The 56,044-nt window shown below is 53.3% G+C and overlaps 2 protein-coding genes across 2 annotated transcripts in view; both read left to right on the top strand.

The window, feature by feature from the left end:
- The first annotated feature begins 6,794 nt into the window (after positions 1-6,794).
- TRPV1 (transient receptor potential cation channel subfamily V member 1) lies at positions 6,795-38,077 on the top strand. Its single transcript, XM_023184724.1, has 16 exons — positions 6,795-6,860; positions 11,838-12,154; positions 12,868-13,034; positions 13,105-13,257; positions 13,970-14,110; positions 14,256-14,554; positions 15,942-16,121; positions 18,725-18,883; positions 21,086-21,178; positions 23,722-23,792; positions 26,425-26,590; positions 26,998-27,064; positions 31,477-31,799; positions 33,170-33,297; positions 33,776-33,891; positions 37,596-38,077. The coding sequence occupies exons 2-16, from the start codon at positions 11,871-11,873 to the stop codon at positions 37,766-37,768; spliced, it is 2,520 nt and encodes an 839-aa protein (XP_023040492.1). The 5' UTR covers positions 6,795-6,860; positions 11,838-11,870; the 3' UTR covers positions 37,769-38,077.
- Positions 38,078-50,575: 12,498 nt separating this feature from the next.
- The window catches only part of TRPV3 (transient receptor potential cation channel subfamily V member 3), a 35,892-nt gene continuing 30,423 nt past the window's right edge, over positions 50,576-56,044 (top strand). Inside the window, exon 1 of the mRNA XM_031934285.1 lies at positions 50,576-50,694. Within this exon, the coding sequence (XP_031790145.1) occupies positions 50,576-50,694 (119 nt within the window). The remainder of the gene's footprint in view (positions 50,695-56,044) is intronic.

Genomic DNA, 56,044 nt, shown 5'->3' with positions numbered 1-56,044 from the left:
GCCTCTAGCACACGCGGGTCCATACAGCCGGCCTCTAGCACATGCAGGCATCTTCCGTCCCAGGTCCAGGTTCTGCCCACCTGCTGACCCTCCATTGGCCCTCATCCCTCTTGTTCCCAGTCCCTGCCCTGGGACACAGCCCTGCGGCTCCAGCATTCTGTGCTGACTGGGTGTCTGACCCCTTCCCGGCTCAGACTTCAAGCTCCAGCCATTTCTGGAGGGTGCTGACCCTCTCACAGACCCCCGCCCTCCACAGGAGCTGGTCTTTTAGACTCATGTGGGCGCCCGGTGACACGAACACAGAGACCAAATGCAGAACGAAGGATATTTTTTTTTGTGTTTAAATTTAAATTTTTATTTTTTGAGATGGAGTTTTGCTCTTGTTGCCCAGGCTGAAGTGCAATGGCATGATCTTGGCTCACCGCAACCTCTGTCTGGCGGGTTCCAGCGATTCTCCTGCCTCAGTCTCCCGAGTAGCTAGGATTACAGGCATGTGCCACCACGCCCGGCTAATTTTTCTATTTTTAGTAGAGACGGGGTTTCACCATATTGGCCAGGCTGGTCTGCAACTCCTGACGTCAAGTGATCTGCCCGCCTCGGCCTCCCAAAGTGTTGGGGTTATAGGCATGAGCCACCATGCCCGGCTAATTTTGTATTTTTAGTACAGACGGGGTTTCTCCTTGTTGGCCAGGCTGGTCTCGAACTCTCGACCTCAAGTGATCCACCTGCCTCGGCCTCCCAAAGTGCTGGGATTACAGGTGTGAGCCACCGAGCCCGGCGGGGGCTCACATCTTGAGAGGAACCCAGGTGGGTGAAGAAAAGAAATGCGTTTCTGATGTGGCCAGTGTCAAGAGCTCAGCTTAAGTCAATGTACCCCCTGATGGTAACACTAAGAAAACTGCTGCCATTAGCGAGGTTGGCGGTGTTTAGCATCTGTCATTCCAGACTCGGCCCAGCACCTGCGGGCGCGTCCGCAGAAGCTTTCCTGAGCTGCCTCTCGCTCCCATCAAACCTGAACTTAGAAAAACACCCGCCCTCCCAGAAGTCATTAAAACTTCTCTACTCACAAGGAGTTTTAATGAGTATATCATTACATAAATGCAAGAACATCCTGTTTCAAATGATGACCCAGAAAACCACACTGATGGCAGTGATGGCCAGCCCTGAGGTCTTGTCCCCGCCACTGTGTCGAGAGTTTTAGTAGAACCACTCAGTGAATGTGCTGTTCAGATAAAGCCAAAAGCCACGCCAACAAACGTTTCCTGAGTGCTGCTTTGAGCAAGGCGCAGGCTAGGTTCAGAGAAGGGAGCGCAGGCACGAGAGCTTTATTTATCTCACCCTGGAACCGCTGAAATCTGCAAAGCAAGACACAAGAACATCATGACGTTCAATGTCAATACAAGATTTAGAAAGCTCCAGATGAGACGAGTAGAGCTGTCAGTGTCCTTCAGCAAGTTTGTAGCCTGTCTGTGCTTCTTTCCATATCAGTAAAACGGGGACAAAATTGTACTCAGCTCATGAACTCTTAGTGAGGGCTGATGAGAGAGTGCAGATCAAGTGCTCATGCCAACACCCAGGATGTGATACGCACTCAGCACATATTCACAGCCATCACCGTTGTCGTCAGTGTGGTCACAGGTACGTACTGTGCCCATTGCCACAGGAAACGGATTGGTTGAAGTTTCTTTTTTTTTTTTTTTTTTTTTTGAGACGGAGTCTCGCTCTGTCACCCAGGCTGGAGTGCAGTGGCCGGATCTCAGCTCACTGCAAGCTCCGTCTCCCGGGTTCACGCCATTCTCCTGCCTCAGCCTCCGGAGTAGCTGGGACTACAGGCGCCCGCCATCTCACCCGGCTAGTTTTTTTTTTTGTATTTTAGTAGAGACGGGGTTTCACCGTGTTAGCCAGGATGGTCTCGATCTCCTAACCTTGTGATCCGCCCATCTCGGCCTCCCAAAGTGCTGGGATTACAGGCTTGAGCCACCGCGCCCGGCCGGTTGAAGTTTCTGTAGGCATTTAGAAGTGAGCACTTCTGGAGACGGGTGCAGTAGCTCACGTCTATAATCCCAGCGTGTTGGGAGACTGAGGTGGGGGAATCACGTGAACTCAGGAGTCTGAGACCAGCCTGGACAAGATGCTACAAAAAAAAAAAAAAAAAGAAAAAAGAAAAAAAATTAGCCAGGTGCGGTGGTGCACACCTGTAGTCCCAGCTACTTGGGAGGCTGAGGCAGGAGGATCCTTTGAGTCCAGGAGGTTGAGGCTGCAGTGAGCTATGATTGTGCATCCCTGCACTCCAGCCTGGGTGACAATGCAAGATCCCACCTCTTTAAAAAATTTTTTAAAAGTGAGAAATGAGCTGTTTATGCTGGGGCCCATGAGGAGGGAGGACTTTGGGAGGAGGTGGGATTTGAGCATCCCTAGGGCTCACTGTGTACCTGAAGACGGGTTAAATGGGGTACTGGGATGGAGGAGGGTGGGGGAAAGGGTGGAGTCAGCACATTTAGTGTGGCTGGGAAGAGGTGTGCCCAGGTGATAGAAGGTGGGTCACGGTGGCAGTGGAGACTGGGTCTGCGGGCTCAGGGTGCAGGGGTGGGGCTTTGCTCTGCAGCAGGGACGTCTCAGAGGCCAGGGGGCCTGATCCGGATGAGCTTCCAGGACTGTTGATCTGGAGGTGAGGGGTTGTGGGAGGTTGGACCAGGAAAGGAGGCACTTCTGGCCGTTCAGGTGAGAAGGGGTTTCTAGGTAGAGGAGGGATGGACGGAAGCCACAGAAACAGCCCAGAGAGGGCCCAGAAGGGGAGGTTGGAGGTCACAAAGGGCACCGGGTTTGGTGGCCAGAAGGAAGTTGGTGGCTTTCCCGGCAGGGACTGCTGCGGGGGGTGGGGAGTGGATGTGGAAGGAAGAGGAGCCCATCGTGGGATATGCCAGGGGGAGAGGCTCGTGGGCTTCACCTGCAGACACAGAGGCAGGGATGGAGCTCAGGGGAGAGGGCTGGGTGGACTCTGGATGAAGCAGTCGTTGACTTGGACATATGAGACAGGTTATTGGAAGGGGTCGGGCGAAGGTCTCCAAGGACAGTGATAGAGCGGGAGAAGATAAGGCTGCGGACAGGGTCCTGGGACCCCCGTGTGTGGGGAATGGCAAGAGGAGGAGAGCAGCCAAGGAGTCCCGGCAGGAGCAGCCAGGGCAGGAGGCGGGCTGGGACTTCCCCTGCAGGCCTCTGAGCAGGCATGGTGCCCTGTAGACTCCGGTGACACTGTTAGCACCAAGGGCTCTGTTAACAAGGGACACATTTAGTGACATGTGCTGTATTCACTGGAGATGGTGCTTTTTTTTTTTTTTTTTTTTTTTTTTGAGATGGAGTCTTACTCTGTATCCTAGGCTGGAGTGCAATGGTGTGATCTCAGCTCACTGCAACGTCTGCCGCTCCGGTTCAAGTGATTCTTGTGCCTCAGTCTCCTAAGTAGCTGGGACTACAGGCACCCACCACCACACCCAGCTATTTCTTTTTGCATTTTTAGTAGAGACAGGGTTCCACTATGTTGGCCAGGCTGGTCTCGAACTCCTGAGCTCAGGCAATCTGCCCACATCTGCCTCCCAAAGTGCTAGGATTACAGGCTTGAGCCACCGCGCCCGGCTCTGTGCTGTCTTTATTGGAGGCAGAAATCACTTCAGAGGCTAAGGCAATGGTTCTGGAGAAGTGTAACCCTCCCCTTTCCCGGCCATTGCTCTGTCCCACATTGTTAGAAGGAAATGATCCCAGAGGACTAGAGAGTTGAGAGGTCACCACTACTGAGTCTTTGATGCATGACAGATGCCACTTCTGGGTCTATATGTGCCCAAAAGAATGGAAAGCAGGGACAGGACCAGATATTTGCATGCCCATGTTTATAGCAGCACTAGTCACTATGGCCAAAGGTGGAAGCAAGCCAAGCATTCACCAGCTGGTGAATGGCTGAGCAGAATGTGGTGCATCCGCCCCACACCCCAGTGGAATATTATTCAGCCTTAAAAGGGAAGGAAGGCGAGGCGGGGTGGCTCATGCCTGTAATCCCAGGACTTTAGGAGGCCTAGGCGGGTGGATCACGAGGTTAGGAGTTCAAGACCAGCCTGGCCAAGATGGTGAAACCCCACCTCTACTAAAAATACAAAAAATTAGCCAGAATGGGTGGTGGGCACCTGTAGTCCCAGCTACTCGGGAGGCTGAGGCAGAGAATTGCTTGAACCCGGGAGGCAGAGGCTGCAGTGAGCTGAGATCATGCCACTGCACTCCAGCCTGGGCAACAGAGCGAGCCTCCCTCTCCAAAAAAAAAAAAAAAAGGTTAATATGAGGTGGGGCGCGGTGGCTCACGCTTGTAATCCCACAGTTTGGGAAGTCAAGGCTGGCAGATCACCTGAGGTCAGGAGTTCGAGACCAGCCTGACCAACATGGCGAAACCCCTTCTCTACTAAAAATCCAAAAATTAGCCGGGCCTGGTGGCGTGCACCTGTAATCCCAGCTACTCAGGAGGCTGAGGCAGGAGGATCACTTGAACCCAGAGGCAGAGGCTGCTATGAGTCGAGATTGTACCACTGCACTCCAGCTTGGGCGACAGAGCAAGACTCTGTCTAAAAAAATAAAATAAAATAAAATAATAAAGACAGGAAGTTGAATGGCGGTCGTTAGGGGGTTGGGGTCAGGCAGAGGAGTTAGTGTTTAATGAGTGCAGGGTTTCAGTTTGGGATGATGAAAAAGTTCTGTGCATGGATGATGCTGATGGTTGTACAACAATGTGAATGCACTCAATGGCACTGAACTGTACCATTAAAAATGGTTAATGTGGTAAATCTTGTTATATATAGATTTTGCTACAGTTTATTATATATATATATTTGAGACAGAGTTTCGCTCTTGTTGCCCAGGCTGGAGTGCAATGGTGCAATCTCGGCTCATTGCAGCTTCTGCCTCCCGGGTTCAAGTGATTCTCCTGCCTCAGCCTCCCAAGTAGTTGGGATTACAGGCATGCGCCACCATGCCTGGCTAATTTTGTAGTTTTAGTAGCGACGGGGTTTCTCCATGATGGTCAGGCTGGTCTGGAACTCCCGACCTCAGGTGATCCGCCCGCCTGGGCCTCCCAAAGTCCTGGAATTACAGGCATGAGCCACCGCGCCTGGCCTTTTGCCACAATTTATAAACAAGAATGAATTCTAAGGTTCATATTAATTGAAGCTAACATGACACACATAGCATAAACAGGTGTCTAAGTGGCCAGGCATGGTGGCTCACGCCTATAATCCCAGCACTTTGGGAGGCCGAGGCAGGTGGATCACTTGAGGTCAGGAGTTTGAGACCAGCCTGACCATCATGGAGAAACCCTGTCGCTACTAAAACTACAAAATTAGCCAGGTGTGGTGGCTTATGCTTGTAATCCCAGCTACTTGGGAGGCTGAGGCAGGAGAGTCACTTGAACCCGGGAGGCGGAGGTTGCAGTGATCTGAGATCGCGCCACTGCACTCCAGCCTGGGAGACAGAGTGAGACTCTGTCTCAAAAAAATAAAAAAAGGTGACTAAGCAAGGGGTATGGTGGAGTGTGGCACGTTGGGACGGGCCTGGCTTTTAGGCCTCGACCAACAGTGCGGCCTGGACGATTATCTAATTATCAGTTGTCTGATTGTCCAGCATCACACATTTCTCACCTGTAAAGTGGGTATGACGGTCTCTGCCCTCCCACTGCCCAGGCTTGCTGGGCGGCCTGCGAGAGCGGGTTTGGGAAAAGCTCTTTTTCATCCGTTGTGCAGAATTGATGGGGTGGCCATACTTCAGTGCCTTGACTCAGGGGTCAGAACTTTCAAGTGACCCCAGGCAGGGCTGCAAGGGCGTCTCTGGCAGTGGCTGCTCATTCCAGGCTGGGCCTGCCCCATGGCTTGTTGGTGTCCCATGGGAAGCTGCTGTGACAGTTTTTGCAGGGCATTTGGGCCGCAGCCTGGATGCATACCTAGACCTCGCTGCTTTTCTTAGCCAGGGTCTGGGAGAGAATGAAACCTGTTGTTCTAGTTATCTGCTGTATGTGAGTATCTCCTGTGCGTTTCTCTCGTGTGCGTCTTCTTTCCTGTGCATTTAGGGTGGTACGAAGTGAAGTGAGAAAATAGACACTCGTGGCCAGGTGTGGTGGCTCACGCCTGGAATCCCAGCACTTTGGGAGGCCAAGGCAGGTGGATGAGGTCAGGAGTTTAAGACCAGCCTGGCCAACATGGCGAAACCCCGTCTCTACTAAAAATACAATTAGTTGGGCGCAATGGCAGGTGCCTGTAATCCCAGCTATTTGGGAGGCTGAGGCAGGAGAATTGCTTGAACCTGGGAGGCGGAGGTTGCAGTGAGCTGAGATCCGGCCACTGCACTCCAGCCTGGGTAACAGAGCGAGACTCTGTCTCAAAAAAAAAAAAAAAAAAGGGAACTAGACACTCATAGTTATTTGTGTTTTTGTGCTTTGTGGTTCCCTGAGGAACCCCCGTTGAGAAGAATGGGTGAGACCTGGCTCTGGCTGACCCAGAAGCCCCCCTCGACCCCAACCCCTACTCCAGGCTTGGGGATCCAGGAATGAGAGTCCTAAGGGAGTCGGGGACTGGTTCAAGGTTGCTTGGACTCTCAAACAAGTCCCTAATGCCAGGCCAGGACTGTGTGGTGGGCGGCATGACCATCCACTCCTTCTTTATTTTGAAAGCAGAACAGTTGCAGGACGCTGGTTTTGACGTCGCTGGCTGTGAATGTGCATTTGTGGAGCCGTGTCCCAGACCTCTGGGCGCAGGAGCCACGGGTTTGGGAGGCCGAGCAGCGCCCTCCTTCTCCTTCCCTGAGAGCTGAGGCTGTAGCTCTGGCTGGCTCTGGTAAGTGCTCTGCAGCCCTGGCATGGCTGGAGGAGGGGCAGCGGCTAAGTGGTTTCTGAAAAAGGGCAAAAATGATGGGAAAAGCTTTGGGATCCTCTGGGAATCAGAGCCGCAGCAAAGGCAGCTGCTTGCATCGCTGGAAGCGTTTTTTCCTTGAGTGCTGAAGGGTGCCCACAGCCCACTCCTGCCAGTGCAGGGCAGCTGCTGCCAGGGCCGGGCCCGGGACCCCCCGGAGGCAGGGAGGCCACTCTTCTCCCACACCAGCCCAGCTCTCCCTTCGAGTAGCAACTGCCTTCGAGCTCGTGAGCACCCATGGGCCTGGGGTGTGCCTGCGTCTAGCTGGTGAGTCCCTTTCTTTGTCTGATGGCCAACGCAGACGTTAGCTTTCAGGATGGCATAGTAAGTGGCCAGAAGCTGGGCCCTGCCACTTTCCAGCTGTGCCACTGTGGGCAGTTCCCCTCGCCTCTCTGTGCCCCAGTTACCTCGTCTGAAAACGGGGGGTAGTAACAGTGGCTGCCTCAGAGGTGGTCGCGAGGCTGAAGTGAACGTGTGGTGCCCTCAGCCTGGCTCCTCGGAAGCACCTGGGAGGTGAGAGTGGAGGTTGTTGTTACCGGGGTTTGTTCTTTTTGCTCCTGCACCAGCCGTCCTCGGGGGAGGAGGCTGCAGCTGCTGCTGAGGTTGCTGGTGTGTGGCTGGAGGTTTTCGGCACGTCGCCCTCTCTGTGGAGTTGGACGAGCGCAGGGCTGGGAAGCAGGCGCACTGGGTGCTTGTGTTGCTGTCCTATCTCTTTGTAAGCCTGCAGCCTATTGCCTCTCTTTGAGAGAAGGGACTATTGAGAATTATCCGGCTGGGTCCTGGGCCAGCGTTCTCCCAGCTTCCAGAAAGTCCCCAGTGGCGAGCAGAGGTGCTCCCAAGAACTTGGATGGATGGATGGATGGATGGATGCTTTGGGCAGAGAGGGGAGCAGGGAAGCCACACCCCAGGTTGTGTCACCTGCACCGGGGAGAGAAGGGATCCTCCCTCCAGATGGTGGGCAGTGTCCTTTCTGGCTTTGGAGTTGAGAAAGACTCAGAGATCCAACCAGGTCTCTGTGGGCAGAATCGATTGTTTTAGGATTGTCCTTTAGTCCAGAGGGATGAGTTTGTGAATCTTGTGTAAACCAGAATCACCATCTCCATCACACAGTCAACACTCGTTGGCCTAAATCACGGTAGAAGTTCCGCCGATCACTGTAGAATGTTTTGTGGTGACAGGTGCATCACCACAGGCTCAGGTGCAGAGTAGTAACACTCTAGGCCTGGCCGTGGAGGACTGTCCTGACCCTATTCCCCGGCCCAGCCCAGGGCACATGGCCCCTCAGTTCCTGTCCCACCCCGTTCCCTGGAAGAAGCTTGGTTTCAGTAGGGAATCAGGTGCAAAGTGTGCAGTGTAGACTCAGCGTTCGTCGACTGACTGAATGATAGCACAATCCAGGCTGCTTCCTGTTGGCTGGGTTTGACTGGACTGGGACTGGTCAGAGGAAGAGGCAACGCCGCTAACAAAGAACGTTGCTGAAAGGTTCACGGGAGGCTCCGGCTAACAGGTGCTCTCTTACGAGGCTGCCTAACAAGCAGCCCCCATTCTTTTTTTTTTATTATACTTTTAAGTTCTAGGGTACATGTGCACGACGTACAGGCCTGTTACATATGTACACATGTGCCACGTTGGTGTGCTGCACCCGTTAACTCGTCATTTACATTAGGTGTATCTCCTAAAGGCAGCCTCTGTTCTTATTCTTAGCTTATTCTTGGAGACCACAGACATCCCTGGGACAGCCAGGCGTGGGTATGGCTTCGGTCTTATTCACACTGCATTTTGGGGTTCCTGAGCTGTCTGACTGGGAGGGTGCTTCGGGTTCAGGTCTAGCCCCTGCATTTTCTTATGCCTCGCCCCGAGGGTGAGAGGTCCCATTCTGATTGGCCCCCAGGCCCTGCGGTGGAGTCTGGGTCTGAGCTGAACAGCTGAGAAACAGCCCCAGACCTCCAGCGTGGTGGTGGAGTACGGGAGATGCTCCAGAGCCAGCCTGCCTGGGGTCAAGCCCGGGTTCTGCCTCTGACTGGGTGACTTCGGGGACGTGCCGAAACTGCTCTATGCCTCAGTCTCCTCATCGGTGAACTATCTCCCTCTTAGGGATGTTGTGGGAATTAAGTGGGTGAAGAAAGGCGAGTCCTGAGAACCGTGTTTGCTCTGTGCACATGCTTAGACGCGTCAATGATTCTGATTCTCATTCGCTTCTGGTGCCTTTTAAGTGCTGCCAGGCTCCCTGTACTGTGAACCGTCCTTGACGGGGTGTTATCTTCAGAAAGCACAGACTAGCACCTGGCCCCCAGGCTTCCAAAGGTATGCGTGGCTTCCCACCGTCCATGCAACCATGTCGGCTTTCAGTGCCTTGGAGTTAAGGCTGACGGCCATCTGGTTCTGACCCGGCCGCCTGTCTTCCCGTCCCGCTGACTTCTTCTTCTTCAGTGGCTCTAGGCTTCCCTGTCTGTCTCCCAGCCCCAGCCCACCTCTGTTCCCTTTCCAGGCTCAGCTCATCCATCACCAACTCCATGGAGCCCTCTTCAGTACCCTGCCCCCTCCTGCAGTCCCTCAGCCCAGCCAGTACCTGGTTTCCGTGTCAGCGGGGGGCTGACTCCTCTCTGCGCCCCCAGCACAGCGCTGGAGTCTGAGGAGGAGGACTCAGTAGATGGGTATTGAGTGATCAGATGAGGGAATCAGCTTTCTGTGGCTGGGAACACTCCTGCTGCAGGGCATCTGTCTGATGGGTGAGTCAGAGATGGGCTCAGGTCTGTTGAAAGTGGATCAACAGGCAGGCAGGGAGATGGCCAGCAGCCGGCCGTCTGTCCTGTTCACAGCCTCGCGGGTGGTGAGGCTTCCTCCACGTTTTCACGGATCTGGGCTTCAGAACATAGTTGGTTTACGGCCACAGCCCAGCCGTGTGCTCTGGAGTTTCACTGCCTGAACTTTCACTTGAGGGACTTGGGAGTCTCCCTGAGCTATTCTGGCTTGGGAGATTGCCTGATTCTATATTTTAGAAAAAGAAAATGCAGGACTTGAGAAGCCTCCCATTCCTTCTGTGGCTGTTTTCCAGAATGTAGCCACTGCTGGGACAGTCATCTCCCTAACTTCCTGTGGAAATGGGAATTAGAAGGGTCTGATTGCTCTTACTTTCCCACTCCTGACCAGGTGACCAGTGCAGCTGCTGCTGCTTCTTTTTTTTTTTTTTTTTTTGAGACAGTTTCACTCTGTTGCCCAGGCTGAAGTGGAGTGGCACGGTCTCGGCTCGCTGCAACCTCCACCTCCCGGGTTCAAGCGATTCTCATGCCTCAGCCTGCTGAGTAGCTGGGATTATAGGTGTGCACCACCACGCCTGGCTAATTTTTGTATTTTTTTAGTAGACACGGGATTTCACCATGTTGGCCAGGCTGGTCTCGAACTCCTGACCTCAGGTGATCCACCGGCCTCGGCCTCCCAAAGTGCTGGGATGACAGACGTGAGCCACCGCGCCCGGCCCAGTACAGCTTCTTCATAAGGAGATGGGTCAGGCAAGTTCCCTGCACAGGAGGAGGTCATAGGGCGCGGAAGACAGAAATCAGTGGCAGATCGCAATTGCTAGACCACCTGGTGGGCTGCGTGGGATGGATAGTCAATGGGCTGGGCCACTGTGCGGAGGATGGCGGGGAGCATGACCAGGGCAGGGATCTGGGGGCTTCATGGAGGAGGCGGCATCAGTGCTGGGTCCTGAGGGGAAGTAGCATCTGAGAGGTGGTAGGATTTGTGCAAGGGTAGAAGGAGGAAAAAGCCCTTAGGTGGAGACCCGATGGGAGTAGAGGCTATGGGAGGGATGTCTGGGCCAGCCCTGGGTGCCAGGGAGTGGGGATGCCCAGCCAGAGGGAGGGGAAGCCTGGGGATGGGGCAGGATGGGGGTGGAAAATAGCATCAGCTCACGTGTCCAACTACACGTGCTGCTGCCAGTGGTCAGCGGATCTCTAGGTGTTTAGGCCTAGAAGGCCCACCAGCTCCAAATCACTTACTGCCTAAACATTCCCCGTCTCTACTAAAAATACAAACATTAGCCAGGCGTGGTGGCGGACACCTGTAATCCCAGCTACTCGGGCGGCTGAGGCAGGAGAATCGCTTGAACCCAGGAGGTGGAGGTTGCGGTAAGCTGAGATTGTCCCACCGCACTCCAGCCGGGGTGAAAGGGTGAAAAACTTAAAAAAAAAAAAAAAAAAAAAAAAAAAAAAAAACCAAAATGTTCAAGGCCAGGATGCTTGACAGATACTGCTTCATAAAAATGACGAAAAGCACAAAATCCCAAATCTCGTATAAGCTCAGTGGCTGTGGCAGCAAAATTGAAGAGCAAAGGCAGGCTGGGCACCTGGCTGATGGCGTGTGGACCCGTGGCACAGCAGGGCCCTGCAGTGCAGTGTGGGTGTGCCAGTCTCTGCCGCTCACCCTATTCCAGGGACAGGCTGGTTGGCTCTTCTGGGCTGAGCCATCCTCACCACAGATCCTCCCTGAATTTAGCCCATGACAGCCACCCTGGCCGTTTCCCTTATTCTATGTGGGGAGGGAGGCAGCATGGTGGTTATTCAACCTCACTCTGCAGAGGAGGCACCTGAGGCCCAGAGAGGAGGAGGGATGGGTCTAACCCAGAACCACAGGTGGCTCTGAGCCGGGGGCCTGTCCACCCTCCCAGGCCGATGTCAGTGGCAGCAGGATGGCCCAGGCGCCGCTAGGCCTGCTTACCTCTGGGGCTTCTGGGGTGAGAGGTTCAGTCCTGGAAACACTCCAGTTCTAGGGGGCTGGGGGCAGCAGCCAGTTGGGGTTTTGGGGTACCCTGCTTCACAGGGCCCTCGGCGAGGAGGGCAGGTGGAGTCTAAGGACAAGCAGTCCTTACGTTGGGAGTCAACCTCGGTGTGGTGGCTGCTGCAGGCTGCACACTGGGCCGCAGAGGATCCCACAAGGATGAAGAAATGGAGCAGCACAGACTCGGGGGCGGCTGCGGACCCACTCCAACAGGACACCTGCCCAGACCCCCTGGATGGAGACCCTAACTCCAGGCCACCTCCAGCCAAGCCCCAGCTCTCCACGGCCAAGAGCCGCACCCGGCTGTTTGGGAAGGGTGACTCGGAGGAGGCTTTCCTGGTAGATTGTCCTCACGAGGAAGGTGAGCTGGCCTCCTGCCCGACCATCACAGTCAGCCCTGTTATCACCATCCAGAGGCCAGGAGACGGCCCCACTGGTGCCAGGTAAGTCCGCATCTGGAAGCCGCCTCCCTGCTAGGAGCCCAGCTGGCTGTGGAGATGCCACAGGATGGTCTGGCTTCTGGGCTAAATGTCACAAAGCCAGGAGGCTGGAGAGCCTTAGGGGTGGTCTGGTCCAGCGTCCTTCCTCATGTGACCTCATGGGATGTGCAGTCAAGGGGGCTGGTGTCTGTGCTGGGTCTGGGTGTCCACGCCTGCAGTGCCGACCAGCCACACACATGTGGACTTGAAGCCTAAAAGCTCAAGGGCAGGAGGCTTTCAGAGAGCACAGCACGGCTCCAGTGAGCTGCAAGGCAGGGCAGGGAGGGCCACAGGCTGGCTGACTTCTGGGGAGTATGAAGCTACCTTTTCCCTTAGAGGGGCCGTCTACACCCCTGCCTCCAGCTTCCTCTGTCCCCACCAGCCTCCTGCCTCCCGAGCTCCCGAGCAGGGAGAGAAGCCAGTGGTCTGGGAGTAGGAGGGTGACTTTCTAGATGGTGTCTATAGACCGGGTGGGGACAGAATGGGGACACAGGCTCCCCACTGTCCCTGTTATATTGGTTTTCTGGACAGTCACCTAGACCGAGGGGCAGCTTTTACATCATTTTTCCCCCTTTTGGTTTGCCTTGGAGTTTAGTCGTGTCCCCTTGACAAGCTCCCAAGGCCTCAGGGCCGAGGGGAGGCCAGGGTGTGACACGAGGGTGTTTTCTGGCCTGCAGGCTGCTGTCCCAGGACTCTGTTGCCGCCAGCACCGAGAAGACCCTCAGGCTTTATGATCGCAGGAGTATCTTTGAAGCTGTTGCTCAGAATAACTGCCAGGATCTGGAGAGCCTGCTGCTGTTCCTGCAGAAGAGCAAGAAGCACCTCACGGACAACGAGTTCAAAGGTGGCCCCAGCGCTGGGCTCCGGGGAGGGCCCCAGCCCTGGCCTGCCCTGACCCTCCCTTTGTCTTGCAGACCCTGAGACAGGGAAAACCTGTCTGCTGAAAGCCATGCTCAACCTGCATGACGGGCAGAACGACACCATCCCCCTGCTCCTGGAGATTGCGCGGCAGACGGGCAGCCTAAAGGAGTTTGTCAACGCCAGCTACACGGACAGCTACTACAAGGGTGAGGAGGGCGGCGGGACCGGGCATGGCTCAGCCCGCAGCTCTGGGAACCAGAAGGGCATGGTTGTCCCTGGGCCTCCTTGCTCCTCTGGGATCCTTACTCCCTGTCCCAGCCACTGCTTTGGTGGCTCCTAATCCTAGGGAGTCCCTGCCTCTCCCATCTGCTGGCTTGATTTCTCCTGGTCCTGGAGGTCCCTGCCTCTCCCATCTGCTGGCCTGATTTCTCCTGGTCCTGGAGGTCCCTGCCTCTCCCATCTGCTGGCCTGATTTCTCCTGGTCCTGGGGGTCTCTGCCTCCCCCATCTGCTGGCTTAATTTCTCCTGGTCCTGGGGGTCTCTGCCTCCCCCATCTGATGTCTCCTCTCTTGACCCTGGGATGTCCCTGCCTCCCGCGGCTGACTGGATGGTCCCTGTCCCTGGAAGTCACAGCCTCCGGCCTTTCTCTCTGCTACTGTTCCTTGCCCCTGGGGCAATTTCGACTCCTCTGGCTTCCAACCTGTTATTTCCTGTTCCCAAGGGTCTCCTGTCTCAGGACCTTGCTGGGACCCCTTGGGGGACCCTGGCCTGGCCTCCTGCAGTTGGGGGGTCCTCCAGGCACTTTCTGCCCAGTTCCTCCTGCAACAGCTGCTGCCTGCCCAGAGCCCTTCCCCAGCGCCTGTCTCGGCAGCCCCACAGGACTGTGGTCACGAAGCCAACAGTGCACGTCCTCTGTAGGCCAGACAGCGCTGCACATCGCCATTGAGAGGCGCAACATGGCCCTGGTAACCCTCCTGGTGGAGAATGGAGCAGACGTCCAGGCTGCGGCCAATGGGGACTTCTTTAAGAAAACCAAAGGGCGGCCTGGATTCTACTTCGGTAGGAAGACGATGTGGCTGACCCCGATCTTTTCGGCTTTGGCTAAGGGGAGGTTTGGGCAGAGACAGAGGGAGTTGGAGGCTGGTGGTTCAGGGACCAGCTGGATCTCACTCCTGAGTCCCACCTGGGACCCGTGTTCGTGCAGGTGAACTGCCCCTGTCCCTGGCTGCGTGCACCAACCAGCTGGGCATCGTGAAGTTCCTGCTGCAGAACTCCTGGCAGCCGGCCGACATCAGCGCCAGGGACTCGGTGGGCAACACGGTGCTGCACGCCCTGGTGGAGGTGGCCGACAACACGGCCGACAACACCAAGTTTGTCACGAGCATGTACAATGAGATTCTGATCCTGGGGGCCAAACTGCACCCCACGCTGAAGCTGGAGGAGCTCACCAACAAGAAGGGAATGACGCCACTGGCTCTGGCTGCTGGGACCGGGAAGATCGGGGTAGGAGGGGGCTTCGGCTCAAGCTGGTGCCGTGCGGGGTCAGGGGCGTCGGGGAAGACTGCCTGACTCACTGCGGGAGCCTGGCGTCACTGTCTGTGTGTGCGGGACTCTGATTCTGTCACACCAGCTTGCAGGGCTGTTAGAATAAGTCTGAGAAATTGGGAGCCGCAGGGCAGAATACTGCATGGCCAGTGTGGCCGTTTTGGATTTCTAGCTCTGAGTATCATCAGGACACGGGGTGGGGTGCTGGGCCATGAGGTGGGACCGCCTAGGGTGCAACAGAAGAAAAGCTGTTGGGCCGGGCACAGTGACTCATGCTTGTAATTCCAGCACTTTGGAAGGCCAACGTGGGTGGATCACCTGAGGTTAGGAGTTCGAGACCAGCCTGACCAACCTGGTGAAACCTCATCTCTACTAAATACACAAAAATTAGCCAGGCATGGTGGCAGGTGGCTATAATCCCAGCTACTCAGGAGGCTGAGGCACGAGAATTGCTTGAACCTGGGAGGCGGAGGCTGCTGTGAACCGAGATTTCGCCACTGCACTCTAGCCTGTGTGACAGAGCAAGACTCTGTCACAAAAAAAAAAGACAAAGAAGAAAACAGCTGTTGGTGTTTTTCCACGGCAGGCAGGAGCTTTAGGTGACAAGGCTGGTGGCTCCTGGTGACAGGCCTCCAGCTCCTGGCCTCAAATGATCCTCCCACCTCAGTCTCCCAAGTAGCTGGGATTACAGGCATGAGTCACCCCATCTGGCTCTCATTTCTTACATTCTCTTTATTTCTTTCTGGCTTGAAGTTATCGAGAATGAACCACCATTGTCTTTCATGGTGAGATGGTAGAGTTGGGGCCTCGCTGTGAGGTGATGGTGGACCTGATATGGTACAGGTAGTATCTGAGGCAGCTGGCTGGTTGACCTTTTTTTTTGTTTGTTTGTTTCTGAGATGGGGTTTCGCTCTTGTTGCCCAGGATGGAGTGCAGTGGCACAATCTTGGCTCACTGCAACCTCTGCCTCCCAGGTTCAAGTGATTCTCCTGCTTCAGCCTCCCAAGTAGCTGGAATTACAGGCACACGCCACCACACCTGGCTAATTTTTTTTTGTATTTTCAGTAGAAACAGGATTTTGCCACGTTGGCCAGGCTGGTCTCGAACTCCTGACCTCAGGGGATCCACCTGCCTCAGCCTCCCAAAGTGCTGCGATTACAGGTGGCGTGAGCCACCTGCGCCTGGCCGACTGGTTAATCTTGATGGTGGTCAGGAGTGGGTGGGGACCCGCCTGGGGCTTGGGTGAGGCCACTAGCTGGACTGGGAAGCAGAGCTGGTTGTTGGGGTGCTGTCTGAGGTTGAGCCTGGGGCTGGCCTCTGATGGGCTCTTGATCCCTGGTGGCAGGTCTTGGCCTATATTCTCCAGAGGGAGATCCAGGAGCCCGAGTGCAGGCACCTGTCCAGGAAGTTCACCGAGTGGGCCTACGGGCCCGTGCACTCCTCGCTGTACGACCTGTCCTGCATCGACACCTGCGAGAAGAACTCGGTGCTGGAGGTGATCGCCTATAGCAGCAGCGAGACCCCTGTGAGTGGCTGGGGCACAGCCAGGGAGGGCCTCAGGGCCTCTGTACCCCAGCCCCAATCCCAGCCCCTGGTCTAGCTCCAGCTGGCTTCTCATGAGGGAATGCCTGCTGCCCGGGGCCCAGGCCCTGCAGCCTCATGTCCCCATTCATGCCCACTGAATTTCCCTAAGCATAGCAACCATACACGATTATCATCCTGTAAAAACAGAAACATTTCAGAGGTACATAGACAAAAGTCCCTCCTTTTATACTGTGTAAAAATGTACAGTTTCTTTTTCTTTTTCTTTTTTTTTTTGAGACAGAGTTTCGCTCTTGTTGCCCAGGCTGGAGTGCAATGGCGCGATCTCAGTTTACCGCAACCTCCGCCTCCTGGGTTTTCAAGCGATTCTCCTGCCTCAGCCTCCCGAGTAGCCAGGACTATAGGCATGCGCCACCACACCTGGCTAATTTTGTATTTTTAGCAGAGACAGGGTTTCTCCATGTTGGTCAAGCTGGTCTCGAACTCCCGACCTCTGGTGATCCGCCCGCCTCGGCCTCCCAAAGTTCTGGGATTACAGGCATGAGCCACTGCGCCCAGCCTAAAATGTTCAGTTTCATTTTGTTTACATAAACGGGATCAAAGTATATGCAATGTACAACAACCGTTTTTTTTTTTCTCACTTGATGGCAGGGCTTGTAGATCTTTCTTTTTCTTTCTTTTTTTTTTTTTTTTTTTGAGACGAAGTTTCGCTCTTGTTGCCCAGGCTGGAGTGCAATGGTGTCATCTCGAGTCACTGCAACCTCCGTCTCTCTGGTTCAAGCGATTCTCCTTGAATCCCAAGTAGCTGGGATTCCAGGCATGTGCCACCATGCCTGGCTAATTTTTTGTATTTAGTAGAGACAGGGTTTCTCCATGTTGGTCAGGCTGGTCTCGAACTCCTGATCTCAGGTGATCCAACCTCCCTGGCTTCCCAAAGTGCTGGGATTACCGGTGTGAACCACTGCGCCAGGCCAAGAATTGATTTTTGTGTAGGTGTGAAGTAGGCATCTCACTTAAATATTTTGGTTCCAAATGACTGTCTCAGTGTTACTTTTTGAGTAATCCATCCTGCCATGCTGTTTGGAAAGTCTGCCTTACCTGTCCCTTCTTTCTAAGGTGATGCTCTGAGCTCCCAAGGCAGACTCGGGGGCTGGAGTCTGTGCCATCAGCAGTGAAGGGCTTCCATGATGTCTCACAGGCCAGACGTTGCATTTATAGGAGCAGAGTCTGGGGCTGGGAGAGGCCTGGTCTGCTCTGCCCCACCTGGGCTGCCAGGCTGAACCTGAGCCTCCAACTCAGAGTGCTGGATACGAGTGTTTCCAGAGGAGTGGTCCGGATAGGAGGTGACCTCAAAAAGGACTGCAGTATTTGACCTGGGGGAGAGGTTCTGGGACCACCACTGACATCTTCATGTCTCTGAAGGCTCTCAGGGACAAGGAGTGTGGACTTGTTCTGGGGACCCTAGGGCAGAACCAGGACCACTAGTAGAAAGTAGGGAAGACCAAAGAAGAGGTATTCCCGACCGTCAGTGACTCTCCACAGGCCTCTTGAGGCAGTAAGGAGTTTCCCGTCCCCAAAGGTGTTCAAGAAGACACTGATCGGGAACCTCTTTGAGGGAGCTTAAGCTTGGGCTGGGGATGGTACTCGATGGCCTGAGGGAGGCTGGGATGATCTCATTTTGGCTCATCCATCTCAGGGATACTTGAACTTATTTTTATTTTATTTTATTTTATATTTTGAGACAAAGTCTTGCTCTGTCACCCAGGCTGGAGTGCAATGGCGTGATCTCAGCTCACTGCAACCTCTGCCTGCTGGGGTTCAAGCAATTCTCCCGCCTCAGCCTCCCAAGTAGCTGGGATTACAGGCACGCACCACCACGCCCGGCTAATTCTTGTATTTTTGTAGAGAGGGGGTTTCACCATGTTGGCCAAGCTGGTCTTGAACTCCTGACCTCAGGTGATCCACCTGCCTTGGCCTCCCAAAGTGTTGGGATTACAGGCGTGAGCCACCACTCCCGGCCTATTTAAACTTTATGAAAATCTCTGGATACCAGACATTTGCCCCGAAGCATACTTGTAAAGATGGCATGAGGCCCTGGGCCCTTCTGCTGCAGGAAGGGCCTCCCAGTTCCCTGCCACCCTGCCTGACCCAGGGCTGGAAACGTGAGAAGTCAGGACCCAGAAGCTCTTTCCTGCCTGCCCTCAGCCCCTCGTGCCCAGGCTCTGCCTAAGCCAACTACTTCCCATTCCTGTGGGCTCTCGGGAGTGAGTTATTAGACACAACGGACATAGACTGTTGGGCGGTGCTGCGGGCCATTAAGTGAGTACTCAGAGCTTGTCCAGTCTCACCCCATTCACTGCACCTTTGGGAACACCGAGGCCAAGAGGGCGGGTCCCTCGTGAGCCGCGGCAGTGCTGGGACCAGCCCCAGGCCGGCTGGCTCAGACCTCCCGTGAGTCTCACCTGCTCCCTGGGCTGAGGATTGTGCAGCCGTGTGGCTGTGAGGAGCGCTGGGGTGGGGGCTGGCGTGGGCGTGCGAGGAGTTCCTGCTGCAGGAGGGAGCCTCACTTCTCTCCGCTCCCCCTAGAATCGCCACGACATGCTCTTGGTGGAGCCGCTGAACCGACTTCTGCAGGACAAGTGGGATAGATTCGTCAAGCGCACCTTCTACTTCAACTTCTTGGTCTACTGCTTGTACATGATCATCTTCACCATGGCTGCCTACTACAGGCCTGTGGATGGCTTGGTGCGGCCAGAGGCTCAGGCCTCGTGGGCGGGGGTGCGGCTGGTGGGGAAGGGGTGTGGACATTCCGGGGAGACCTCCCCCACCCCAGGCCCAAGCTCTGCCCCGGACTGCTTCCTGGCTTCCTGGAGCGATGGATGGAGAATCTGCAGAACCTTGTATCCTTGCGCCCATCTTCCCTGCCTCAGGCTGTACGGGGGACCCACCGCCTTCCTGCTTCTTAGTCCCTCTCCTTTAGCCTTGAGGTCCTGTGGGGCTGAGTGTGTGGTGACTCAGGTCCCTGATCACAGACTGGGTGTACTTGGTTAGAAAGCATGCAGGGGCCGGGCGCGGTGGCTCATGCCTGTAATCCCAGCACTTTGGGAGGCTGAGGTGGGTGGATCACCTGAGGTTGGGAGTTCGAGACCAGCCTGACCAACATGGTGAAACCCCGTCTCTACTGAAAATACAAAATTAGCCTGACGTGGTGGAGCATACCTGTAATCCCAGCTACTCAGGAGGCTAAGGCAGGAGAATTGCTTGAACCCGGGAGGCGGAGATTGTGATGAGCTGAGATGGTACCACTGCAGTCCAGCCTGGTCAACAAGAGTGAAACTCTGTCTCAAAAAAAAAAAAAAAAAAAAAAGAAATCATGCAGGAATTTGGGCTCGGGACAGGGCTCACCCCTGGCCTGGGGGTCCCTAGGGATGTGGGCTAGTGTAAGCCCAGAGGCCACCGTCATCCTGCTTGCCTGCCCTCTTTTATTCACTCACTTGCTCATTATTCATTCCCTGGATTTAGACTTTTGAGCACCTCTGTGCCAGGCCCTGGGCCATCCATCAAATCAGCTTAAGACCAGACGTTTTCCTCTGCCGAGAGCCAAGACTTCATTGAACTTCTGGACTTAGTCCTTCACGTCTGATACCCAGGGCACTGAATTTGCTGCCTTTGTTTCCAGGGCACCTTACACATTTACTTACTTATTTAATTTTTTTTTTTTTTGAGACAGAGTCTCGCTCTATCACCCAGGCTGGAATGCAGTGGCGCAATCTCAGCTCACTGCAACCTCCACCTCCCGGGTTCAAGTGACTCTCCTGCCTCAGCCTCCTGAGTAGTTGGGACCACAGGTGCCCACCAACATGCGCAGCTAATGTTTATATTTTTAATAGAGATGGGGTTTCACCATATTGGCCAGGCTAGTCTTGAACTCCTGACCTCAAGTGATCTGCCTGCCTTGGCCTCCCAAAGTGCTGGGATTACAGGTATGAGCCACCATGCCTGGCTGGCTGTACATTTACTTTAAAAACTCAACTTCATCATTGCATGAAACCCTATTTCTGTCCACCTATTAAGGCCACATAACGACTTCCTTTTTTTTTGAGACGGAGTCTCACTCTGTTGCCCAGGCTGGAGTGCAGTGGCATCATCTCAGCTCACCGCAACCTCTGGCTCCGGGGTTCAAATGATTCTCCGTCTCAGTCTCCCAAGTAGCTGGGATTAGAGCCATGAGCCGCCATGCCTGGCTAATTTTATATTTTTAGTAGAGATGGGGTTTCTCCATGTTGGCCAGGCTGGTCTCAAACTCCCGACCTCAGGTGATCCGCCTGCCTCAGCCTCCCAAAGTGCTGGGATTATAGGAGTGAGCCACCGCACCCGGCCAGTGACTTCCTCTTAAGAGAAAGATGTGCTAGTAAGGCAAGCTAATGAACTAGTGCTTAGGAAATGTGGATGGTGAACCACTCCAGGAAATGGCAACTGAAGCACAAGAGTGACACCCATAAGTATGTGTGGCACAGCCTCTCACTCCATGGTCAGTAGGAGTCCCTGACACTCGTGGGAGACTGGCCATGGTCTGGGGTGACAGTGGGATGTGTATGGCTTGGGGTCCGTGAGACTGCCTCCACCTGTCCATCACCCTGCTGTCCATCACTCTGCTCCCAGCCAGGAGGAGCTCCGGGCCTGCCAGGACATTGCCTGGGAGGCAGCACAGCAGTGTAAGATGCTCCGCTTGGCACCTGCAGGCTGCCACTTTGGTGAATCAGGCCTACAGAGGGACCTCCTTGCGGGCGCTCCCCTAATAACACACTGTCTTTGTGTGTCCTTCCCCTGATGGAGGCTGTGCCTCCTGGGCAGGGGCTATGTCTTCATCACAGGACTTAGTACATGGTCAGTGTTTGTTGAATGAATGAATGAGTAAACAGTTACCAACTTCTCTGCATCTCACAGCCTCCCTTTAAGATGGAAAAAACTGAAGACTATTTCCGAGTTACTGGAGAGATCCTGTCTGTGTTAGGAGGAGTCTACTTCTTTTTCCGAGGGGTAAGCATTCCTTCCCACATTGTGAGTTTCCATTATCACCAAAACAAAAAGCCAGGTGAGTCCCTCACCACTCACTCACTCACTTTTTTATTCATCAGACACATAATGGCCCTGCTTGGGTCGCTGAGAGACGCAGAGGTGAGGCTGACAGCCTTTCAGTCAGTCCCTGCGGGGGCAGGAGGGCGCTCAGGGCATCTCCACGGGCCCAAGGCAGGCAAGCCTGAAAATAGACACTCCAGCCACTCCACGGGATGGAATATTTAATTACAGGGGTAGAGTGGAGGCCTCTTAAGTGATAGGATCATGACTGGTAGTTGTCTAATTAATGAAACCAGTCTGTTAAAGCTCTGAGCTATGAAGGAAATCTCCATGTATACTGGAATCTTTGTTTGGTTGGTTGGTTTTTTCAGATGGAGTTTCACTTTGTTGTCCAGACTGGAGGCCAGTGGTGCGATGTTGGCTCACTGCAACCCCCGCCTCTTGAGTTCAAGCAATTCTCCTGCCTCAGCCTCCCAGGTAGCTGGGATTACAGGCACCTGCCACCATGCCTGGCTTTTTTTTTTTTTTTTTTTTTTTTGTATTTTTAGTAGAGACGGGGTTTCACCATGTTGGCCAGGCTGGTCTCGAACTCCTGACCTCAGGTGATCTGCCTGTCTCAGCTTCCCAAAGTGCTGGGATTACATGCGTGAGCCATTGCACCAGCAAGGAATTGTCTTATTTTTAACTGGAAACTCCAATATGTGCAATCCTTGGCCATTTTTTTTTTAATGCAGGAGTAATCTTTTTTTTGAATGTGGGACTCACTGTTTCAGATTTTATGTCACCTTTCTTGCAAAAACCATATTTCTATCATCTAAGATTTTGAGTTCCAGCTTCTTTAAAGAAGAGTGAGAACTTAGATGCATACAAAAAAGTCTGAATGTAGAATTTCAGATGATTGTTGGTTTTTTTTTTTTTTTTGACCCCAGAAACTCTTGTAGTATTTTAATTTTAATTTTTATAAGATGGGGTCTTGCTATGTCACCCAGGCTGGAGTGCAGTGGTATGATCATGGCTCACTGCAACTTCTGTCTCCTGGGCTCAAGCGATCCTCCCACCTCAGCCTCTGGAGTAGCTGGAACTACAGGAAGCCGTCACTGTGCCCAGGCTCCACTGTGATTTTTTTTTTTTTTTTGAGATGGAGTCTCGCTCTGTTGCCCAGGCTGGAGTGCAGTGGCGCAGTCTTGGCTCACTGCAAGCTCCGCCTCCCATGTTCATGCCGTTCTCCTGCCTCAGCCTCCCAAGTAGCTGGGACTACAGGTACCCGCCACCACACCCAGCTAATTTTTTGTATTTTTAGTAGAGATGGGGTTTCACCATGTTAGCCAGGATGGTCTCGATCTCCTGACCTCGTGATCTGCCCACCTTGGCCTCCCAAAGTGCTGGGATTACAGGCTTGGGCCACCGTGCCTGACCTTCGATTGTGAGTTTTATCCCCCAGGCTTTTTTGGTGTAAGCTCTACCCAATTTTTTTTTAAGTTACTCACCTTTATGGAATTGTTGTGTCATTGAACTTTGTCTTCACAGAGACAACTGTCTTTCTTTTCACACTCATGGTTTACATTACAGTAAAGTACAATGCCACAGTAGCAAGTGTGGCTGGAGTGGCAAAAGCAGGATTGGCCTGTGGGAGGGAGCAGAAGTGTGGGGGTGGCTTGCACAGGACTCTGGGCTGACAGTGGCGGCTTGTTACAAGAATTTTTATTTTAACGCTTACTTAAAATTAAAAAAAAGTATGCTCGGCATGTGAAAAATTAAGAAAAAAGTGGCTCATGCTTGTAATCCCAGCTACTTGGGAGGTTGAGGCCAGGAGTTTGAGACCAGCCTGGGCAACATAGTGAGACTCTGATCTCTTAAAAAAAAAATTAGGAAAAAGCGCCAATTAGAAAGAAGAAAACAATTTGTCCAATTCAATACGGCAACTGATAACATTTTGATGATTTTCCTTCCTGTCTGTACTTCTGGGTATAGTTGTAAATCCACTGTGTAATTTTTTTTTTTTTTTTTTTTTTTTTGAGACAGAGTCTCACTGTCAGCCAGGCTGGAGTACAGTGGCACTAGCTTGGCTCACTGCAACCTCTGCCTCCTGGGTTCAAGCAATTTTCCTGCCTCAGCGCCGTGAGTAGCTGGGATTACAGGCACGTGCCACCGCACCCAGCTAATTGTTTTGTATTTTTAGTAGAGACAGGGTTTCACCATGTTGGCCAGGCTGGTCTCGAACTCCTGACCTCAGGTGATCCACCCGCCTTGGCCTCCCAAAGTGTTGGGATGACAGGCGTGAGCCACCGCACCCAGTTTCCACCATGTATTTTTAACTATCTCTACTGACTGGGCCACCTAGTGTTACCCCATTGGCCTGACCCATGCTGTTCTGCTCTTTTCACAATCTCTGCTTTCACACATTCGGCCACCTCATCGTGGTGCCATTTAGGAAGCATCTGAACGTTCACCATTTAGCCACATTGAGCATTGCCTGGGATCTTACTCTCTCTGTTTTCCTGCAGATTCAGTATTTCCTGCAGAGGCGGCCATCGATGAAGACCCTGTTTGTGGACAGCTACAGTGAGATGCTTTTGTAAGTGACACTTTGACTCATTTCCAGTCCAGGCCCCAGGTGACAGCAATCAGTTCTCACTTGAGCTCTCACTCATGCCGGCCTGGGACCACATAGTAGGACCTCAGTGAACATGCTGAGGGAGGGACGGAAGGCACTCAATACATACTCGGGGCATGAATGAATACTGAGGGCCTGCTCTGTGCCAGGGGCCAGGGATGGAGCAACCGTGCCGTGGCTTACAGTCCAAGTGACATGGTTCTTCACCCTGGTTCACCTTCCCACTCATTGTCCATCCATCGGCCGTTCACGGGGTTGACCCTGGAATACTGGATGAAACAGACATGGTGCCCGCCTTTAGGGAGTTTCCTGTCTTTAACGGGGGGTTCTGCAACCTTGGCACTGTTGCTTCTTTGGACTGGATAGTGTTTAGTTGTGGTGGGGGGTGGGACTGCCCCGTGCATTGTAGAATATTTAGCAGCATCACTGGTCTCTACTCGCAGATGCCTGGAGCTCTTCCCCAACCCCCAGTCTTGACAATCAGGAACATCTCCAGATACGGCCAAAGGCCCCTCACTTGTTTCGGGGGTGGTGCCAGAATCACTCCTGGTTGAGAACCACTGCTTTAGGAGGAGGCAGATGAGTGAAAGCACAGTTATAGAACAGTGTGGATGGCCGGGCGCGGTGGCTCATGCCTGTCATCCCAGCACTTTGGGAGGCTGAGGAGGGCAGATCACTTGAGGTCAGGAGTTCAAGACCAGCCTGGCCAACATGGTGAAAACCCGTCTCTACTAAAAATACAATACAAAAATTAGCTGGGTGTGGTGGCACGCACCTGTAATCCCAGCTACTCAGGAGGCTGAGGTGGGAGAATTGCTTGAACTCGGGAGACAGAGGTTGCAGTGAGCCAAGATCGTGCCATTGCACTCCGGCCTAGGTAACAGAGCGAGATACCATCTCTAAATAAATTAATGGAACAGTGCGGATGTGGCAGGGAACCTCCTTCCTTCAGAAAGTAAGCCAGAGCCTCAAGCCCCAGTATGTGCCGAGGACCTTCCGGAATGGGATCTTGACTCACAGCCCCGTCCTGATCTCTTCCTTCCTGGAAGAGCAAGGAATGATTTTGAATCTCTTGCAGCTAGCTTGTCCGTAGGACTCACAAACCCCACCCTTTCACCCCATCTTTTTTTTTTTTTTTTGGGCAAGTAAAACTAGAATCAGCTTTATTTTACATGATCGTGAAAGGTACACTTTTTTATTTTAATTTTTTAAAAGAATTTAGATTTGGGGGTACATGTGCAGGTTTATTAGGTAGGTATAGTGTATGATGCTGAGGTCTGGGGGTTTAATGATCTGGTCACCCAAGTAGTGAACATAGTACCTGATAGGTAGTTCTCTCAGTGTTTACTGTTCCCGTCTTTGTGCCTGTGGGCACCCAGTGTTTTGCTCCACATGTAAGTGAGGACATGTGGGGTTTGGTTTTCTGTTTCTGTGCTAATTTGCTTAGGATAATAGCCTCCAGCTGCATCCATGTTGCTGCAAAGGACATGATCTCATTCTTTTTTATGGCTGCATAGTATTCCATGGTATATACGTACCACATTTTGATTATCCAGTCTACCATGGATGGGCACCTGGATTGATTCCATGCTTTGCTATTGTGTGAATAGTGCTTTGATAAACATAGCAGTGCAGGCACCTTTTTGGTAGAATGGGTTATTTTCCTCCGTTTTCCCCCTAATCTTGAGATACCTATGCTTTAGCCCCGAAAGGCAAACTCAAGAGGCAAGGTCTGTAGGTTTAGCACACACTGATTTACCTGCCTAATAGAAACAGTGTTCTGCATAGTATTGCGATTCTCCTGTCTCAGCATCCCCAGTAACTGGGATTGGAGGTGTGTACCTTGCCTAGCTAATTTTTGTATTTTTAGTAGAGACGGGGTTTCGTTGTGTTAGCCAGGCTGATCTCGAACTCCTGACCTCAAGTGATCTGCCCGTCTCGACCTCTCAAAGTGCTGGGATTACAGGTGTGAGCCACCATGCCTGGCTACTATATATCCTTTTATGTTCTTCCTTCCTTCCCTCCCTCCCTCCCTCCCTCCCTCCTTCCACCTCTCTCTCTCTCTTTCTCTCTTCTTTCTTTCTTGACAGAGTCTCACTCTGTCTCCCAGGCTGGAGTGCAGTGGCACAATCTTAGCTCAGCCTCCTGAGTAGCTGGGATTACAGGCATACGCCACCATGCCTGGCTAATTTTTTTGTTTGTTTCTGTATTTTTAGTAGAGGTGGACTTTCACGATGTTGGTCAGGCTGGCCTCCAACTCTTGACCTCATGCTCCACTTGCCTCAGCCTCCCAAAGGGCTGGGATTACAGGCGTGAGCCACTGCGCCTGGCCTTTATGTACTGTATTTATATCTGTGCTTTATACATAAAAAGAGTGAGACTTTGCACAGCTCCTCACCAAGCCAGTTTCTGCTCCTTGGGGATGATGCTGCTTCCATGGAGAACGCCTGGGCTGAAGGAAGCAGGACAGCCCAACCCTAGTTCCTATCGTGGCCTGCAGTCTGGTCCTCTGAGCAGCCTGCGGCCTTTTGTTCGGGGGGCGCCAGGCCTCCCGGGCTCCTGTAGACGGAGCTTTCTGCCCCTCCGCCCTCAGCTTTCTGCAGTCACTGTTCATGCTGGCCACCGTGGTGCTGTACTTCAGCCACCTCAAGGAGTACGTGGCCTCCATGGTGTTCTCCCTGGCCTTGGGCTGGACCAACATGCTCTACTACACCCGTGGCTTCCAGCAGATGGGCATCTACGCGGTCATGATAGAGAAGGTGGGTGCCCTGGGCCCCAGTGGGTCTCCTCAGAGCCCGCTCACCTGGTGGGCGGGTGAGATGCTGTTCCAGGAACTCCGCCCATCCTCTCTGTCTTGCCTGGGAAGGGGCTGGTTTAGCTCCCAGCCCATTTTCCAAGAATCAAGCAATCTAGCCCTGACCCAGGTGAGTGTAGGGGGGATCCCCTGAAACCTGACCCCTCTGCACACCAGGCGTCCGTCTCCCGACTAGAACAAAGGCTATGGGGAAAGGGCAGGTGACTCCCTCATGACCCCAGAGCTGAGAACCAGCAACGCAAACCCTCCTGCATGTTCTCAAGATGCACCCCCAGGCCGGTGCGGCTCGGTCCTTCCCTCAGCTCCTCCCGGACCTGGCCTCGGCCCTAATGAGCCTGCTGTCTCCTACAGATGATCCTGAGAGACCTGTGTCGTTTCATGTTCGTCTATGTCGTCTTCTTGTTCGGGTTTTCCACAGGTAATGAGCTTGGTCAGGGATGGGGAAGGGCAGGGGTCCTGCTTGCCTGAACCTCCTGAAGACTCTGCCAGGAGCTGAATGAGAAGGCACCTGGTAGGCAGGTGCATGTCTGCAAGTGACAGAGAGGGTGGACAGAGGACGCACTGAAATGAGCCCCAGAACTTGGCCACATGATATATAAAATGCTCTAAGAATTTTCCGGGCTGGAAGTGCTGTGGCTGTCGCATAGCATTTTGGCTCAGTTGGTTTTTCAACTTTTTTTTTTTTTTTTTTGAGATGGAGTCTCACTGTGTCACCAAGGCTGGAGTGCAGTGGCGCAAACTCGGCTCACTGCAACCTCTGCCTCCCAAGTTCAAGCAATTCTCCTACGTCAGCCTTCCGAGTAGCTAGGACTACAGGTGCACAATGCCACGCCCAGCTAATTTTTTGTACTTTAGTAGAGACGGGGTTTCCACCATGTTGCTGAGGCTGGTTGCGAACTCCAGACCTTGTGATCCACCCGCCTTGGCCTCCCAAAGTGTTGGGATTACAGGTGTGAGCCACCGTGCCCGGCCCTTCAACTTTTAATTTTGACATTATTTCAGACTTCAGACAAGTTGTAAGAATAGAACCAATAACTTCTCTACACTCTTGACCCAGATTGCCTCCAAATTACCACATTTTATGTTACCACTTTCTCTACCCATACACATGCTCACGCACAAACATGAACACATATGCCACGTGTGAAAAAAACAGAGTAAGTTGCAGATGTGATCAGCCCTTTACCATGAAATACTTCAGTGTGTTCTGAAAAAAAAAGAAGAAATACTTCTTTTTTTTTTTTTGAGATGGAGTCTCACTCTGTCACCCGGGCTGGAGTGCAGTGGCCGGATCTCAGCTCACTGCAAGCTCTGCCTCCCGGGTTCACGCCATTCTCCTGCCTCAGCCTCCCGAGTAGCTGGGACTACAGGTGCCCGCCACCTCGCCCGGCTAGTTTTTTGTATTTTTTAGTAGAGACGGGGTTTCACAGTGTTAGCCAGGATGGTCTCGATCTCCTGACCTTGTGATCTGCCCGTCTTGGCCTCCCAAAGTGCTGGGATTACAGGCTTGAGCCACCGCGCCCGGCTTCAGTATGTACTTCTAAAAGAAAGTTATTTTACATAAACACAGTTCAGTGATCACAATCAAGAAGGTAACATCGACCCACACTATTAGCTAACCCATAGCCCTTATTTGAACTTCACCAATTGTCCTAATAATGTCTTTATTAGAAAATGAGAATCCGAGATCATGCATTACCTTCCATTGTCATGCTTCTTTGGTCTCCTTTAATAATTAATTTATTATTATTATTATTTAAGACGGAGTCTCTGTTGCTGAGGCTGGAGTACAGTGGCACTGTGTTGGCTCACTGCAACCTCCGTCTCCTGGGTTCAAGCAATTCTCCTGCCTCAGCCTCCCAAGTAGCGGGGATTACAGGCACACACCACCATGCCTGGCTAGTTTTTATATTTTTAATAGAGACGGAGTTTTAGCATATTGGCCAGGCTGGTCTCGAACTCCTGACCTCAGGTGATCCGCCTGCCTTGGCCTCCCGAAGTGCTGGGATGACAGGCGTGAGCCATCGCACCCGGACACGATGATCTTCTAACTCCATCATTGCTTCTACATTTCTTACCTGGCATTCTACTGTAGAGAAGAGCTTTCCATTCCCCACTCCTGCGTATTTATTTGTATCAGAATGGCCTCATGGAGTCTTGTTTTCACGGATTCTCACTTTGTTAAATGGGTTATGATCCTGACTATCCTTTTTTTTTTTTTTTGAGGCGGAGTCTCACTCTGTGGCCCAGGCTGGAGTGCAGTGGCCGGATCTCAGCTCACTGCAAGCTCCGCCTCCCGGGTTTACGCCATTCTCCTGCCTCAGCCTCCCGAGTAGCTGGAACTACAGGCGCCCGCCACCACGCCCGCCACCACGCCCGGCTAGTTTTTTGCATTTTTAGTAGAGACGGGGTTTCACCATGTTAGCCAGGATGGTCTCGATCTCCTGACCTCGTGATCCGCCCGTCTCGGCCTCCCAAAGTGCTGGGATTACAGGCGTGAGCCACCGTGCCTGGCCATTAATTATTTTTTGAGACAGAGTCTTATGCTGTTGCCCGGACTGGAGTACAGTGGCACCATCTTGGCTCACTACAACCTCCACTTCCAGGGTTCAAGTGATTCTTGTGCCTCAGCCTCCCGAGTAGCTGGGATTACAGGTGCCCGCCACCACACCTGGCTATTTATTTATTTATTTTTTGTATTTTTAGTAGAGATGGGATTTTTGCCATGTTGGTCTTGAGCTCCTGACCTCAAGCGATCTGCCCTCCTCGGCTCACCAAAGTGCTAGAATGACAGGCGTGAGCCACCGCACCTGGCCTTAGTCTCCTTTAATCTGGGGCAGTTCCTGTGTCATCCCTTGTCATTTGCAACCTTAGAATTTGTAATGAGTAGAGACCAGTGGTTTTGACAGTGTTTCTGAATTTGGGTGTGTCTGATGTTTCCTCATGATTATAGCCAGGCATGCATTTTGGCCAGAATATCAAGAAGCGACGTATGTCTTCTGCTGTGTGTTTTATTGGAAGTCACATGATGTCTGTCTCACTTCTGGTGACGTTAGCTTTGATGAGTTGGTTTTGGTTGATCTGCTAGACTTTTCCACTGTAAAGTTACTATATTTACCTTTGTAATGGATACTTTTCAAGGAGATGCTGTGAAACTATGTGACTAGCCTGTTTCTCATCAGACTTTCACCCAGGAATGTTGGCATCCCTTGATGAGTCTTACCTGAATCACTTCATCCTATCATGGTGGCCAAATGATGATTTTCTTTTTTTTTTTTTTTTTGGAGAAGGAGTCTCGCTCTGTCACCCAGGCTGGCGTGCAGTGGTGCCATCTTGGCTCACTGCAGCCTTCGCCTCCAGGTTCAAGCAATTTTCCTGCCTCAGCCTCCCGGGTAGCTGGGATTACAGCTGCCCATCACCATGCCCGGCTAATTTTTATATTTTTAGTACAGACGGGGTTTCACCATGTTGCTCAGGCTGGTCTCGAACTCCTGACCTCAGGTGATCCGCCTGCCTTGGCCTCCCGAAGTGCTGGGATGACAGGCGTGAGCCACTGTGCCCGGACACGATGATCTTCTAACTCCATCATTGCTTGTGCATTTCTGACCTGGCATTCTACTGTAGAGAAGAGCTTTCCATTCCCCACTCCTGTGTATTTATTTGTATTAGAATGGCCTCGTGCAGTCTTTTATTTTCAGGGATTCTCACTTTGTTAAATGGGTTATGATCCTGACTATCCTCTTTTATTTTATACTCAAATTGTCTGAGATTAGTCACAGGGAGTCCCTTCCAGCTGGCTCCTGTGCTCTTTTGACATGTCCACATCATTTATTTATTTATTTTTTTTTTGAGATGAAGTCTCACTCTGTCACCCAGGCTGGAGTGCAGCGGTGCGATCTGCAACCTCCGCCCCCTGGGTTCAAGCGATTCTCCTGCCTCTGCCTCCCGTGTAGCTGGGATTACAGGCACCCGCCACCACCCCCGGCTAATTTTTGTTTTTAGTAGAGACGGGGTTTCACCGTGTTGGCCAGGCTGATCCCAAACTCCTGACCTCAGGTGATCCACCCACCTCGGCCTCCCAAAGTGCTGGGATTATAGGCATGAGCCACCACACCCGGCCTCCACATCATTTTTTGAGCACTGGACTCTGCTCTGATGCTCACCCGAGTCCCACAGTTGCCTAGTTCACATGGTGCACCCTCCCTGTCCCCACCCTGTGGTTTGTGTTGGAATCTCTGGCTAGGAGGGATGGGCAGCTGTGGCTAGGAGAGACCTAACAGGTGTGGGCTCTGGCACCTGGATCTGAAGGCCTTGCATTTCAGTAGGTACAGGAAGGGACTAGGCCGGGGGGTTAGTGGATACTGATAATCAGCACCCACAGTGCACAACTGCTGCAGAGGCCCTCAGACTCTGGGCCGGCCACACTTCCCAAAGAAGCAGGCAGAATGTGGGGAGAGGTCATTCTGCTCTGAGCTGCTGTGTGCTCATGGTTGCAAAATGGACCTCTGAGAGATGCAGTCCGACAGGGTGTGAGGGACAAAGCAGATGTGGAGCCAGAGCTGACATGTACGGTTAAGCAGGTTGTGCACTGAACAAAGGTGGCTATATTCACATTGTACATAGAGATTTATATATTTATTTATTTTTCTAGCAGATGATGATAAAGTTCTTAAAAATATACTTTGAAATATTTTTGTTAGTTTTAAAGAAGGAGTGCTTTAAAAATAACTTCTCACAAAGCTATCGGAGACTGAGTAGGAGGGTGTACGTCAGGGGACTTGGGGTATGGGCTTCTATCCAGTGGCACCCCGCCCTCCCTGTGCCCTGTAGCGGTGGTGACGCTGATTGAAGACGGGAAGAACGACTCCCTGCCGTCTGAGTCCACCTCGCACAGGTGGCGGGGGCCTGGCTGCAGGCCCCCCGATAGCTCCTACAACAGCCTGTACTCCACCTGCCTGGAGCTGTTCAAGTTCACCATCGGCATGGGCGACCTGGAATTCACCGAGAACTACGACTTCAAGGCTGTCTTCATCATCCTGCTGCTGGCCTACGTCATTCTCACCTACATCCTCCTGCTCAACATGCTCATCGCCCTCATGGGCGAGACGGTCAACAAGATCGCACAGGAGAGCAAGAACATCTGGAAGCTGCAGGTGGGTGGGTGGAGTGGGGGTGGTGAGCGGCCAGGAGGGTATGGGCTGCTCCGTCTGCTGTCTTACACAGCTGGCTGCAGGTGGGTGGGTGGAGTGGGGGGTGGTGAGCGGCCAGGAGGGTGTGGGCCTCTCTCTCCGCTGCTTTACCCCGCTGGGTACATGAGCCCTGCAGGATTTGAGGAGGGGGTAGAAAGCCCGGCCAGGCCCAGGGATCCAGCCTCAGCACCTCCCTCAGTGGGCTTCCAGCCAGTTCCCCCAGCCAGCACTTGCTCAGGGGCAGATGAATGTAGCTGGTGTTTATAGACACTGTGCTTGGCTGTGGTCTGGGTGGTCCTGGAGGGAAGAAGGGGGAGGGCTCAGCCCCACAGGGTGTCCATCCACCTCAGAGGAGCCTGGTGTAAGGTGGGCACCAGAGGCCAGACTCACGGGAGTAGCTATCATGAGGCAGGGCCCCGACAGCTACATTGCTGAACCCTGTGGGCCACATCTGCATCCCCAACTACTAATAATAAGTTTCGTTCTGATGAAGAAGCACTTTCTCTATGATAGGGAGTGTAGGGCTGTACTAACTGTCTGTCTTAGCTGATCTCATAGAATCCGTGGATTCTATTACTGTTCCCCCTTTTTTTTTTTTCTGAAACGGAGTTTCACTCTTGTTGCCTAGGCTGGAGTGCACTGGCATGATCTTGGCTCACTGCAACCTCTGCTTCCCGGGTTCAAGCGATTCTCCCGCCTCAGCCTCCCTAGTAACTGGAATTGCAGGCGCCCGCCACCACACCCAGCTAATTTTTGTATTTTTAGTCGAGATGGGGTTTCACCGTGTTGGCCAGGCTGGTTTCGAACTCCTGACCTCAGGCGATCCGCCTGCCTTGGCCTCCCAAAGTGCTGAGATTACAGGCGTGAGCCACTGCGCCTGGCTATACTGTTCCATTTTTGAATGAAGGCGCTGAGGCACAGTGAAGTTAGGTATCTGTACTCAAGGCCACATGGCTAGGAAGTGGCAGAGCCAGGACCTGGCCCAGGCAGTCTCACCCCGAGGCCCTGCTCTCAGCCCCTACCCAATGTTGCCCCTTGTGAGCTCCTCAGGGCAGGGACTGGGACACTCCATATCACTCCTGGGGCTGCCCTGCCCAGGCCCGGCAGGCACCAGTGGCACCTGGACAGGTCTGGGCTGGCCGGGCTGTGCCCCTTGTGTAGACTGTGCCCCCGCCAGGCTACAGAAACCAAGCTAGCATGGAGGGCACTGGACAACCAGCCGGGAAGCATCTGGGCCTGGGAGAGCCCCTGGGGAGGTGGATACTGGCAGCCAGGGAGGCCCTGGGATGCACCCTCTGCCCCTCAGCTCCTCTGCCCGTGGTGTCTTCCTGCAGAGAGCCATCACCATCCTGGACACGGAGAAGAGCTTCCTCAAGTGCATGAGGAAGGCCTTCCGCTCAGGCAAGCTGCTGCAGGTGGGATACACACCCGACGGCAAGGACGACTACAGGTGGTGCTTCAGGTAACATCCAGGCTGCACCTGAATCAGAGCTTGGGAGCCTCGGGGCTCCCCTGTGGACACAGAGCCTGCCTCAGGGCCTCCTGGGGCTGGTCATGAGCACGGGGGGCTCTCCCCACAGCACCTGTGGGCATTGGGGCTGTCCTGAGCTCCGTTGTGGGCGTGCACGGGAGACCCATCTTCGATCTCAGCTGATGGGGCCCAGACAGTCAATTCTGGAAAATTCGAGTTGTCCAGAAGGGGTCTTCTAGTGAGCAGGGTCAGAGCCCGGCATCCCATGTGTGAAGTCCCTGGGCCTCAGAGTACGGTCAGAGATCACATCGGTCGGGATGGTGTCCAAAAATCTAGTCTTCTCTGCCCTCCCCGACCCGCCGTGTCTCCATCCTGATGGGTGCGTTTCTTGGGCTTGGCCTGTGGGCAGAGCCCTTGGCCTGGGAAGCTGGGCAGAGCTCTCAGGCTCCCTTGACCCCTTACCCTGCAGGGTGGACGAGGTGAACTGGACCACCTGGAACACCAACGTGGGCATCATCAACGAAGACCCGGGCAACTGTGAGGGCGTCAAGCGCACCCTGAGCTTCTCCCTGCGGTCAAGCAGAGGTGAGGCGTGAGGGACCAGTGCTTGGCGCCTCCTTGGCTGGTGGCCTGACATTGGGCAAGTTCCCCATATTGCAGGTTCCCCACGCCTTGCTGGGCTCCTCATCCCCCCAGGACCCGGGCACTGTAGCAGCTCCTGACGTCAGCCATGTGCGCATAGTCACGAGCTGACTTGAGTGCCTCACACATGCTGTCACCACTGACGACTCACTGGGCCTGTGCAAGCGGCTGTGCCAGCATCTCCAGCCCAGGCACCTGTCCTCGGCGCCCCAGGGGATGCAGCCCAGCCCCGCCCCGCCTCCTTGTGTGGGCTGCCCCGCCTCCTCGGCCCTGTTCCTCATTCCACATGTGTGCATGCAACGTCATAGCTCTGTGAGGCTGTGCGGACACAAACAGGCAGACGGGAACACTTGTCACTCATGGACACAGCTGGGCAGGTGGAGAAGAGGGGAGGGTGAGAAGAGGAAAGGGATGCCTTGAGCAGAAAAACTCCAAGGAGGTCGGGCGCAGTGGCTCACTCCTGTCATCCCAGCACTTTGGGAGGCCGAGGCAGGCGGATTGCCTGAGGTCAGGAGTTCGAGACCAGCCTGGCTAACATGGTGAAACCCCATCTGTACTAAAAAAATACAAAAATTAGCCAGGCATGGTGGCGGGCACCTGTAATCCCAGCTACTCAGGAGGCTGAAGCAGAAGAATTGGTTGAACCTGGGAGGTGGAGGTTGCAGTGAGACGAGATCGCACCACTGCACTCCAGCCTGGGTGACAGAGCGAGACTCTGTCTCAAAAAAAGAAAAAATAGAAAAACTCCGAGGAAAATTACTACCAGAAAGGAAGCTGTTTAACAGTTACTGGTAAACATTTAATAGAAAACATTAAATAAATGTCTAATTGAGGACACTTAAAAATGAAGCAGGCACAGTTTATAGTGGACAAATTTTGAGTTGTAATTACAACCCTGAACATTGTTTTTGAATTACTTGGTATTTAATTGTAAAAATCTGTGGTAAAATATTTATCTCCTAAAACTTGCCATTTAAATCATTTTTAAGTGTACAATTTAGTGTCATTAAGTATATTTACATTATTGTACAACTATCACCACTATCTATTTCCAGAAATTTTTTTTTTTTTTTTGAGACAGAGTCTCACTCTGTCGCCCAGGCTGGAGTGCAGTGGCACAATCACGGCTTACTGCAAACTATGCCTCCCGGGTTCAAGTGATTCTCCTGCCTCAGCCTCCCAAGTAGCTGGGATTACAGGTGCGTGCCACCTCGCCTGGCTAATTTTTGTATTTTTATAGTAGAAACAGGGTTTCACCATGTTGGCCAGGCTAGTCTCCCAACCTCAGGTGATCCACCTGCCTTGGCCTCCCAAAGTGCTGGGATGACAGGCGTGAGCCACTGTGCCCCGGCCTTTTTCCAGAACATTTTAATCATCCCAAACAGTAACTCTGTGCCCGTGTAATAACTCTATGTCCCCTCCTCCCTGACCCCTTGTCCTCTGGCCCCTAACCCCTTGGCCCCTATTCTGTTTTCTATCTTTATGAAAATGAGACAGAGACGTTAAAGATTGAGTGGTACTGGGGCTCTGAGAGTCCCAGAGACCGTCTTAACACCCTTTAAATCCTCTGAACCCCTCTCTAATCACCCTCATGAACTAGCACAGCTCAGCTCTTAGCAAGGACTGGTGGGGAACTCACCTGCCCCAAAGACTTCTGGGCTTCCACCCCCATAAATCTTTCCTCCTCTTCTCCAGGGCTCGGATCCACAGATTCTAGCTGCTTCAGCTGCCCCAGTTCTTGATTTCTTTCTCTTTCACTCAAAGACAATTCCATGCTCTGCTTAGACTGCAGCTCGCTGCGTTGTAGTTGGGGAAATGGTTCCCAGGCAGAAAGTTAGGGAGATCATAGGGCTCCCCTTGTGATTTTCACTTCTCTTAGGAATTGCAGTTATTTATTTATTTATTTATTTATTTATTTATTTATTTATTTATTTATGAGATGGAGTCTTGCTCTGTTGCCCAGGCTGGTGTGCAGTGGCACGATCTTGGCTCACTGCAACCTCCGCCTTCTGGGTTCCAGTGATCCTCCCACCTCAGCCTCCTGAGTAGCTGGGGTTACAGGCGCCCGCCACCACACCAGGCTAATTTTTATATTTTGAGTAGAGACAGGGTTTCACCATGTTGGTCAGGCTGGTCTCGAACTCCTGACCTTAGGTGATCCGCCCACCTTGTCTCCCAAAGTGTTGGGATGACAGGCGTGAGCCACCGGTCCTGGCCTTTTTTTAATTTTTAATTTTTAAAAATCTTTAGCCGCTACGTGGGTGTTATTTGAAGGACTGCCATTTTTCACTCTGCCTAATGTCCTATCCCTGAAAAACACTTGCTGCGTGTATGTTGCCTAGTTTTGTGATCGTTGGCAGCAGGACGGCTAACCCAGTACTAGATACTCTATTATAGCTGGAAGCGAAAATCTATTTTATCAAAGGCTCATTTTTAGAAAACTGCTTGAGGGCGCCATCGGTTTTTCCACAGGCCTCCTGCGATCATGTGATTTTCCTGTGAGTTGAGTTAGAAGCAATCCCTGCATCCCATAATAATGCTTATTGTTGATCTCTTTGTCAGTAGTTAACTGGTCTGTCTTTGCCAGAGAGCTATTCAAAGATAGCTTTGCGTGTGATTTGAGTAGTTTTTCAATGTCACTCTTGTTGATTTAGTGACATCCCACAGCTTTGACAAGATTTGCTGTTTCACTTGGCAGTTGATTCGTATGACGTTTGCACAGCATTGTTGGCGGTTTACAACACTGCACGTTCACTGTGATATTTAGAAAGGCTTTGACCCAGGGGCAGGGGTGTACACATCCATGTTAATTGGGGCAGGGATGGGGGATGGTTGGAGGTTGCCTGATTGCACCTTTATAATTTTTTTCTTTTTTTTTTTTTTTTGAGACGGAGTCTCTTTCTGTCGCCCAGGCTGGAGTGCAGCGGGCCTGGACCCCAAATCCTGCCTCTTTGGCTGGTGCTTGTCACCCAGAGCTGCCCTGGTGTTGAGCCACTCACGGGACAGGCCTCGGCGTTGCTCTGTGGAGACCTTCTCTCCCTCCCACTTGGGCAGGGAGGAGATGGAGGCCGAGAGGGGCAGGCGATAGGCTCTCCTGAGGCTGCAAGCAAGTCAGGCTGGGATGGAGGAAGAGAATTTGAGGAACAACCAGAGTGCATGGGGCTCTTTGAGCAGTGGAGGGAGGAGGACATTGCACCGATCCCGGTGCCTCAGGAAGCACTTGCATGCCTGGGCCTCCTTTTTTTTTTTTTTTTTTTTTTTTTTGACAGAGTCTCCCTCTGTTGCCTAGTCTGGAGTGCAGTGGTGCAATCTCAGCTCACTGCAACCTCGGCCTCCCAGGTTCAAGCGATCCTCCTGTCTCAGCCTCCCAAGTACTGGGATTACAGGCAGGCGCCACCATGCCCAGCTATTTTTTATATTTTTAGTAGAGATAGGATTTCACCATGTTGGTCAGGACGGTCTCGAACTCCTGGTCTCGAACTCCTGACCTCAGGTGATCCACCCGTCTCGGTCTCCCAAAGTGCTGGGATTATAGGCGTGAGCCACCGCACCCAGCCTGGGCCTCCTTTTGTCTGGAGACTTGGGAGGCCAAGAAGGGAATGCTTGTTTTGCTGCATCCAAGGTAGTAATAGTGTTTTACCCTTCAGTTTCAGCCAGACACTGGAAGAACTTTGCCCTGGTCCCCCTTTTAAGAGAGGCAAGTGCTCGAGATAGGCCCTCTGCTCAGCCGGAGGAAGTGCACCTGCGACAGTTTTCAGGGTCTCTGAAGCCAGAAGACGCTGAGGTCTTCAAGAGTCCTCCCGCTTCTGGAGAGAAGTGAGGACCTCACACAGACAGCACTGTTCACGCTGGGCCTTAGGAGACCCCGCTGCCACGGGGGGCTGCCGAGGGAACACCCGTGCTCTGTCAGCAGCCTGGCCTGGTCTGTGCCTGCCCAGCATGTTCCCAAATCTGCACCGGACAAGCTGTGGGAAGCGTTGGAAGCATGGGGAGTGATGTGCATCCAACTGTCCCTGTCCCAAGTGCATCTCCTAACAGGCTTTCGAGGTTTTACTCACTTTCCTAAACAGTGTGGACGGTCAGTCTCTACTGGGACATGTTAGGCCCCTGTTTTCTTTGATTATATATATATTTTTTGAGACAGAGTTTCACTCTTCTTGCCCAGGCTGGAGCGCAGAGGCACAATCTTGGCTCACTGCAACCTCCGCCTCCTGGATTCCAGCGATTCTTCTGCCTCAGCCTCCCAAGTAGCTGGGATTACAGGCACGCACTACCACACCTGGCTAATTTTTTGTATTTTTTTAAGTAGAGACGGGGTTTCGCCATGTTGGCCAGGCTGGTCTCGAACTCCTGACCTCAGGTGATCTGCCCAGCTTGGCCTCCCAAAGTGCTGGGATTACAGGTGTGAGCCACCATGCCCAGCCGTTTTTTGTTTTTGTTTTTTTTTTTTGAGACAGAGTCTCACTCTTGTTGCCCAGGCTAGAGTGCCGTGGTGTGATCTTGGCTCACTGCAACCTCTGCCTGCCAGGTTCAAGCGATTCTCCTGCCTCAGCCTCCTGAGTAGCTGGAATTACAAGTGAGCACCACCACGCCCAGTTAATTTTCGTATTTTTAGTAGAGACGGGGTTTTACCATGTTGTCCAGGCTGGTCTCAAACTCCTGACCTCAGGTGATCTGCCAGCCTTGGCCTCCCAAAGTGCTGGGATTACAGGCACGAGCCGCTGCGCCTGGCCTCCTTTTATTTTACATTACTAGAAGCAAAAGTAAACGAAGCCCAGGAGAACAGCTTTGGGAACGAAAACCTTCCTTTGATGGAAAACGCAGAAGGCCTTCCTCTCTGTATTGTGCTCCCTCTCCACGCTCACCTGCCCGGGTGGTCTGGGGGTGTTGGTCTTTACTCCCCGGAGAAGGTGGGGGAGGCCGTCCCACTTCCAGTTCTGGCAGATTCAAGCTGTTGCAGGAGTGCCTTCTTCATCTTTCCTTACAATCAATCACAGTCCCCAAAATATCAGCTCAATTGCTGTTCGGGTTAAAAGTACAGAACCACATCCCAAAGGTACTTGGTAAGAATGTTTGAAAGATCTTCCATTTGTAGGGACCCCAATCCTGCCTCCCCGCAATGGCACATGCTTCCACTCCATCCATAGTGGCATCCTCAAATAAATATATATGTATACATATATATCGTGTCAAGTGTAAAGTTTGTGCCAGGTAATGGGCTGGCATAGCTAACTGGCTCTGTGCAGGCTGCTTATGGAAGCATGTGTGCACACATGGGTGTGTGTGTGTGGGTGTGTGCATGCATGCATGTATCTGTGTGTGTATCCGTGTGTGTATGTGTATCTGTGTGTGTATGTGTGTATGTGTATCTGTGTGTGTATCTGTGTGTGTATGTGTATCTGTGTATGTGTGTATGTGTGTGTATGTGTGTGTGTGTATGTGTGTGTGTATGTGTGTGTGTGTATGTGTGTATCTGTGTGTGTGTGTGTGTGTGTATTCCTATGGTTGCATTCCTGCTATAATGCAGAAATGAATAGTTGCGACAGAGACCAAATAGTTTGCAAAGCCGGAAATATAAAAAGCTTACTTAAAATATAAAAAATGTACTATCTGCCCCTTTACAGAAGAGTTTGCTGACTCTTCCTTTACACAATAGAGCTTAAGAAACAGATACTCTGGAAGAGAGATCTGTTCCAGCCATGGGCAGGTTGTGTTAATGTCTGTGGAGTGTAGAATGAGTTTAGTTGTGGAATTATTGGGTGTTGGTTCATGAAAGGATGAACTTTGCCTGAGGCTGGGGCTTGGGCTCTACCAGGAGAGGTGTTTTGGGAGGAAATACTGGGATCCCTCCTCCCTGTTCTCTAGCATCATGTCTGCCTCCACATAGGAGCCCCATGGAGGAGCTGAGGGCTAGTGCCCCCAGTGCCTGCGTGTGACCATGGCAAGTAAGCCTGGAGCCTGGAGGATGAAGGCCACCAGCTGGGATGTGGGGAGTGTTTATGAAGGTACTCCATGTGCATCTCCCTTTAAGTCTCCTAACAGCTCATGAACAAGTTATTATTAGTTCCGTTTTATAGATGAGAAAATCAAGGTTCTAACAGTGAGTAAGGTTGCACAGCCAGTAAACACATTGCCTGGATTTGACCCCAGGCAGTCTGACTTCAAAGCCTGGGTCTTAACTGCTGTGTCAGGCTGCCCGGCAGAGAATGTGCTGGGGCATGCCAGCCTATCCTGGGCCGGAGGGAGGTGGAAGGGCTTCTCGCTTCCTGCTATGGGCCTGGGACTCCGTGTTTTACCTGTAGGCCTTTCTTAGAAAATGTGTGGGTGTCAGACAGCTGCAAACTTCTGTAAATTGGATCAGCTTTTTGTTTTGTTTTGTTTTTGAGACAGAGTCTTGCTCTGTCGCCCAGGCTGGAGTACAGTGGCGTGATCTCGGCTCGCTGCAACCTCTGCCTCCTGGGTTCAAGGGATTCCCCTGCCTCAGCTTCCTTAGTAGCTGAGATGACAGACGCCTGCCACCACGCCTGGCTAATTTTTGTAGTTTTAGTAGAAATGGGGTTTCACCATGTTAGTGGGGCTGGTCTTGAACTCCTGACCTCAAGTGATCCATCTGCCCTGGCTTCCCAAAGTACTGGGATTACAGGTGTGAGCCACCACGCCCGGCCTGGATCAGCTTTTGGCTTTTTTTTTTTTTTTTTTCTGAGACAGAGTCTCGCTCTGTCACCCAGGCTGGAGTGCAGTGGCGGGATCTTGGCTCATGGCAAGCTCCGCCTCCTGTGTTCATGCCATTCTCCTGCCTCAGACTCCCGAGTAGCTGGGACTACAGGCACCCGCCACCTCACCCAGCTGATTTTTTTTTGTATTTTTAGTAGAGACAGGGTTTCACCGTATTAGCCAGGATGGTCTCTATCTCCTGACCTCGTGATCCACCTGCCTCAGCCTCCCAAAGTGCTGGGATTACAGGTGTGAGCCACCGTGCCCGGCCCCCTGGATCAGCTTTTGAATTTACTCAGAGCTGGAAGGGATCCTGGGGTTGTACTTTTGCAAAACTAATGATCAAAATTTTTTGTTATTAGATTGGAGACCTGAGATTGTTTAAGGAAGGACATACCTGCAATTGGTATGTCTTCTTTCTTTTTTAAAAACATTAATAAGCTTTATTTTATTTTAATTTTATTTTTTTGAGACAGAGTCTTGCTCTCTTGCCCAGGTGGGGGAGTGCAGTGGTACGGTCATGGCTCAATGCAGCCTCAAACTCTTGAGCTCAAGCGATCCTCCTGCCTTAGCCTCCCGAGTAGCTGGGTCTACAAGCGTGAGCCACTATGCCTGGCTTTTTTTTCCCCCTGCAGAGATGGGGTCTTGCTATGTTGCTCTGGCTGGTGTTGAACTCCTGGCCTCAAGCAGTCCTCCCGCCTTGGCCCCACAAAGTACTGGTATTGCGGTGCCAGCCGCAGGGCTTGGCCAGCTTCATTTAGTATTTATTTATTTATTTATTTATTTAGAGACGGAGTCTCGCTCTGTCGCCCAGGCTGGAGTGCAGTGGCACGATCTCGGCTCACTGCAAGCTCTGCCTCCTGGGTTCACACCATTCTCCTGCCTCAGCCTCTCAAGTAGCTGGGACTACAGGCACCCACCACCATGCCTGGCCCATTTTTTGTATTTTTAGTAGAGATGGGGTTTCACTGTATTCGCCAGGATGATCTCGATCTCCTGATCTCGTGATCCGCCTGCCTCGGCCTCCCAAAGTGCTGGGATTACAGGTGTGAGCCACGGCGCCCGGCCAGCCAGCTTTATTTTTTGAGCAGCTTTAGGTTCACAGCAAAATTGACACCAAAAAGATATAGGGAGTTCTCATACACCTGCTGTGCCCACAACCTCCCCAACTACTGACATCTTGCACCAGGGTGGTACCTTGTTACAATCAGTGAATCGACACTGATACATCACTATCATCCAAAGTCCAGCTCATGCCTGTATACAATCCCAGTACTTTGGGAGGCCAAGGCAGGCAGCTCACCTGAGGTCAGGAGTTTGAGACCAGCCTGGCTAACATGGTGAAACCCCATCTCTACTAAAAATACAAAAATTAGCCCAGCATGGTGACGCACGTCTGTTACCCCAGCTACTTGGGAGGCTGAGGCAGGAGAATCGCTTGAACCCAGGAGGTGGAGGTTGCGGTGAGCTGAAGTCTTGTCACTTCACTCCAGTCTGGGCAATAGAGTGACTCCGTCTAAAAAAAAAAAAGAAAAGAAAAGGAACCAAAATACAAAACACAAAGTCCACTGGGGTCACTCTTGGGGTTACGGATTCCATGGGTTTTGACAAATGCATGACCTGCGTTTACCATTATAGTATCAGACAGAGGAATTTTATTGCCCTAAAAATCTTCCATGCTCCACCTATTCATTGGTCCCTCTCTCCAGCTCCTGGCAACCACTGACCTTTTTTTTTCTTTTTCTTTTTTTTGAGACGGAGTTCTGCTGCTCTGTCACCCAGGCTGGAGTGCAGTAGTGCAATCATGGCTTACTGCAGTCTCGACCTCCTGGGCTCAAGGATCCTCCCACCTCAGCCTCCTGAGTAGCTGGGACTACAGGTGAGAGCCACCATGCCTGGCTCATTTTTGTATTTTTTTGTAGAGATGGGCTTTCGTCATGTTGCCCAGGCCAGGTCTTGAATTCCTGGCTTCAATCAATCCGCCTGCCTTGGCCTCCTCAAATGCTGGGATTACAGACGTGAGCCACCGTGCCTGGCCAACCACTGATCTGTTACTGCCTCCGTGCTTCTGCCTCTTCCAGCATGTCATGTAGTTGGCATCATCGTAGCCTTTTCAGATTGATTTGTTTTACTTAGTATTATCCATTAGAGTTTCCTCCATGTCCTTTTCATGGCATGAGAGCTCATTTCTTTCATTGGAGGATAACACTCCATTCTATTGGATGTACCACTCTTCTTTTTTTTTTTTTTTTGAGACAAGAGTCTCGCTCTATCTCCCAGGCTGGAGTCTGGTGGCACCATCTTGTATCACTGCAAACTCCGCCTTCTGAGTTCATGCCATTCCCCTGCCTCAGCCTCCTGAGTAGGCACCTGCCACCGCGCCTGGCTAATTTTTGTTTGTATTTTTAGTAGAGACAGGGTTTCACCATGTTAGCCAGGATGGTTTCGATCTCCCAACCTCATGATCGGCCCTCCTCGGCCTCCCAAAGTGCTGGGATTACAGGTGTGAGCCACCGCGCCTGGCTGAATGTACCACTCTTTATCCATTCACCTACTGAAGGACATTTTGGTTGCTTCCAAGTTTTGGCAGTTATGAGTAAAGTTGCTATAAATATCCATGGGCAATTTTTGTGTGGGCATACGTTTTCAGCTTCTTTGAGTAAACACCAAAGAGTGTGATTCCTGGATTGAATGCTAAGAGTATGTTTAGTTTTGTAAGAAACCACCAAAGTGTCTTTCAAAGTGGCTGCATCGTTTTACGTTCCCACCGGTGATGACTGAGAGTTCCTGTGGCTCCACGTCCTCATCAGCATTTGGTGCTGTTCACATTTTGGATTTGGGCCATTCTAAAAAATATGTAGTGATCATTTTATCTTTTCTCTTTTTTCTGTCTCTCTGTTTAATTTAAAGTTAATAGCATTGACCAATACGTTGTATGCATTTACACTATAGCATGCTATATTTTTGTTTTGATCATATTCCTTTTCACTTTTCCATTCTTTTTCTTTTTCTTTTCTTTTCTTTTTTGAGACGGAGTCTCGCTTTGTTGCCCAGGCTGCATGGTGGCACAGAGGGGGCTCACTGCAACCTCTGCCTCCTGGGTTCAAGCAATTCTCCTGCCTCAGCCTCCCGAATAGCTGGGACTACAGGTGTGCAGCACCACACCCGGCTAATTTTGAGTTTTCAGTAGAGATGGGGTTTCACCATGTTGGCCGGGCTGGTCTTGAACTCCTAGCCTCAGGTGATCCACCCACCTGAGCCTCCCAAAGTCCTAGGATTACAGGCGTGAGCCACTGCGCCCAGCCTCCGTTCTTTTTCTTTACTAATGCTCTCATAAAACAAAATGGTAAAAATGGGAATGAAACAAAAAAAATGCTTTACATCATGCTATTGATTTATATATTTATGCTTTTTGAAGTTGATTTTTAATGGACAAATGAAATTGTATGTATTAACATACGACATGATTTTTTTTTTTTTTTTTTTTTTGAGATGGAGTCTCGCTCTGTCGCCCAGGCTGGAGTGCAGTGGCGCGATCACGGCTCACTGCAAGCTCTGCCTCCTGGGTTCACGCCATTCTCCTGCCTTAGCTTTCAGAGTAGCTGGGACTACAGGCACCCGCCACCACGCCCGGCTAATTTTTTGTGTTTTTAGTAGAGACGGGGTTTCACCGTGGTCTTGATCTCCTGACCTTGTGATCCACCTGCCTTGGCCTCCCAAAGTGCTGGGATTACAGGCATGAGCCACCACGCCCGGCATGATGTTTTGATACATGTATACAGTGTGGGTGGCCGAATCCAGCTGTCTCACACATACAGCACCTCACTCTTTGGTGTGATGAGAACTCTTATAACCCACTCTCTTGGCAACTGTGAAGTCTCCTGCTATCTCTGTCTTCATGTCCTTCCCGCCGTCACCTGGAAGCAGGATGAGCCACAACCCAGAATCCACTGTGGGCGGCTGCTGAGCTCTCCTGGCTCAAGAACAGTGGTGGCTGCCAGGACCCTCTCCCGGCCATCGTCCGGGTCAGCCTGCTCGGGCGGGAGGCTGGTGTTGGAGGTCTACCTGGCTCCCTCTCTCCTTCCTCACTGCACCAAGTAGGGCGTTTCCTAGAGTGTGTGAGGGGGCCGGCCCCTCCTTGCTTGCCCCTGCCCTACAGAGATCCCCTTTACCTTCTCCCCCTGTGCGGGTGGAACTTGTGGGCTTGTTGCTTGGGCTTCGTGCCTGCAGGGCTTGGGAGTTTTGGGAGGCAGAGGGGGCCCGCTCAGTGATGCCTCGTGTGTCCTCTGTGGGGTGCTTTACAGAGGCAGAGGACGGCCCTGCATCATGCAGATAGACGCTGCTGGCTAAAGCTTCTACTCTGAGCTCAGTCTGGCAGGCTGGGCACCCATGAGCACCTCGGGACTGTCTGAAAATCAGACCTCAGGAGAGCGGAGTTGGGGCAGGAATATCCGGAGGCTGCCCTCTCGCTCTCCCCGCCTGCCTCCCACCCCAGGCCCCGGCCCCATCACCCTTGGTTGTGCCCATTGGGAAGTTTCCTTCTCGGGACTGTCGCCTCTCCAGGCTCTGTGTGTTCCATCCAGTGCCAGAGAAGGATGTGCCATCACAATGAAAGGTGGGCACAGCGTGGCTTATGGCTGCCACCAAGAGTAAGGAGTCAGACACTGTGGGGGCGCGGCTCCTTCATCCTTCCAGGCTCCCAGGCATTGGGGTGGCTGGAATGGGCACTAAAGGTCACTGTGAGCTGGCCAAGATGGGGCGGGCCGTGCTAGTTGGGCGCCTGCAGAGTGAGACTCATGGCTGCACACTCCTGTGGCTGCTGTGTGGACCCCAAACACAGGACAGAACCCCCCGCCCCAGCGGCCTGAACCCTGGCAAGGCTCAGCTGGGGCTAGACAGGCAGGGTCACGGCCGTGGTGTGGGGTGCTGGCTCAGCCCAGTGGGTCCGTTCCTTTCCGTCATATTGGTGACAGCATCCACACCAGGCCACGGGCCATGAGCCCTCTGAGGCTGGGCCAACAGCCCTGTGGGACTAAGGAGTCAGGGCTGCCCCAGCGGCCTGGAGTCACTCAGCGGGCTGCAGCCTGGCTTTGTGGCCCTACCTCTGCTCAGCCCTCCGGGTCTGTGTGTCGCCCAAGCCTCTCACCACTCCTTGAGCATGCCGTGGTCCTGGCCTCTGAGCCTCTGTGGGCGTGACTTTCTCTTGTGGCTTCCTCCCTCCTTCCAAGTCCAGGCAGATGCGCCCTCTTTCCCGAACCCATCCCCTACACCCCGTCAGAGGGACTTCCTCCCGCCTTGGGAGTCTCAGCCCATTTTGTCCTGATGCCCCGCCTAGTGGGTGATGGTTCCTGCCTGAGCCTGTGTCCCTGTGGCCCACGCGTTCCCCGAGGGTGGACACGGCCTTCTCCAGTTCTGAATCCTTCATCATCCACCTGCGTCCCTGCCACGGCCTCTCCCATGGGCTCTCACGAGGTGCTGGGTTAAATGGGGTTGAATACAGACCACCTAAGGGGCCGAAGCCGCTGCTTCCGTGTGTTTGGGGCAGGATTGGGATGGGCTCGGGCTCCCTAAGTAGTGACTGTGACTCCACTGGGTGACCTGGCTCCTGCTGCCTCTCAGAGCAGAGTGGGGGTCCCCTTCTTCCTTGCTGGGCACAGGGCACACTTCTGGGTGGGAGACAGGGGCCTTTTTCACCAGCTCCCCCCTGCCCTCTGAGAAAAGCTATGAACACGGAAGCACTGACATTTGGCAGCAGCCTCCTCCCCCGGCGTCTGAGCCGCCAGAGGCAAGCCGGGGGGCACGGGGCTGGGTCGGGAGACGGCGAGTGAGCAAGTGGCGGGAGGCTGTGCTGAACCCCAGGTCGGGATTTACCGGTGGAGTTTCAGGCACAGTCGTGAGATTTCAAATTGTGAGTGGGAACTTCAGGACCCCCTGACTTCAACGGCAGAAGCAGTCTCCCGCTTCACCCATGCCTGCAAGTCTGGTCTGCCCTTACCGGCCACGGGTCCTGCTCTCCCATGGCCTAGAAACCTCACCTGCCTCCTGCCTCCTCCCCAGGCCAGGCAGGTTGTGATGATGAGGGAGTGAGAGGTTCACAGCTGGGGATTTTCCTGCCCATCAGGCGCCAGCTCCCGCCTCATCCGCAGAGACTTCCTGCTCTGTCCCAGCCGTGTCTTGTCCGCATCTCGCCCCGAGGAGCAGGTGTGCAGCTCCCGAGTGACGCGGCACACAGGACCGTCCTGACCTCGCTCCACCCACTTCACAGCGGCAGCCTGGGCCAGGAGAGAGGGCAGCGATTCCTCCTGCGATGCCCTGGCCTTGGAGAAAGGCAGCCCGGGCAGTTGCTGGGAGAATACACTGAGATGACAAAAGCAATCACAGCTAAGAGCTGAGCTGACATTGTTTACTGAGTGCTTGCCGTGCCCTGGGCCTTGTTCTGGCCCTTTCTACTGGCACTTGTTGAAGCCTCACGATAACCTTGCAAAGTGGGTTTATGAAGCACGTTTCACAGATGAGGAGACTGAGCCTCGGAGAAATGACCTGCTAGACTCATTCAGCCGGGAAGGGGTGAGGCTGACACTAAGGGCCATGATGTGTGACTGTTGGTGGAAAGTATTAAATGGGGAATTTTGTCCCCGAGAGACCTGATCCCAGCAGGAACCGACGTTTGAGAACAAGTGCCAAGTCTTGGGGCTGGCAGCGCTGAGGTCAACCAGGCCAGGCCTGGGCTGTGCTGTTCCCTCCCGGGGGACAGAGCAGAGCACTTGGCCCTTCACTAAGCCCTCCTGCCTCTGTGATCTCTTGGGCTCTTCACGGCAGCCTTGGAAAGTGGGTGTTAAGATTCCCATTTCCTAGTTGGGAAAACTGAGGCCTGAGATGGGAAGTCACTGCCCAGCATAGAATGCCAGAGAGGGAGGAGTTGACCCATAACTTCGAACTTGGCACCTGCAGCCTCCCCTGCCCTTTCCCTGGTAGGGGTGAGGCTGCTGTGTGGGTGTGGGGGTGACTCACACGGGCCACGTGGGCGGGCGGGCGGGCAATGCAGCTGTGGCTGGTGGGCGTGGCCTGCCTGGCGCCGAGGGCAGGTGGCCCAGCCAGTTCTGCCTCTGATGCCTCATTCCAGCCATCCCTCTGCCTGCAATGAGAGCTTTCCACCGCCTCAGCCACAGTCCCACCCAGGGGCCTCGGGCCCCAGACCTGTGGTGATCTCAGAGCAAGGGTTGCCACGACCACCCAGAACCAGGTGAGTCTCCCCTGCACAAGGCAGCTGGTCATCTCCAAGGTCCCTGGGGAGCCCGGAGTGTGGCCCTCAGAGGTCCTCTGGGCCATGTCTGCCCTTGGCCAATAGGCCTTGGGAGAAGGGTTGGAAGGAGCTTGCGCCTTAGCAAGGAAAGCAAGGCCGTGCGCTCTTGGCTGGAGGGACGTGTGAGAATACGGGTCCTTACAGACTCAGGAACATTTCTCTGAGGTTTGGGAATCCTGGGGAGGGACATCTCAATCTCAGCACTGCTGAGGGCAGAGGAGAGGCTCCTGCCTCCCCAGGCTGGCCCAGGGAGGCGGCTTTCTGGAGCAGGAGTGTGATGGCCGCACCACGGGAGCGGGATGGGGCCCAGGCATCTCACAGGTGCTGAGTCAGCAGCTGTGGCTCCGCGGCCTGGTCTGTCGCCCAGGAAAGACCATTTCCATCAGTGTCAGGGATTGGGAGAGAGAGGGAGGGCCAGGGCAACAAGACAGTCCAGCAGGTGAGAACGTGGGGTTTATGGGGTGACTCAGGGAGCTAATGATAGCTGCTGCGGCCCAAGTTCAGGAGTTCCCTGAGCCTCTCCTGCCCCAGAGGCCCATGGCAGGCCACATTCTCAGGCCCAGGGAAGGCAGAGAGCAACCAGCTCTCGGGGCCACAGAGTCCTTGGAGACCATTCAGCCCACTTCTCAGAAAGGAAAACAGAGGCCCTGGGAGGGGTGAGACGCGCCCTTCATCTGTCTCCTTCATGCTCGGTGCCTCCCAGCTTTTTAGTTCACCAAAGGCCACGTGTGGATGGGGAAAGCCAAAAAGGCTGCCCGTCCTCATCAGGCCGTGACTGGACATGGGAGGGCCGGGAGCCCAGGAGTCCCTCTTGGGGGGCCGCTCCACCTGCCTGGCCTCAAGGTGCCTACGCTCCGGGGCCAAAGCTGTCCCTCGCTGATGCCTCGCCAGTCCTGAGCCTGCTCCCTTTGAGTTCGTGGGCGGGGGACTCTCTCCAGCCTGATGACATCCGGTTCCGGAAACTTCCTCCAGGAAGCTTTCCTATTGGGGTAGGATCACCAGTGGCCCCAGCTCCACCCCACCCAGCTGGGTTCTTCTTACAGAAATCCATCTTCCTGCCCCCACCTATGTGCCTCTGGGTGAGTCCCCTGAGGTTGACTCAAGCTGAGAGTGGCACCCCCTGACTGCACAGTCACCACCTGTCCACACAACCCTTTCCCAGCTCATGTCCTCCGTCTGGCCAGCTGGCCTCCTTCCCCGTCTCTATGGCCCCTACAGCAGCCTCCTCCTGGCACCTGGCTTCTGGTTTCCCCCACCCCGCAACACAGCACCCAACTCCCAGCTGCCCCCGGGGGTCAGCCATAGCTCTTTATGTTTAATAAAAACTTTATTTTTTATTCACTTTTTTGAGACGGAGTCTCGCTCTGTTGCCCAGGCTGGAGTGCAGTGGCACAATCTCGGCTCACCGCAACCTCCACCTCCTGGGTTCAAGTGATTCTCCTGCCTCAGCCCAACCTCTGCCTCCTGGGTTCAAGCGATTCTCCTGCCTCAGCCTCCTGAGTATCTGGGCCTACAGGTGTGCACCACCATGCCCGGCTAATTTTTTGTGTTTTAGTAGAGACAGAGTTTCACCATGTTGCCCAGGTTGGTCTTGAGCTCCTAAGCTCAGGCAATCTGCCCACCTCGGCCTCCCAAAGTGCTGGGATTAGAGGTGTGAGCCACCGTGCCCGGCTAAAGCCACAGCTCTTATGCGGTGTGCAAGGACTTCACAGGGCCCAGCCTGCCCACACAGCTTTCGTTGCCAGGGTCCCCGTGAGCTCCCCAGGTTCTCTGTCCACAGCAGCTCCCGCCACTCCTGCTACTCCTGACCCTCCCAGGCCGTGCCCTCCGCCCAGCTTGTCCTTCCTCCACACAGCAGCCTGTACAGTCTGTCCTGGTCTTGTTGGAAGATGTATCAGTCCCCCTTCCCCAATCCCCACACCCCTTGGGGCTCAGCACCGTGCCCAGCCCACTCTGAGCATCAGTAAAGCAGGTCTGGACAGGGGGTCGGCCTCCTCCGCCTGGGGTAAGGGGACTCAGTTGCTCCCTGCAGGTGGGAGGGGAGTCTAATGGACGGGCAGCCATAAGCGGGTTACACGCAGCTTTGGGAGGGCGGGGGAGATGATCGGTGTGTTGGCTGCAGAGACCACCTGGACACTGAGGAATCCAAAACACCTGAGGAGCGTGAGGATGTGTTACTAGGAGCATAATATCTAGAGCAAAGGAGGCGATAATCTTGCTCTGCGGAGGTCAGAACTGTTTGAGAGCTGCTCATCACGAAATCGGAGAGGGGCCTCGAGAAAACAGCTGGTGCCCAGGAGTCTGCCTGGGGACTGGTCAGCTGAGATGGTGTCGTGAGAGAGGATCGGGGCATGGTGGTCTCTACTGGGACACCTTCCTGGGCTCTCCTAGGACCATAGCCTCAGGGGTGCTCGAGCAGGCAGCTGGGGAAGCTTTGGGGACAGCTTCTGTGTCCTTGAAGAAGGGTTGGTGACCTGGGAAGGGAGGAGTGAGCTTCCTGTCCCACGGAGTGTGAACGGGAGCTGGTTACAGCCACACGGGGATCCTAAACTCCCTGAAGCTCCCCCGTCCCCTCGGCCTGAGCATCTGCCCTGTTGTTGTATTCCAGCCATGAACGCCCACCCCAAGGAGACGGTGCCTCTCATGGGCAAGAGAGTTGCCGCCCCCAGTGGGAACCCTGCCGTCCTGCCAGAGAAGAGGGCGGCGGAGATCACCCCCACAAAGAAGAGGTGGGTTCGGAGGGCTCGGGACTGGGACCGCAGCACTGTGAGGGGCATGAGTGGGGGGCCTAGCAACCCCCAGGGAGCCCTTGCCTTGGGGAGACCTGAGACTCTCAGTCTCGCCTGGGGTGACCCGGTGCCCGGCGAGGTATGACTGGGGGATGGTGCTGGGGGGAGCAGAGCACACTCAGGGGGCTGAGCTGCCGTGGTCAGTGTGACTGGCACAATTAGGGAAGCCTCCTTGGAGGGATCCGGGGGTGCTGAGGCAGGACAGTCAGGAGGGCTCCTGAGGGAGGTGAGGGATGGCTGGAGCTGTCCTTGAGATGAGGAGCAAAATGCTGGGTGGAAGTTCCAGGTGACCTGGACCCTCTGCCGGGCACATTTTCCACACACACCAACGGCTTTCCATCCACTGCAGTGCGCCCAGCCGGGTTATTCAAGCTCTTGAACTCCACCTTTGGAATGGGGACACCGGCAGTGGCACCAACGATAGGATGACGGTTAATTGGGATCAAGTCAGCAAAGTGCTCAGTGTGGCGCCTGGCACGCCGTCAGAGCTCAGCACGTGCTGGCATTGAGAGTGTTCTGTGACCCTCACCATCATCATTGTCCCCATCCCTCCACGGGGTCCCTGGGAATTGGGCCGGGCTGGAATGATCAGCTTAACTTCTTGGCTGGGGACATGGAGGAGGCCTGGAGCAGACAAAGGGCCTCTCTAGGGTCACCCGTCCCGCCCCTCTGCTGCCTCCATTGTAGATTCTGCACCCCCAGCTGATTCAGTGCTTCTCAAGCTGCCCCCCAGCCCGCTTCGTCTGTGCATCCCTTGAACCCGGGGTAGCCCTGCCTCCTCTGCCTGTATCCCAGGCCCCCTTTGGGCCAGGGTTGAGCTTGGTGCTTCCCCTCTGTTAGTTGGAGCTGTCATCACTGAGGTGTCCTGTGTACCAGCCCCAGGGTTGGGCTCAGGATAACGAGCTTGGGACATGGAGAGAAAAATGGCCACGCCTGCTCACAGTCTGGTGAAAGGGGAGTCGAGGAGAGAGTGGGAAGCGACCAGAGAGAGGTGAACTAGCCCTGTGGGGCCTGAAGAGCAGCAGGTTATTCTGATCCTGTAGGCAGTCTCGGGACTTCCTGGAGGAGGTGGTGCTAGAGAAGATGTGGAGAGGAAGAAGAAGTACATCTGGGGCAGAGAGACATAGGAGCAGTGGCTCAGGGTGGGGGCACCGAGGTGAGGAGTCTGGTGTAGCTGAAACACTGGGCGATAGAGGAGTCTTTGGGGAGATGAGTCCCCTTGACTTCCTTGGCAGTCAGTCAAGGAAATTGGACAATCCTGAGGGCAGTGGGGAGCCATGGAGGGATTTTTTGTGGGAGGGAGGGCATGGTGAGATGTGCCTTTTGGAGCGGTGACTGTGGGGGATCTGCATGGACGATGGATTGGAGGAGCCTTTGGGAAGCCCAGGTGGTAGGTGGTGATGTGTGAGCCTGGGTGGTCAGGGATAAAGAGGAGGGGACAGTACAGAGGGGTGTCAGTATCGTAGGGTCCGCAGGACCAGGCATGGGAGGTAAGGGAGAAGGAGGAATCCCGGTGGGAGGACCTGGAGGGATGGTGGGGCCGTCTCTGACACGGTGCACCAGAGGAGAAGATCCAGGTCAGGAGGAATGAGCCAAATTCAGTTGTGAAACGTTGGGTAAGAGATGCCTGAGGGACACCCCAGTGGAGGCCCCATCTTGGAATGCAAGAGGGAAAACTGGTGGAAGTGGAGTCAGACAGGTGTTGTGTGGGGCCAAGGGGGCAGCCTGGGTCTGGGTGGACTTGTCCGGGGAAGGGCCGAGACATCCCTGAGCTAAGCGGGCAAGGACCACCTCCCTGGCTGTCCTCTCACTGCCCCGCCGTTCTCACTTTTCCAGGGGAGGCTTGGACCTCGGGAAAAAATTGAGGACAGAGTTTTGGGAGAATCCCAGGTTCTTTCCTCAGCAGGACCTGTCAAGCCACCTGCTCTGAGCCCATTCCCCCATTCATAGACTTAGCTCCAGGCTTAGTTCTGCGAAGCCTCCTCAGCCCAGCCAAGGGCTGAGCTTGATGTGTCTCCTGAATTGGTGTCCACTCCTCTGTCCCAAAGGCTCTCTGAGGACCCTCATGTGAAGGTTTGGGCATCCCCCTCAGAACTGAGTAGGGGACTTGGGCCTAGAGAGAAACAGAAAATATAAGAATAGGCCGGGCACAGTGGCTCAAGCCTGTAATCCCAGCACTTTGGGAGGCCGAGATGGGTGGATCACAAGGTGAGGAGATCAAGACCATCCTGGCTAACACGGTGAAACCCCGTCTCTACTAAAAAATACAAAAAACTAGCTGGGCGAGGTGGCAGGTGCCTGTAGTCCCAGTTACTTGGGAGGCTGAGACAGGAGAATGGCATAAACCCGGGAGGCGGAGCTTGCATTGAGCTGAGATCCGGGCACTGCACTCCAGCCTGGGTGACAGAGCGAGACTCTGTCTCAAAAAAAAAAAAAAAAAAAAAAAAAAAAGAATAAATTAAGGCTGGGTGCGGTGGCTCACGCCTGTAATCCCAGCACTTTGGGAGGCCGAGGCGGGTGGATCATGAGGTCAGGAGATGGAGACCATCCTGGCTAACACAGTGAAACCCCGTCTCTGCTAAAAATACAAAAAAATTAGCCGGGCATAGTGGCGGGTGCCTGTAGTCCCAGCTACTCATGAGGCTGAGGCAGGAGAATGGTGTGAACCTGGGAGGGGGAGCTTGCAGGGAGCCGAGATTGCGCCACTGCACTCCAGCCTGGGTGGCAGAGCAAGACTCCATCTCAAAAAAAAAAAAAAAAAAAAAAAAGAATAAATTAAAAGGCCGGGCGCGCTGGCTCACGCCTGTAATCCCAGCACTTTGGGAGGCCGAGGCAGGTGGATCATTTGAGGTCAGGAGTTCGAGACCAGTGTGGCCAACATGGTAAAACCCTGTCTCTATAAAAATACAAAAATTAGCCAGGTGTGGTAGTGGGTGCCTGTAGTACCAACTACTCGGGAGGCTGAGGCAAGAGAATTGCTTGAACCCAGGAGGTGGAGGTTGCAGTGAGCCAAGATTGTGCCACTGCACTCCAGCCTGGGCAACAGAGCAAAACTCTGTCTCAAAAAAAGATTAAAAAAAAAAAAAAAAAGAAAGAAAGGCCAGGTGTGGTGCCTCCACCTGTAATCCCAGAACTTTGGGAGGTCAAGGCAGGTGGATCACAAGGTCAGGAGTTTAAGACTAGCCTGGCCAACATGGTGAAACCCCGTCTCTACTAAAAAAAACTACAAAAATTAGGTGGGTGTGGTGGTAGGCACCTGTAATCCCAGCTACTTGGGAGGCTGACGCAGAAGAATTGCTTGAACTTGGGAGGCGGAAGTTGCAGTGAGCCGAGATTGTGCCACTGCACTCTAGCCTGGGCGACAGAGCAAGATTCTGTCTTAAAAAAAAAAAAAAAAGGAAAAAATATATAAATTATAGGTAAAGAAAGAGGGCAATGCTGACCCCTAAGGAAACAGGTACTAATGGTGGAATCAAAGGCACCAGGGAGTCTGGAGATGGGAGAGACTTTTGGACCTGGGAGTGTTCCTGAACTATCGTGCCATTCCCTGACAGTAGCTGTCATCTTGGCTTCCTTCCTGGACCCTGGAAAAGTGATGCCCAGGGTCAGAGATGCAGACTGATGGAGGTTGTGGAGGCACTGGCCTTGCAGAGCCCAGAGCACTTGGGCATTTCTTGGCACAAAGCAAATGAATGGGCAGTCTCCTTCCCAGCCCTGGACTGTTCGGGGATAGTTCTTTGACTTCAAAGGAACAGAAATGCAGTAGAAATGGTATAGAACTGCCCACCTGGGTCAGCCACACCCAGCTGGTGCCCTTTGGTCTGGACAGAAGGCAGGAAGAAACAAACATCACCTACAGTAGGTCAGGAGCCAGGGTGTCACAGGGCTAAGGCCTTCCATGTGCTTATGACGCTGGGTGGGATGTGGTGTGTAAAGTGACCAGTAGGGCAGGTACAGGACAGACCCTCACAGTCTAGCAGCTGCTTTGCCCTAGGAGTTAGGTCTTTGCCCAACAGTTGGGGTCCTTCCCAGCCCGGCACTTATCACTGTCTTCTCATGTCTGGTGCTCCAGCTGACAAGGGCTTCCTTCTCCAGACGTAGACCTCCCCTTCTCCTGAGGCTTTCTCATGCTGTTCTGCCTTTGGGGCTTTTCCCAAACCAGAGGATGGTGTCAAGACCCAGACCACATCCCACCCCAAAAGAGCACAGAGCCCTCCCTGATCCCTGTCTTCACCTGGAAGGATCTTCTCTTCTTCTGAGCTCCCGTAGCCCAACCTCTCTCTGAAGAGGTTGACATGGTCATTGGGATGATGTGTTAGCTCTGGTTGAGATCTCTGAGCGTGGGGTCCCTGGAAGGTTCATCTCTTCCCTTCTGTCTCCCTGAGTTTCTTACACAGAGGATATTAGAAGCTTTTGAGTAAGTAGATGAGTCAATAAAAGGGCAGGCAGGAGGCTGGGTGCAGTGGCTCACTCCTGTAATCCCAGCACTTTGGGAGGTCGAGGCAGGTGGATCATGAGGTCAGGAGATCGAGACCATCCTGGGTAACACGGTGAAACCCCATCTCTACTAAAAATACAAAAAATTAGCTGGGTGTGGTGGCAGGTGCCTGTAGTCCCAGCTACTCGGGAGACTGAGGCAGGAGAAGGGCGTAAACCTGGGAGGCGGAGCTTGCAGTGAGCCGAGATCGCGCCACTGCACTCTAGCCTGGGCGACAGAGCGAGACTCCGTCTCAAAAAAAAAGAGCAGGCAGGAAAATGAGCTGGTGAGCAAGCAGCTGGGTGGCCCAGGACAGCCCTTGGCATGCATGAGGACACTATGGAGCGATGAGGAAATGCTTCTTCCTTTCCCTCGGGATCTCAGCCTCAGGTCTGGAGTGGATACATACTCTTGTGATATGGCTTTCTGGACCATCTTTGGGTCCCTGTGGACTCTGGGAGAAGGCCTTGAGTAGGTAGGGAGGTGGGGCCGAGACAAAGGACTGCTCCTCATCTTCTTGTGAGAGATTGGGAAGGGGATGAGGCTTAGGAGAGGTAAACGCTTTAAGCACCTGAGAGCACAGTGGAAGTCACCTGAAGGATGCAACCTCCCAACATTTTGGTTTAAGGTTATGTAGGTTTATTTGCTTATTGGTCCTGTCTACCTATCCTACCCTTCCAATTACTTATTATCCATCCATCCATCTATCATTTATTCACCCATCCATCATCTATTCATCCATCCATCCATCCATCCATCATTTATTCATCCATCCATCCATCCATCCATCATCCATCCACTCATCTACCCATC

The sequence above is a fragment of the Piliocolobus tephrosceles genome, chromosome 16, assembly GCF_002776525.5.
Source record: "Piliocolobus tephrosceles isolate RC106 chromosome 16, ASM277652v3, whole genome shotgun sequence".
Classification (NCBI taxonomy): Eukaryota; Metazoa; Chordata; class Mammalia; order Primates; family Cercopithecidae; genus Piliocolobus; species Piliocolobus tephrosceles.
Note: the sequence above shows the minus strand (reverse complement) of the source record. Positions and strands in the feature narration are given on the sequence as shown.

What these genes read in the sequence shown, in the direction of transcription:
- TRPV1 (XM_023184724.1), top strand. Translation starts at nt 11,871, where the DNA reads ATGAAGAAATGGAGCAGCACAGACTCGGGGGCGGCTGCGGACCCACTC. An exon ending in CACGGACAACGAGTTCAAAG is followed by an intron (nt 13,035 to 13,104) that starts GTGGCCCCAGCG and finishes TTTGTCTTGCAG; the next exon opens with ACCCTGAGACAGGGAAAACC. An exon ending in GACTACAGGTGGTGCTTCAG is followed by an intron (nt 33,298 to 33,775) that starts GTAACATCCAGG and finishes CTTACCCTGCAG; the next exon opens with GGTGGACGAGGTGAACTGGA.